Source organism: Coturnix japonica, chromosome 28 (assembly GCF_054131305.1).
Source record: "Coturnix japonica strain WE chromosome 28, WE-NBRP24, whole genome shotgun sequence".
NCBI classification, from domain to species: domain Eukaryota; kingdom Metazoa; phylum Chordata; class Aves; order Galliformes; family Phasianidae; genus Coturnix; species Coturnix japonica.
This window is the reverse complement of record NC_140690.1, coordinates 6,187,112-6,258,997: the sequence shown is the minus strand read 5'-3', so window position 1 is coordinate 6,258,997 and position 71,886 is coordinate 6,187,112. Positions and strand designations below refer to the sequence as shown.

Genomic DNA, 71,886 nt, shown 5'->3' with positions numbered 1-71,886 from the left:
TTTGCTGTGTTCAACCTCATTAGATTCACCTAGGCCAACCTCTCGGTTGAGCTCCCTCTGAATGGCATCCCTTCCTTCCACTGCATCAGCCCCACCACTCAGCAAACAGCAGAGGGTGCACTCCATTGCATCATTGGTGTCACTGATAACCATGTAAAAAAGCACTGGTCCCAAGACAGACTCCTGGATGACACCACTTGTTATCAGCCTTCACCTGGACACAGAACCATGAATCACCACCCTCTGTCTGTGGCCTTTCAACCAATCCCTTATCCACCTGGTGGTCCACCTGTCAAATCCACATCCCTCCAGTTTAGAGATAAGGATGTGGTGGAGGGCCATGTCAAAGATCTTGCTCAAGTCCAGGTCAATGACATCAGTTTCCTTCCTTTTGTCCACAAATGCAGTCACTCCATCATAGAAGAGCACCAGATTGGTTAGGCATGGCCTTCCCCTGCTAAAGCCACGCTGACTGTCTTGGATCACATGCTCATTCCTTATGTGATCAAGCATGTCTTTGAGGCGGATCTGTTCTTCACCATCTTCATCACAGTTCTACATTTGAATCAAATAATTGGTGTTGCTGTCACCAAGAAAACCTCTTTGTCTTCTACTCCTGCTGCACATCTGTGCTTTCACCAGAAGCAAAGGGAGAGGCCACCTCCTAGATCCAAATTTTAAGAAACCAACACCCAATAGGTGTCATCTGAAGTAAAATAGGAGAGAAATTAAGATGACTCTTTTGCATCCAGCTTGGATCACTCCCTCACTCAGGCAAACCACCATCAGATCAAGGAGATTCTGCCTTCAGCTTAGAGACTGTATGGGAAATCACAGCTTGAACCTCTGATTAATCAGCTGAGGCAAGTGTTGGGCCAGCTGCGGGAGCACAGGTGAGAGTAATCTAGCTGTGCTCCCAGAAGGGGTGGACCTCGACTGCACCTCTTCTGAGACATCACCTCATTTAAAGGCTGACCACCACTAAGGCAGAATCTCTTGGAGACTGCTCCCCAGTTGAGACTGCCTCAGCTTTCTGGTCAAGGCACCAACATTGGTGAGTTTTCCTTTGCTAATAATCTTTGACTATTTACCACCATCTTGGTTAACATCTTTTTACTAGCCACCCTTACAGAGACCATAAGGGCTTGGGCTTCCAAACTCTCAGCAAGCATTTGGATCAGACAGCTTCCTGCTGGGGAGCCCCCTGCATCACTGCTGCCTCCTTTCGTACTGGACCTGCAGATGTTTCAGAGCTCATTAGCATGGACTTCCTTCCTCCCCTCAGCAGCTGCTCCTGCACTCACCTTCATTCCTACTCAGATACCGGCCGCTTCCAGCACCAGCTGACCTGCAAGACACAGAAAGGAAAGGTGGGAGTCATGCAAACGCAGAAGCCCAAGGCTGCGTCACCACCACGTATGGCAGCCTCGGGAAGTCAGCTGCAACTACAGCCTTTGTCAGAATGGAAACAGGCACCGTCAATTAAGTGTGACCTCTGAACTCATTGCCACCATCAGAAATAGGCACTGAAATTGCTCACTTCACTGCAGCTGGTTACCTCCTGATTTTGGGTAAATGCGGACACTGTCTTGAGGGCTACCAGAAAAACGACATCAACTTCATTGTAGGTGGTTAAGCTTGGAAGCTGGACTTGAGCAAGAAAAGTTTCTCAGCTCAGAATCACAGAATTATCAAGGTTGGAGAAGACCTTCAAAATCATCTGGTCCAACCATTACCAATACTTCCCGGATAAATCATACCTCTCAACACAACATCCAAACGTTTCTTGAGCACTCCCATGGTCGGTGACTCCACCACCTCCCTGGGCAGTGCTATCCAATGCCTGAATACCCTTTAGGGGAAGTAATATTTCCTAATGTCCAGCCTGAATCTTTCCTGGCACAGCTTAAAACCATTCCCTCTAGATCTATAACTGATCACACGAGAGAAGAGGCCAAACCCCAGCTCACTACAACCTCCCTTCAGGACGTTATAGAGAGTTATAAGGTCTCCCCTGAGCCTGCTCTTTTCCAAGCTGAACAATCCTAGTTCCCTCAGCAGCTCCTCATAAGGTTTGTGCTCCAGACCCCTCACTACCTTCGTAGCTGAAGATGTTCCAGAACCGCAAGGTTTTCTTGCAGGGAGGGGCCCAAAACTGAATAGGTCAAACATCCTTCTCTCCATCATTGCTGTCACCTGGAAGGCTGTCCTTGGAACTGCAGTGACTCATGCATCCTAACTGCACTCCATTGATGGAAGCACAACGTGCATCATTGCAACTTGCTGGTGGGTTCCTGTATTGGCAAGGGATCGATTCACCTGGAAAGAGTAGATACACAGCATTTAGCGTCAAACTTTCACTGTCCAAGGAGGCAAAGGCTTGGTGCTGCCTGTCAAGCAGGCTTCAAGCAGCTTGTGAGACTCATCTGGGAAAGACAGGAGTCAAACAAAGATGTCAGGCACGGGCTTGAATGCCAGAAGGAGGTACAAGCCCACTGAAAGCATGAATTCTACCTGTGTTGCTGACAAGCAGTGTTTTGAAAGCTGGATTTGCACCCTTACCTGCCAGGACCACGACTTCTGCTTCAGAGGGCTCCCTGGCACTGCTCTGCAGTTGGTGTTTGGCCACAGGGGATGGTTTGCCCAGGCAGAAGCAGGAACGCCAACTGCCAGCTGCTGACTCTGCCCTCTTACTGGGAGAACTCAGTCTGGAGAGAAAACAGAGCATGCTGTCAGTCGTGGTGCAGGGTGAGGGAAGAGCTGCACCGAGCCCTTGCCAATAGTTGCCTGTTCCCGCCACTGCCTGCTTTCTGCTGAAACACAGCCTAGAAACACCCTCTGTTTCAAACAGCAGAGGATGCTTCCATTCCTACAGCTCAGCCCTCAAGTCCTGCTGGCTACATTCCTCTCAATGATTTCAAGCAAGATTCGGAGCATGTGAGCAAAGGCTCCACAGCCGGACAGGAAAGGAGCTGGCAGGCGTAACTGCTTTCTGAGGAACCGTACAGTTATAAGGGAAGCTCAAAAGCATCCCTGACTCTTACATTAACACCTCCTCGGCCTCAGCTCACTGCCACCTTTAATTTCTAGTGCCAGCAAGTCTGACCAACAGCTCTGCTTACAGGAGAAGCACAATTGGTTTCAGGCACATGGCCCTGAAATCTGGAAAACCCCAAGATTTCCATGTACAGCCAGCACAGAACAGGATAGACGCCAGCGTGGCTTTCTGCATCTTGTGACTGCCTGCCCAACCAGGAAGGAAAGGCACCTTGTGTGGCTCCACTGAGGCCATAGGGCAACTGTGTGTTAGTTGAATCCTCAAAGATATAATGGACAAAAAATAAACCAATAAAAATCATCCGAACAATGATGGTAGGGGCTGGAAAGGGAATTCCTCTTTCTTTATCTTTCAGATGGAAAATCAATGATTGCGTTGAAGTTCCTCAGTACAGCTGCAGGCCCTTCCTCCACTTGTATCTTGCTGCTCCGTGTTGCAACAGGAGAGCTGCTCTGGCCTCTCCTCTCAGCCTGTGCCGCCTGCACGGTGAGCAGCTTTGTGGATGGAGAGACCCACACAGACTTGGGCCCAGGCAGAGAACTGTGCCCTGCAAGGGAAAACCACAGCTAAGACAGAAAAGGAAGCAGCAGCACAGCCATCCCCATTCTGCATATCTCTCAGAATTGCTCATCCGAGCCACTGGAAGAAGAGGAGCTCAAAATAACTGTGTGCTCAGTGGTATGCTCGTGGCAAAGGACACAGCCACAATTAAGAGCAGCTCACTGTATCTTAAGAGGCAAACAAAAAGCTTAGAAAAACTAGGGGCCAGAGATCTCAGAAAGCATCACTGCCACACTTCAATCAAGTTTCACCTGCTTGCAAAACATCTTAAGAGCAGTGATGGTTTTCTCCATGTAAGGCTTGGACACTCTCAGGACCCATCAACAGGGCACCATATTCTAACCTAAGCCCAGAAGCCTGCTGTCTCCTCAACAGTAACAGAATTTTCAAAGGTCTTGGAGAAGCCCTGGATTGGATGAAGCTGTCAGATTTAGATCAAGCTAATGGAGGAAGATGCTCACCTACTCCCTCTCCCATGGCTGGTGTGAATTTGGAGCAGAAAAGGACGTCTGTGTAAATAGTACTGTTGAAATATCAACTGGTAGAGCAGTGTTGCACATTGTACAAATCACAGTTGGACATCCATGGACAGCTGATGATAAAAGTAATTGTAGGGGAAGAGCTGGATGAAATATTGTTAAAAACAAATAATCATTTTAGCTGCACGTTTGTAAGCATTTCTTTTCATCCTTCTCAAAACAGTTTCATGGCAGAATAAAGAGAACACGTTCACACAGACGTTTCCACAGCCAGACTAGGGAATAATCAAAGAATATCAACCAAAACGTGTTTCCTACCAGTTACATGAATCTTGAAGGTGAGTTTCTAGCCAGCAGCCTCGCAGCTGTACTCCCCTTTGTTGCAGTAATTCATTCCTGGATGTAAATAACATGTAGAAAAGTGTTGCTATGATACTAGATGACCAAGAAAGTCCTATAGCCAAAATGTTTTGCACCAGAGAGGCTGTCAGTTGATCCTCCAAATGCAAGACACACCAAATGAAGCGTTCCTTTATCTCTGGGATTCCAAGCATTTTCTCACCTCTGACTTTCACTTGGAATGTTGCTTTGTCATCTTTTGTTTCACAGCTGTAGCTCCCTTGGTCTTTCAGGGTCACATTTTTGACCATGAGCTTGCGGTGCATCCCCTTGGAGATGATGGTTGTCCTCTGGTCCTGCTTCACCTCTGTTTCATCTTTCTTCCATACGACAGCTCCGCTTGCAGCTGACACCTCACACACCAGCTCCAGGTCTTCAGAAGGACTGACTGATATTTCTGAAGTGGTTTTGGGCTTGCTGACAACATTAATGGCTTCATCTGAAGAAAAAAATAGAAAGTGGTTTACATCCTGACTCAGGCTTATTCAGCACAGCATGAAGATACAGTTAGAACTGATTGTAATGTCTCTGCTCATTACATTTGGGTGATCGAGTTTCACCTCTGGAGGTACTCACATACAAACGTGTGCTTGATTCTCCTGTGTAAGGAAAGAGTAAGTTCTATGCAGACAGTTCTTATTTCTTTTAATCAATTCTGTATTCTGCACACGTTCTTCTGAAGCTAAAATGAAGGCAGATAAGTAACGTGTTTGCAATGCATGAACAAACCTATTCAACACTTTGTCTCTAAGCTAACAAGCAGCGTTTGAAGAGCACATCAGTATTTCATGCCCTTCATTCCATCCAGACAGAACCTGCCTGAGGAGCAAGCTGATGGCTGTCAGCTACAGGCAGACCTAGCTTAGCATTGCATTTCTTAGAGCAACAACTGTTGCTTTCAGTCACTGAATATACCAAGGCCAATTGCTATGCCAGGCACATTTATGGCATCAGTGAACAAATAATGAGTTAAAAATTGTAATAGACAGGAGTCATCTATTCTTGTAAAACTAGGTGACCAAAGAAGAACAGTCCCTCTAGAGTCAAGCTGTTTAGAACTAATAGCATCAATCAGTGTCACGTAGATAGATTACTTCCCTGCCCTAAGACCATCTTGTGACCATTTGTTGCTCCTAATTAAGCCCTCTTGATGGCTTTTTTGTCTGAGCCATGTGACATTTTGTGATAGGAGTTACTGCTAGTGTTCCCTTCACCCTACACCAAAGTAGGAGGTATCCATTCTCAGGGAATCATGCAGGCTTCCTCTGTATTTGATGCTCAGAGACAGCCCCAGAACTTTTTAAATCTTAGCTTAGCTCTCATCCAATAATGTTCATCAAACAGTGCAACTTGTCCTTTGGGGATGCCTTTGTTCTGCATCAACCAGTTCCAACGGAGTCTTCTCGGCTTGTTTTAGATCAGTTTTTTAACAGATAAAGAAAGGGGCTTTGAATTACAAAGTGAAATTGCAGAATGCATGATTCTCAACCAAACAGAACGGGAGGTGGGATGCAGGGTGAATACCTGAGCCAACACCACCTGCAAGCAATCCTTCAATATCTTAGGAATCTCTAGCCATCCCAAATCCAGTGTTGGGCTTGATCTATCATCTCTGCTGAGTTTTTAGCTAGCTGATGGTGAGCATCTTGGTGGAGATGGGTGAGCAGTCGGACTAGAGGGTCTTAATCAACCTTAAGGATCCTGTGATCAGAGGAACTTGAATGTGCTGTTAAAGGTCACAAGAGCTGCACTGCAGCATGAGCATACACAGCGAAAGGTTTTCAGTAGAGCTTCGGTTCATAAATGAGGACTGGGTTATGGAAAATAGGCTCAAGAAATAAACCAGAAAACAGATCTTAACGCCAGGTTCTGTGAATGCAGCCAGCTGAATTTCACAGATATTGAATTTCAATGACAATTTCTTGTGTTATTATACCCTCCAGCTCCACCCTGAACAGGAACAGGTCAGTGACAAGCATTACTCCTCCAGGCTTGACCTGACAGTTCTTTACTTGTACTATGAGCTAATGCCAGGAAGAGCAGGAAAAGAGTTTCATCCACGTGCCTTCTCCTTCCTTAGTAAAACCAGTGTGAAACTGCAGCCACGTCAGGCTGAAGGAGACGTCTCAGATGTCCTGCCTGGATGCAGGAGGTCACGTGTCAGAGGATGTCTGGCACGTCAAGTCTCATGGCAGTGCAGTGCATGACAAACTGCAACAACACTTTCCTGTGGGCTCCTTTGGGCACGAGGCCCAGCGGGTGACACACCTCTGGCTGCAGCTCTTCAGAGCCTCCCAGCAGCCACGTGATGCCCATGGGAGAGACACAGCTGACCCGCACAGCAGATGATTTACCAGCTCGCTCTGATTTACAGCAAGAGAAGATACAAGTGGTGATGCTGAATGGTGAAATACTGCGAGTGTGTGGCATAGGTATAAGATTTGTGAGCCTGAGGATGTTCAAAGTCAGGATGGACAGGGCTCAGAGCACCTGATGGAGCTGCGGTGCCCCTGTTCATTGCAAGGGAGTCCAACTAGCTGACCCTTAAGGGTCTCTTCCCTATCTATGAGATACACAAAAGCTGATTCTGCAGTAACCAAGCTACCAACAGCAGCTGTTTGTCTTACAGCTTGCCAACACAGATTTTAAAATAACAGCATTGATTACTTATTTGATAGTCACATTACAGTGCAAAGCACATGGAAACGTCCATCAGCTAATTCATTTAATTCTTTGGGCAGCCTGACAAGCCGTGGCAGGAAGTTCTGCTCTCCATCAATTTAGTCCCATTATTCAATTCTGTTTGGAGATGTCTCCATGACTCTCTGGAGTTTGTTCTTTGAGAAGAAGCAATTAAGTAAGCTCTCCAATGCCAAAGTGCATACACTACTCTAGGCCTTTCTTGTTTCTCCATGGATCAACAAGGGTGACAAGCCAGCAGAAGATGATGAAGAGCCTCATAATGCAAACTCATGCATTTTATCCCCCTCACAGATGCACTGACAACTTACAGCATCATCCATTGAGACGTTGTGAATTTTCAGGGTGTGTTTCTTCCCCACAATGTGCAGTTCATATTTTTCACTGGCCTTGAGCTCCTTCCCATCCTTCATCCACTCCACAGTAGCACCTGTGTCTGAAAGCTCAGCCTGCAGTTTGGCTTCCTCACTGTCACGGGTTACTTAGATTTACCTATGCCCGTGACAGGGGAAGCCACCCCACGCCCCCCCCTCGGGGCCCGGAAAGGAGGGGGAAAAGGGGAGTGGGATAAAACAGTGACAATCTAAGGAGGAAAAACTTATTTTACTAAATATGATATCGAAATACAAGATAACACAATATAATATAATTAAGGCTAACAAAATCGAACGAAACAGAGAGAGAGAGTCTCCGAAAACCGAGAGGCCTACTGTGAACTCTAGGCGACACGGCTGGAACGCTTCCCACTCTCCGAGAAGTTCGAGAGAAGAAGGAGGGCACTCCAGCCTGGGAACGAGATTATATAGAGTCCTGGTCCTGTGACTTATTGTTACTCCTGTTGTTCTCTGGGATATGTAGTCTTCTTTTGTGGACTGCACATTCAACAGAAGTATCCATACTTGACATGATGTTATGATGTGGAATACTGATAGCAAAATTACAAAATTACAAAACCATGACATTCCACCCCTTATTCTACATTATTACATCATGGTTAATATATACATATATATACATATATATACACGTATGTAAAATTGTGATAGCTAAATAGTAGAATTGCATGTAACATAACTAAATGTACAACTATAATAACTAAAATACACTACACATGCAAACATATATATATATATATAGATACATAAAATTATTGACTGCACTCCCCCAGCATCAAATTCCCTTGTGGCACACATTGAACATCCCCATCCTTCTGCATTACCCACCAAGTGCACCCAGGTCCCTGGGCAAAGACAGTTCCACGGATAGGTTTGCCCTTTCCAGAAGCTGGAAGGACCCAAACAGCTTTTCCCAACATGTTCTTTACATGTATAACAGGGACCTTATCTCCTTCTACAGTGTGTAGGGGGCTAGATTGACTAGGACCATCACGATTGACAGATCCTCTAGTATTGACCAACCAAGTGGCTTCTGCCAGATTCTTCTCCCAGTGTTTAAATGTTCCACCACCCATTGCTTTCAACATAGTTTTCAACAACCCATTATATCGTTCAATTTTACCAGAAGCTGGTGCATGGTAGGGAATATGATAAATCCACTCAATGCCATGATCTTTGGCCCAAGTATTTATAAGAGAATTTTTGAAATGTGTCCCATTATCAGATTCAATTCTTTCTGGGGTGCCATGTCGCCACAAGACTTGTTTCTCAAGACCTAATATGGTGTTTCGAGCAGTTGCATGGGGTACTGCGTATGTTTCAAGCCACCCAGTGGTTGCCTCTACCATAGTGAGTACATAACACTTACCACTGCGAGATCGTGGCAAGGTGATATAATCAACCTGCCACGCCTCCCCATATTTATACTTTTGCCATCGCCCTTCCTCCCAGAGAGGTTTCATCCTTCTGGCTTGTTTAATTATGGCACATGTTTCACAATCATGAATAATCTGCGCAATAGCGTCCATGGTTAAGTCCACCCCTCGGTCTCTGGCCCACTTATATGTTGCGTCTCTTCCTTGATGGCCTGAGGTCTCATGAGCCCATCGAGCTAGAAATAATTCACCCTTATTCTGCCAGTCCAAGTCAATTTGAGCCACCTCAATTTTGGCAGCTTTATCTACCTGATGGTTGTTTTGTTGTTCTTCAGTAGCCCGACTTTTGGGCACATGTGCATCCACATGACGCACCTTTACAACCATATTCTTTGTTCGGGAAGCAATGTCCTTCCATAGTTCAGCGGCCCAAACAGATTTTCCCCTCCGTTGCCAGTTATTTTGTTCCCACCGCTGTAACCACCCCCATAAGGCATTTGCCACCATCCATGAGTCAGTATAAAGATACAGCATTGGCCACCTCTCCCGTTCAGCAACATCTAAGGCCAGCTGGACAGCTTTTACCTCTGCAAACTGACTTGATTCTCCCTTACCTTCAGTGGCCTCTGCAACCTGTCGTGTGGGGCTCCACACAGCAGCTTTCCATTTGCGATGCTTCCCTACAATGCGACATGATCCGTCAGTGAATAGGGCATATTTCTTTTCATTTTCTGGTAATTCGTTGTATGGTGGGGCCTCTTTAGCACGTGATACCTCTTCTGCTGGTGATGTTCCAAACTTTTTATCTTCAGGCCAGTCCATGATTACCTCTAGGATTCCTGGACGACTGAGGTTTCCCATTCGCGCTCGCTGTGTAATCAGCGTAATCCACTTGCTCCAGGTGACATCGGTAGCATGATGGGTGGAGGGAACCTGTCCTTTGAACATCCAGTTCAGCACTGGCAGTCGAGGTGCCAAAAGGAGCTGTGTTTCAGTCCCGACTACTTCGGAAGCAGCCCGAACCCCCTCATACGCGGCTAAGATCTCCTTCTCAGTTGGAGTGTAGCACTCTTCAGACCCCTTATATGATCGACTCCAGAATCCCAGGGGTCGGCCTCGGGTCTCTCCTGAGGCTCTTTGCCACAAACTCCAAGTGGGGCCTTTCTCTCCAGCAGCAGTATAGAGGATGTTCTTTACATCCTGTCCAGTCCGTACTGGCCCCAGGGCTACAGCACGGGCTATCTCTTGTTTAATCTGTTCAAAAGCCTGCTGCTGCTCAGGGCCCCATGCAAAATCATTCTTCTTCCGCGTTACCTGATAAAGGGGGCTTACAATGAGGCTGTAGTTTGGAATGTGCATCCTCCAAAAGCCCACTGCACCCAGGAAAGATTGTGTCTCTTTCTTGCTAGTTGGTGGAGACATGGCAGTGATTTTGTCGATCACATCTTCTGGGATGTGACGACGTCCATCCTGCCACTTTATACCTAAGAACTGAATTTCCTGGGCAGGTCCTTTTACTTTGCTTCGCTTAATAGCAAAGCCAGCTTGTAGAAGAATCCGGATTATCTGCTCTCCTTTTGTGAAAACTTCTTCTGCTGTATCACCCCACACAACAATGTCATCAATGTACTGCAGGTGTTCAGGAGCACCACCCTGTTCCAGTACAGTTTGAACCAACCCATGGCAAATGGTTGGGCTGTGTTTCCACCCCTGGGGCAAACGGTTCCAAGTATACTGAATGCCCCTCCAGGTGAAGGCAAACTGTGGCTTGCATTCTGCGGCCAAAGGAATAGAAAAGAAGGCATTGGCAATGTCAATGGTGGCATACCATTTGGCTGCTTTTGACTCCAGCTCGTACTGGAGTTCCAACATGTCCGGCACAGCAGTGCTCAATGGGGGTGTGACCTCATTCAGGCCACGGTAGTCTACTGTCAGCCTCCATTCTCCACTGGCTTTACGCACTGGCCATATGGGGCTGTTAAAAGGTGAGTGAGTTTTACTGATCACTCCCTGATTCTCCAACTGGCGAATCAAATCATGAATGGGGAGCAAGGAATCCCTGTTGGTGCGATACTGCCGTCTGTGCACTGTCTTTGTAGCAATCGGTACCTGCTGCTCTTTTACTCGTAGCAGCCCCACAACAGACGGGTCCTCTGACAGGCCAGGCAAAACAGACAGCTGCTTAATGTTGTCCATGTCTACAGCAGCTATCCCAAAGGCCCATCGATACCCCTTAGGATCCTTGAAATGCCCCCTTCTGAGGTAATCAATACCCAGTATACATGGAGCCCCTGGGCCAGTCACAATAGGATGTTTTTGCCAGTCTTTGCCAGTGAGGCTTATTTCAGCCTCCAGCACAGTCAATTCTTGAGAGCCCCCAGTCACTCCAGAAATATGGATTGATTCTGTCCCTTCATGACTGGAGGGCATTAAGGTGCACTGTGCACCGGTATCCACCAGCGCCTTATATTCCTGTGGTTCTGATGTGCCAGGCCATCGAATCCACACAGTCCAATAAACTCTATTATCCCTTTCCCTCCCCTGACTGAGGGCAGGGCCCCTCTATTGGTTACCTGTGATGACTGGAGCAACTCCACTGGTGGTTGGTATGTCTAGTAGTTCTTTCACCCGTGCTCGTAGTGCAGACGTGGGCTGATCATGCCACTTCCTCATGTCTTCTCCACGGTCACGTAGGTAGCGCCACATGGAAACACGCGGTGCAATCGTACTGTTGTTCTTTGCTCGAGCTGGGAAGCGTGTGCGTTTAACAGCTGAGACTTTTGATGATGCAGGTGGGGAGTAGGACTGGACTAGTTTGATCAGATCCTTCATTAGACCTGGTGGCCCGTACGAGGATTGACCTTCATCAGTTGTTTCTGATACTATTACGGGATCATTACAATTAGTTGATGGAAACAATTTCTTGCACATTTCATCTACTCGGTTTTCTAGCCGTGAGATGGCAGAAACTGCGGCATGCAGTTGGGGGAGCTGCTGATCGATGGTTTGAAGCATTATAATCAGCTCAACAACTCGGGGCCATCTGTCCACGAATCCTTTAGATCCTGATACCAATGACTGTGCAATTCTCTCTGGTGCTGTACTTGTGATTTTCTGCCACATGTCAGGATCGGCCCTCACTCTCTCAGGGTCAAGTTCGCTTGGATCAGGGCTGTACAACATTTTCGCCATGGCCAATTCCCTCAGGCGCTGAATACCTTTTTGGACGGTATTCCAACTATCAAATTTAGGCTTCAAAGCATCCTTATAGGGGTACCTTTCTCTCACGGCTTCTAACAGCCGCAACCAGAGAGTAGCAGCTCCATCCGAACATCTGCTAATCCCTCTGTCGATACCTGCATCTTGGGCAATGCTTCCTAGTTGGCGAGCTTCATTACCATCTAGAGACAAGCTGTTGGCCCCATTGTCCCAGCAGCGAAGCAACCAAGCAAGGATACCTTCATCTTGACGCCGTGTAAACTCCTTTCTTGAGCCTTGGATTTCAGTCAGCTTCAGAGGTCGACAATAGGTGATTTCCTCCTCATCATCAGTCTCTTCTTCATGCCTCTTGGTTTTTGCCTTTGCTTTTTTCGGTACTGCTCCATGCCCGGCACCTGGGTCTTCTGCTGCCCCCCCCTGTGCTTCTCCTTCTTTTCGTTCTAGACGCGTGGACACCCGTTTCCATTTCTTGCCTTCCACAGGGGCAACTGATATTGCTACTGATGCCTCCTGTGACTGATCAGAATTAACTTGGGCTTGAATCTCAGATCGGAAACTCTCTCTCTCCAGAATAGTATGATACAAAGCACGGTATGCATAAGCCAAACCCCACATAAGGTTTACCTCCTTAGATCTCTGACCCAAATACTCACTTAATTTCTTAGGGTCCCTTAGGTGTTCAAGAGTGAAATCCCATGACACTGCGGGTCCCCATGCTTCTAAGACTTTTCCTAAACCTTTCCATATTCCCTGCCAGTCATCATTCTCTGGTTCTGGAGGAGACTTCCGCATAGAACGAATGCATAGGAACATATATGCATGCATTGATAGTGATAACATGAATGCAAGTATGAACCCTATCTCAGTTATTGAAAAGCGTGTGGAAATCTGAGAGTACAACCTAAATAAAAAGGGTTTTTTTAGCCTGTACAATGAATTAAACATGGTGGTGTTTGTAAAATTGCCTGTTCCATCTGGGATGCAAGTATTTGTAAAATTGCCTGTTCCATCTGGGATGCAAGTGTTAGTAAGATTCACAATTGCATCTGAGGTGTAGATGCCAAAATTCTGACCATACCACATCTCGTAAAAGTACCAGGCAGGTGTCTCCATCAGTATCCACCTTATTAGGCTATATATCTGCACAATTCCACAACACCAAATTATGGTGTTAATAGTTGACCAATACTTTAAGAAGATCATAATTGCTTTCAATCCCTTAAACAGAGCAACTGGGATGAAGAGTGGATTCATAGCTGGCAGGCTCTGTAAAAGTCAGAGCTAGCTAGCTTTGCTCTAAGGGAGAAAGAAATCCCTTTGTTTTCTACACAAAAGTTAGATAGCAATGCTGAGAATGTGCAGCAGCCCTTAATGTTGACAATTTGTCTGGTATTTCAAGGTCACGTTCTCCGTGAGCAGCTACGGAAAGATAACACTCCGAACACTCCCGTAACGAAGCTCTTTAAGAGCAAAGAGAGAGTTGTTCTAAAAGCTAAAAAGCTCTATGCCCGCATTCTCCACCAAAAAATCTGTCACGGGTTACTTAGATTTACCTATGCCCGTGACAGGGGAAGCCACCCCACGCCCCCCCCTCGGGGCCCGGAAAGGAGGGGGAAAAGGGGAGTGGGATAAAACAGTGACAATCTAAGGAGGAAAAACTTATTTTACTAAATATGATATCGAAATACAGGTCTGAACCTGGAGCTGAAAGTACTGCTCTATGGTGATGCAGTGGTAAACCTGCTGACTGAATGCACTGGCCAATACCTGTGAACTGCAGACATTCATCAGCTGGCATGAAGCAATCTGGTTCAGATACCAAGCAGCTGGGTAGACTGGCTTACCCTACACTCAGTGCTATCATGTTTAGGTCATTACCAGGACTCACATCAGTCCATGGGATGCAATTTCAGGTATTTGGTACAGGCAGTGAATGCCTGCAGCCCCAGTTCTAATCATCAGATCACAGCAACTATGCCTTGACTGTAAGAGGAAAGAAGAAGGATCAAAGCAAATACCTCTCACTCTCATCTTGGTGCTGACATCAACATTTTCGGCAACAAATTTCACTTCTCCTTCACCATCATTCTTGGTGATGTTCTTTATGATTAGGCTGTGAGTAGTTTGGGTTCTCTTGATGATGCAGGTCTCGCTTTCCTGTAAGACTTTACCACTGAGGTACCAAGTGCTGCAACACATTGTTGTAAGATCAGTAGTAAACATGGCATCCCCTCCAGGTACAGCTTCACCAGCTGTTAGGGGGGATTTCACAGCCAGGACTGGTTCTGAGGAAGAACAACATGGATGTCTTAATGCTCTTTAGATGCAAGTCTGGTATCTCATCTAAAGATGGAAGATTAAATCATAGGTACATTTCTACTTCTCCCTTTGCATGAGTGCTGGAAGAAGCACTTCTATGCTTAAGATCTGTTACAGAAAGTTCTGCCTCTTGCACATGTGAGATATCAAAAGATAATAATATTCATGTCTCTGTCACAGAAACAGAACTTGTATCACTTTAGTGGTAGCTGGAGGTTGACAGGAGAACTAGTAATATAGGAAAGCCTTTGGTGTGTTAGTGCACTACTATCCTTAAAGTCAAATGAAACGTCTTTAGGGAACCAACACAGCTGCTCAGCTCACACTGACCCATTTCCATTGGGGTTTTTGTGCTTACCAAGGTGCACGCTCCCTGGGAATTCCAGAGACGGGCTCTGTCCATGCGCATTGACTGCAGACACTCGGAACTGATCATCAGCCTCTTCAGACAGATTGCTCACCGTGAACTCTGGGACGGGGACATGAGACTCGTGGCACCTCACCCACGTGAAGCCAGTTAGTTTATTGCCTTCCACAATGTAGCCATCGATTGGAATGGGGCGTTGCATCTTCGGAGGGGACCATGCCAGCGTCACTGAGGTCTCTGTTTTATTTTTCACCACAGGGTCAGCGGGGGGCTGGGTGGGAGGTTTTCTGGGAGCTGAACAGAAAGAAATACAGAAATATTAGCATAAGGTCATGTAGGCTGGAAAAGACCTTCAAGACCAGCAGACTCAACTTTCAGCATGACCTACTGAGTCCCACCATTAACTACTGTACTACCTGAGGACATACATGACAAGCTTATTCCTGCAGGCATTTGCATAGTGAATATATTCACCCTCTGGTTGCTTTGGAACATTTTAGAGGTTAAAATCCCATCAGACTTTTTCACTGTGTGCAGCCACTGATACAGGCAGGAGGCTGGGAATTACCTGATGGGCTCTAGTTACAGACTACTGACACAGTAAAGGATTGATTTCATTTCATTTTGGCCATCAAAAAGTTTGGAGTCTGGTTTAAGTCATCCATCTAGACTCCAATTATAATCATATGGAGAACAGCGCATTTAGGAGAACTCATCTCATCTTAATAAACCTGAATGAAATCACAGAATCATAGGATCACGGGAGGGCTTGGGTTGGAAGAAACCTTCAAGATCATCCAGTTCTAAACACCCTGCCATGGGCTGGCTGCCCACTAACCAGCTCAGGCTGCCCATCACCCATCCAACCTCGCCTTCAACACCAAGGACAGGCATCCACAGCTTCTCTGGGCAGCCTGAAATGGAAGCAATGAGCCACATGTTGAAGGTACTCAAACATTCTGTCACGGGTTACTTAGATTTACCTATGCCCGTGACAGGGGAAGCCACCCCACGCCCCCCCCCCCGGGGCCCGGAAAGGAGGGGGAAAAGGGGAGTGGGATAAAACAGCGACAATCTAAGGAGGAAAAACTTATTTTACTAAATATGATATCGAAATACAAGATAACACAATATAATATAATTAAGGCTAACAAAATCGAACGAAACAGAGAGAGAGAGAGTCTCCGAAAACCGAGAGGCCTACTGTGAACTCTAGGCGACACGGCTGGAACGCTTCCCACTCTCCGAGAAGTTCGAGAGAAGAAGGAGGGCACTCCAGCCTGGGAACGAGATTATATAGAGTCCTGGTCCCGTGACTTATTGTTACTCCTGTTGTTCTCTGGGATATGTAGTCGTCTTCTGTGGACTGCACATTCAACAGAAGTATCCATACTTGACATGATGTTATGATGTGGAATACTGATAGCAAAATTACAAAATTACAAAACCATGACACATTCATGACTGTAGAGAGAGCCAAATACTCCATACATATTGCCTGCCTGGTCAATGGTATTAAAATGCCAACAACAGACTCATCCAGCTCATGGAAAATGGTGTGAACATGGCGTACAGGATTCTTCCAGCATCGAGTTAGATCTGCAAAGTGTAAAAATAGGAAATCTCAATGCAATGCAATTTTCCCTCATAACATAAATAGACACATAACTGTTTTGGGGTGCACTGTTACCAGCCTGTCAGTTGCTGTTGGTCAGTGCTAGATGCCAAAGGTCCCACTAACACAGCATGAAGCCGAAAGCTAGACGCTGGAATCAGATCTCCTGACCTTACCATCAGAAATCGAGATGTCATATTTTGCTCAGAGGTGCCTGCTTGTAGGAGGGACAGCTTCCGAGCTTTTTCTGCTCCAGGAACCAGCTCCAGCTTCAGGATTTAAACAGCAGTCAGAAATTAAACTGAGCTTTGTCACCTCCATCAAACAGAAGGAGTGGTTGGGTGGTACAGCTTTCCAAATCACTTAGAAACTGGCACAACAATCAGATGCCTACCTTTTCTTTTTGAACTTGTTAATACATAGAGCTTAATAGCATCAGAATGCCCCAAGCACTTCAGATAACACGACAGCTGTAAACCCTTCTTTAAGGATTCCTTTGTTTAACCACTGAGTAACTGTAATTCAGTGGTGCTGGTGGGAGAAGGGAAGTCCTAATCTTCCCAGATGGTGAATAGAGTTGATGTTCACATGCAGACTGGTGCTGCAGCACAGCCAGAAACCACTCATTTGGGAAACACAGCACCAAGAAAATAATGGGAATAGCTTCATAAAATCAGGCAGCTTCACCCAAATTTCATGTCAGGTCCATTATTCTTCCTATTTTCAGGAAGAAAGGTTTTCCCTTTTTCTTGTAGTTTTATTTTCTTTTCCTTTCATGCAAGCAGCTTTGTAGCTTAAAAAATTGTTTTCTAATCACCTCCTGGTGTGGACAAATCACACAGGTTTGACTCCATGTTTTACATAGTTAGCATTTTATATTTGTTCCAGTATGGAACTGTACAGCCATAGAATGGCCTGGGTTGAAAAGGATCTCAAAGATCATCCAGTTCCAACCCCCTGCTATGTGCAGGGTCGCCAACCACCAGACCAGGCTGCCCAGAGCCACAATCCAGCCTTTCCTCATAGGAGAGCTGCTCCAACCCTCTGATCATCACAGTGGCCCCTCCTCTGGACCCACCCCAACAGCACCACAACCTTATTGTCCACAGAAAGCATATAACCCTCATTCAATTGCCCTTCCACTAAGCTTAGAGCACTACTAAAACCAGCATCTTCACCTTAGCTCATCACACTGCTGCAGTTCCTTTTACAAGGATTTCACTGGCAAAAATTAAATCAAAGCCATCACAAGGGATTTAGCACAGTTACGTGTTACTGGCTACGAGAGCTGTCAGCACAGTCACCTGTCAGGCTTTGCTGCTGTTCTCTTTATGTAGAGGCACAACAAGGTTCAGACACCTCACAGTGCAATTCTCACTTGGACTGTAAAGAAAAAGGAGGCTTGAAAAGCAGTGTGTGGAAAACAAAGAAACAAGAATTAGAACAACAGTGGGGCCATGGCACTTGTAGGAATTGTTCTGCCTTTAACAGTAGAGCGATTCAAGAAGTATGAGGGCATTGCAAACCAGACCAGTTTGGACAGATTAACAACTGCAAGTAGTGGGTTCCAAAATTCCAGACATGAAATCAAAGATAGAAAAACTCTTCACATTTTCATCTCTCAATTTTTCGTACATTGTGCATTACAGTGCAAACAAGTCTTCACATACAACTTGGAAGCTAAAGACAAGTCTGACAAAATAGACTGCACAAAAATGATGGATAATTAACAGAGCAAATTGCTCTTTCAAAAACAGAGTTTATGTCTTCTGGTCATAACACTTCAGAAGCCTCAGAGGCTTCTTCTCCTTTGTATATTTTCATTAATCTTAGATTTTGTTTTCATTCAATGTGACCTCACTAAACAAATATTGTCTAAGACCATGAGTATCACATAAATGTGCAGATCTCAAGCTGCTCACTTATCTAGTACCCTTGGCATGATGCTTTATTTTCCTCAGCTGATCATCTAGATTGTGCCTGTTGATTGTGCAACAACAGCCTGTTGGTCTCGATTACCTGTGAGAGGCTCTAACTTTGGCCAGGAAAAATCATTTGAGGACAAGTAATTCTCTTGGAATCAGTAAGGCAGTCTTCCCATTCTTTCTTACCAGCACCCATCTTACATGTTAATAAAGGATTCTGGAAATCAGTTTGAAGATCAAGAAACAATTCAGTTCAAGCATATGCAATCACAGGATTTGTACGTCACCTGCAAAAGTCATTTTATTCTATCCACAATCTCATCCTACATGCAGTTCCTTAGAGGGTTCCTTAGGCACACCAACCCCATGCTCCTATTACAGACCCTTGCATAAGACAGGTGATATACCTACAAGATTATCTACAGCTTAGACTATGAAAACAGGGAGTCTAGCTAGAGAAAATTATCTACCTGTGCTTCTGAGCAATCTGTTAACCACTCTCATACAGTTCAGGCCAATCCAAACAAGATGCAATGACATGTCAGCCACAGAAACAGCTTGATTTTAAGGAGTTTGTTTGGACAAGCCCCTGTTGCATACGGTGGTCAAACATGCATTACTTGGGGGCACATTGTATTTGATTTAACACATCCTCTTACCTTTGGCTTTGCACAGAGTCCAAAGTCTATCAGCTTCAAATTGTCAATCAGCAGATTTTCCCGGTGGATGAGAAAGCAGTCAGGAATGATTTCCACCCAAGTGCCCAAGGAAACATCTTTTCTCTTCTCTTATTTCCTGCTGTGGACAGTGGTTCCCAGTCTACTCGAAGCTCGCTCGCTCTCGCTGTCTCAGAGATCTTCACTGACTGCTGGCAAGTTCCCATCTTCCAATATCCCAGGTGGGAAATACTAGCTTGTATCTGTTGGAAAGGACCTGGGGACTAGGAGGACAAGTGGTGAGAGACCACAGGCTGAATGCAAGCCAGCAGTGTGCTCTGACAGAAAAGAAGTACAACAAGATCATCAGCTGCATTAAAAAGCAGCACAACCAGACCAGGACAAGTCATTCCTGCTTCAACACTCATTGCACCACATCTACAATACTGTATCTGGTTTTTGGCCAGGAAGGATAACAACCTGAAACAAACTCTGAAGCAAGTTCTATGGATGACCTCCAGCCTGTGCAGGGGGCTGAAGCTCCCACTCAGAGAAGAGAAGCTGGGGAGAATGATCTTTGTGACAGAAAATCCATTGGATGGGGCCAGAGGAATGCATCTCACCCCATACCCTCTGTCCAGCCACCATTTGTTTAAAGGATCACTCTTCCTTGAGGCACAAAACTAGAGCAGGTTACACAACAGACTGACACCACAAGGGCTTCTCTCGAGATACAAACTGCAGCAAAGAGCATCACAAAAATGTGAAACCAACACTCAGATCAGATCTGTGTCTCTGCTCCGCTCATTAGGAGCATCATGTTTTACTCCCCTTTCAGAGGAAGATACTTCTTCAAGGATAACAAAATCCAGCTCAGCTACAGAACACAGTACCACATAGCAATAAATATCTAACATTTCCTGTAGGGAAAGAATCCTAAGCACAAGTTATTGTCTGAGTTTCAGCTGGGACTGAATTATCTTCTTCAGTGTCTGATATAATACTACGTTTTCATTCTAGAGAAACAATGGAGATAGCGCAGTGATGCTTACAGTTGCTGCCAGGCAGCGTTGTACAGAGCCACAGTCAATCTCAGCTGAGAGCCCAAGGAAGTGAGAAGGAACAGAACTAGGACAGCTGACTTAAACTGGCCAAAGGATATTCCATACTATATGACATATTGTGGAAGGAGTTTTGAAGGGGGTAGAACTTCATGTAAATCTCTTCCACTACTAGGAGGCTAACTGGACACTGATTGGTAGGTGGTGAGCAATTGCTTTTGCATTCATCATAACTATTATCCTTTTCTCTATCTCAGTACATAATTCTATCTCAACCCATGAGTTCTACTTTGTGTTACTTCTCCCCCCTTCAGTTCTCTCCTGCAATCCACTGGAATGGAGTGGAGTACTGTAACTCTCTCTGCCAACAGAAAAATAAAAACACATTCATTATTATTTATGGAAGACTGACTGCAGTTCAGGCTCACTGGTTTGAGGTCTCTGGGCATAACCCTGACTGTGAACAGAAGCAATTGCTGAAACAGTCTGTCAAAAAAAGACTGGAGCTTCCTCTTCCAAAAGGCGGTCCTTAGAAACAATGCAATCAAACAGCTTCCCTGTAAGATAAGGTTATCTGAAAATGCATTTAGAGAGTATCAGAGAAAGATAAGTAAGAAAGACAGCACAGAAAGCAGAAACTATTTCTTACCTCTATGACTATAAATATTTCTTTGATGTCTCTCTTACGTGATCCAATGGGCAAACATGTTGATGACTTCAGTTCTTCATGGCATCAATTTCTGTTTTAGCATGAGGCAAGTCATCCTTAAGAGACCATAAAAGCAAGCAATGAGATCGCTAACTACTGTGACATACCAGGTACCACATCTGACTGCTGTGGAACAGAACAAGCACATATGGGACAGTACACAATTCAACATCAACTCAGCAATGACTGACATCACTCCCATAGAAATTCTGAAACAGAGCTGTGAAAAATGAAAAGTAAAACATTCAGCATTTTCATTGGCATTTTGGTAAAGTTGCTGTAATAATGTAACAATAATGTAATGTAATGTAATGATGTAATAACTTCCTCCATTTTAAAGCCAGAGAATTCTGCCCTCTGAACAACCAGCAACAAGATTTGTGGTGCTCTGTTAAACTTTTTCCAGCTCTACAGTATCTTTCAAAAGGCAATGGGACCAGTAGGCTGCATTCGTATGTACCATCCCACCTGCCCCCGTGTTCTTGAGAACTCCACAACTCCAACAGAAGATATTATCATATTTAAATGCCTTTTGGCTTACCCCTACAGTAACTTTCTCCATGATTTTTAGTGCAACTTTTTCACCAGTAAGAAGATGCCGCCCGAGTTTTACCTTGGCAAAACCACCTACAAATCAAAACACAGATGCTTACAGTTGAGTGTGAATTCTTCTCTAATATAACATTACAATTTCCAACTGGTTTAAAAAACGAATTTCAAATTTATACAAATGAAACCTGACTTAGAGAACTGACAAGAGCTGTTAATCTATTCTCAGATTAATTCTAGAGTGGTGAGACAGACTGTTAGGCGTGCTGTTTCTGTACAAAGATGACACTTACCCGTTCCAACTGTTTCATGGAATTCCTAGTACTTGAGAATTTCCTCGTAGTCACTGACAGACATCCTGAATGTGCAAGAACTGAAGATCCTCCAAGCACGTGCAATGAGGAAGTGCCAGCAGTGTTCACATCCTACTTAGGACATATTCTTAGAGGCAGAAGGGACACTCGTGGCAGATCCAGCAATGCTCATCTTCTCACCAACGTGCATCCCCCTCTCACCCAGCAACAACAAAACACAGTGCATGAAGCTGGCTTCACTTAGGTTAACAATATGGAACATCCCTCAGGGCTTTGTGCCACAGAGCAGTAGCAGGGCTGGACTACAGCTTGAGGAAGCAGTGGAAGCCTTTCCCTGTATGGTTACAGTGTCCCTGCACGCACCCCACAGCCAGAGCGTTGCAAGCTGAGCTGTCTTGCTGTTTCTTGTACTCATCCCAATCTCTGCGAATGAAAACTCAGAATTCAGTCAAGGCGTTGATTGAGCACGAGCGTGTCTTTATTCAATAGGAAAAAGGAGGGGGTGTGAGGTCTGGAGGAAAGATGGGACTCATTCTCTGTTGTCTGACGAGAGTGTCTCAGAAGTCGTGCTGTTGCCCGGAGCCTGGGACTCTTGGCCTGATTCTACCTCCCCCTCCAAGATGTTTGGCTTCTCCTCTGTAATGCTGACCTGAGCCTGCATGGTTGTGCTGCTGTCGGGGCACTCGTGCTGTGCTTGGGCTGGGCTGTCCTCGAAAGGCACTCGGTTCAGGCTGGTGCCTGAGGAGTCTGGCAGGCTCAGGTCAGCAGCTTCAACAGGTATGGGATGAACGAGAGCTTCAACGATGATGGCATTCTTCTCTTTATAACTGATGTTATACGGAAGGCTTTCATCTGAACTGCAGCATCCTGTGCTTAGTAACAGTTCTTCATTGATGGAATCACAGGATGCTGCATCGTAACATGCCTGGCGTCTTGGAGATATACAAGGGCTCGGGTCACCTAGGAAGGAGTAGACGCACAGCAGTTAGTGTCAAAGTTTCACAAGATGAATCATGAAACAGGTTCTTGACATTTGGCTATGCAGTGATGGTGGGCAGAAGCAAATAGGCTTCTAGCAACAGTGTCACTGTCTTGAAAGTGATCCTCGTGCAGGTCCAGCTCTTGTGTTGACAAGAGACTCATTTGGGAAAGACAGGGGTCAACTGAAGATGTCAGGCACAGGCTTGAATGCCAGAAGGATGTACAAGCCCACTGAAAGCATGAATTCTACCTGTGTTGCTGACAAGCAGTGTTTTGAAAGCTGGATTTGCATGCTTACCTGCCAGGACCAAGACTTCAGCTTCAGAGGGCTCCCTGGCACTGCTCTGCAGTTGGCGTTTGGCCACAGGGGATGGTTTGCCCAGGCAGAAGCAGGAATGCCAACTGCAAGCTGCTGACTCTGCCCTCTTACTGGGAGAACTCATTCTGCAGAGAAAACAGAGCATGCTGTCAGTCGTGGTGCAGGGTGAGGGAAGAGCTGCACCGAACCCTTGCCAATAGTTGCCTGTTCCTGGCAATGCCTGGTTTCTGCTGAAACACAGCTTAGAAAAGCGCTCTGTTTCAAACAGCAGAGGATGCTTCCATTCCTACAGCTCAGCCCTCAAGTCCTGCTGGCTAAATACCTCTCAACGATGTCAAGCAGGGACATGGATCCCGAGAATGTTGGAGGCTCAGGCTGCTTCGCTCTCCTGGGGCAGGCCTTCAACAGGGAACGAAGGCAGGAGATGAACTTGCCCCGTTTCTTTGGCTCTGTGCAACAAAACAAAAAAACCAGTTCATTTCAGCCCTGGCTCGGTTGGACGAGGCCGAGTGCAACACATTCAACAGAACACGTAACAACAGAAAGCATGTTCCCAACAAAGACACGCAAGAACGGATTTTCCCCATCCCTGGAGGTGCCCAAGGAGCTTAATGCAGTTCTCTTTCTAAGCTTGCTCAACTCGGGCATTAATGAACCCCCTGAAAGCCACGTTCAGACCCCATTTTACTAACCCGCATTGTCAAATGTAAAATACGCACCTGGCTTTGGCAACGAATGTAGGATGGACTCGGGCAGTTTTCCCCTGATGAGTTCCACGCACTCACCAGGGAAAAAACCAACCTGTAATAAGAACAAAAAGACAGGTGGGCATTAGCCCAAGCCCAGAGCCAAAGGGAAGGTCCTCTGACACCGACACAGGGCCACTGTTTGCATCCAGAAGCCATCCTGTGCAGGCAGAGCAGCTCCAACCGGAGATTCCCGACTCTACTGAAGCTGTGCTCTCTAGTCAAAAATGTGTGCCTACCTCAAAGCCACGCTTGCCTCTCCAAAAGGGGCTCATCTCCTTTGGTGGCATATCAACAATGCACACGATGTCTCCAACCTGCAAAAGATTGAAACATCAATCCCAGCTTCAGCACAGCTAAAACAAAAGCCTTCTTCTACGACACAAAATATGAGAGTATTCCCGAGGCGTTCACACTCTATACTAATTCTGTGCACAACAACAAGGAACGCCTGGAACTGCTTACCTCCAGAGAGAGCTCATCCGGCCCCTGGGTGACGTGGCTCCTAATAACATGGGCTGCCGCAATCGCTGGTACGTTTAAAGATGACATAGCACGCACCAGCTGCGGCTCCCGCATGTTATCAGCCTGCAAAACAGAGCACAGGCCGTGGTCAGGAGATGAGGACAAACCAGGAGGATTTCAAGGTGAGGAGCACATCTGCAAAGAAAGCTGCAGCAAATGCGCTCCGTCCTTATCAGGAGCACTTCAGAAGGAGCTGCACGTCTCATCACAGTTATTTCCCTTTCTGGCGTGCATTGCCAGGCCATGCAAAGATGCATCTCTCTCTACCCAGACTGATCAGCAATGGCACTGGCACAGACAAGTGGCCAGGCCCTTTTTGGCCCATTCTTTCCTGCAGGAGAGTACACCTGCAGCTCCTTCTAATGGCTCAACACAGGGAAAAAAGACTGGCCAGAGCTTCATACTGTACCTCCGTCGCCGCCAACTCAGGCTCACGGCTGATCCCACTGCACGCAGCACCCATCACAGCAAGTGTGAACAGCTGGAACAGAGCAGAAACACACTTCTGTTTTCTCTATTCACACAGCACAGTATGGACAGACTTCTTCAGAGCTACCCGCGCATACCCTGCGGCAAAACCATGCGGGGGGACAAAACATGGCACGTACCTGGCAGTGAGATCACCTCAAGCTATCTGCAGCAGTTCCTTGTCGCTTTGCTCGGATGAAATGAGAGCAAAAGCTGCACCGAGGCAGTGGGCGGAGGGTGAGGAGAGGAGAGAGAAAGAGCAGGTCAGTGAGCAGGGCTAAGACAGTCATGGAATAACACACACAGCACAACTGTCCCACCCACTTGCTGCAAGACATGCTGAGTCTCAGGCTACGTGATGCCTGTCCGCCCAGCAACTTTACAATGCTTCCACTACTGAGCAAAGACAATGGAAGAAGCACGGGACAGGTGCCAACTTTACTGATACCCCCTTTGGAACGTGTGTACCGGGGAAAATTACGTCTGATGGTCAAGAGTAAGCAATACGGTGCTGTGAGCTCAAACAGCCAGCAGTTCTCAACACCTCACTGCCCACCCATCCATCCCACGTCAGCTCAGCTTACCTACAAGCTGCTGCACACGACGGTGAGAAGAAAAAGCACTAAAGATACTAACTAAAGCCACTAACTAAAGGCACTAACTAACTAACGGCACTAACTAACTAAAGGCACTAACTAACTAACGGCACTAACTAACTAAAGGCACTAACTAACTAACGGAACTAACTAACAACAGTAACTAACTAACAACGCTAACTAACAACACTAACTAACTAACAAAACTAACTAACAAAACTAACTAACTAACGGCACAAAAGGCACAAGAACAACAAGACAACCAACCACTCCGACCACTAGCTCACCCACAAAGGAACACAGAACGCACCGCTCCTCCCCTCATTCCAGCCGCTTATGACATCACCAACGGCCAACAGCCTGGTCCACCATGACCCCCCACAAGGCGGGGAGCCAAGACCACGTGGTCACATCTGATTCCAACACGGCACCACAACATTCCAGGACTCAGTGTGGGCTTGGAATTCTATCCTGGTGTGGCAGCGCAATGGGAGGTGTTAGGGCACAGCTGAAGAGCTGACAGACACCGGACGTTTCCAAAGGAGGGTGCCAGATTAACTCTCAGCATTCTCTTGCGGGGCTCTTAGGAATGCTTCAAACCCATTTTCACTGCCTAGCTCATTTCTAGAAAGTCCAGTTGAGAAATGCTCACTTTGTCTGGGGAACGCCTCTATGCATCATGAATTAAAAATAAAATAAAATGGGCACGCGACCCTATGAAACTTACCTCTCTGCTCTTGCTGTCAGCCAGACACCTCAGATGAGCATGACGTGTCCCTGCTCCTGAATGAAGATTCACCCAAGTCTGTGTTCCTCTCTGCTCCATCTCTGGGTCTAAAAGAAACACAGACAGAGATGATTACAAGATCCTTTGTGCAGACGAAAGACAAGGGTGCACACGAATTCTGTTTAGCAAGAAATACTACATTCCCAATGGTAGTACTTGAATCCTCCTTTGGGGCTGGAGCTCAACAGGTCACACATCAGAAATAACACAAAGTGCATCTGGAAGACGTGTCTCAAAGCCCAGAAAATCCAACACGGGAGGGGGCTGGACAGTGGACCACAAGTGTCCATTTCCATTGCAGCTCCCTGTAGAGAACAGCACCAATCAGCAGGCGTGAATCAATTCATTCACAAGCTGCACAATGACTCTGTTCTTTAAATGATAAAAATAACACACAAATCCTGACCAAAAAGTTGGGAGTTAATAACGACCAAAGAGGTTCCTGTTCCTACGCCTCATCCTCTCACCCCAACTCCTGGGTGATGCCCACAGGCTTCAAGTCAGCTCTCAAATCCATTGAACTCCAGTCACAGAACTCCATCAAAAAGGATGTCACACATGTGACACTTACATACATTTTGCATCAGAAACAGTGACGCCAGCAGGAGCAGACAGGTGACTGTCCCCCTGTACTCAGCACTGGTGAGGCCACAACTCGAATTCTCTGTCCAGTTTGTGGCCCCTCACTGCAAAAAAGACACTGAGGCATTGGAACGTGTTCAAAGAAGGGCAACAAAGCTGGTGAGGGGTCTGGAGCACAATGTGGACATATGAGGAGAGGCTGCAGGAGATGGGAATGTCCAGCCTGGAGAAGAGATGGCTCAGGGGAGACCTCATTGCTCTCTATAACTTCCTGAAGGGAGGTTGCAGTGAGCTTGGGGTCGACCTCTTCTCTCGTGTCATTACTGATAGAACTAGAGGGAATGGTTTCAAGCTGCGGCAGGGGAGGTTCAGGCTGGACATTAGGAAATATTACTTCTCAGAAAGGGTGGCCAGGCACTGGAATGGACTGCCCAGGGAGGTGGTGGAGTCACCCACCCTGGGGGTGTTCAAGGAACGTCTGCAGAAATCCCTGCTGAAATCCTGACCTCTGCCACAGGTGGCTGAGTGACACAAAAGCTGTGTCCTTGGTTCCCGGCCTTACCTTCTCATGCCGTTCATCTTGCTCTGCAGCTCCTGTTCTGAATAGTCTTCTTGTATTCCCATGTGATGTACCCTGAAATACATCATTTAGTGAGTCTGAACAAAACATAAGACATTAATTGGAACTGTGAAGAAATGTTTTTTGCACTTTACTTGGAGAATGTTACATGCTATACCTTCTTTTCTCAATTGTAACACATGATTTTTTATAAAAAGAAACATAGCAAGTCAGCTCTTCAGTGTGCATATTGATGAAACTTGGTGAAATACAACTTTAGAAAAAGGTAATTTGAAAATTTAAATATTCTTATCAGAATCTCTGCTGTTAGTTACCGTTCCAATGTTCTGATTTGATGATGATTCTCTCAGAGCTGTTTTGTCACTCCCCACCTCAAATGCACTTCAAGTGCTTTAGGAGCATCACTGGAATTTTGAATAAACTCGATATATTTTAGCAAAGCTGCTACAGATGCATGACTGAAGTACTTTGGAAAAATATAATCTTGATTGAACGCTGAACAGTGTTATTTAATTATAATCCAGGTAATTAAATTGTTGTGTGCCCCGGTGGCGCAGTGGTTAAAGACGCCGCCTTGCAACACTGGGGCCCGGAGTTCGAATCCCCCCTGTGGCGCAAGTGGTAGAAGTGCCGCTCTGCTACACAGAGGCTCGAATTCCGGGGGCTGGACTCGATGATCTCTAAGGTCCCTTCCAACCCGCACGAAACTATGAAACTATGAAACTATGAAACTATAAATTAATTAAACCAAGGGAATCACCTCCCAGTCAGTCAGCTCCCACCAGGGAAATCGCTTCCCTGCCAAGCAGATGCAACCAACACAAGCTGCTACATCACTCTAGGGCCCCACTGAGTCTTCCCAAGGGGTCTCCAAAGGCTTCCCTGTTGACTTCTGGGAACCTGGGAACACTCACATGGAAGCCAGTTCCCCCTAATGTGCCCCAGAGGTTTCTCAGGGCCCCGCAATTAGCTCTACAGACATCCAGACATGCCCCAGAGCAAGTATGTGTGCTGTAGGGAGCCCAAGAGACATTCCATAGCACCCTAGTACTCCTCAGTGCGCTCAAGGGTTCTTCACCTGTCTCTAAATATGCACTACTGGACTTCGTTTTCTCTTCTGGAGCCCTCCTTGGTTATCAGCTTTGCTTTCTCATGCCATTTATCTCACTCCACAGCTTTTGCTCAGAATATTCTTTCTTGCATTCCCACATTCCAACAGAATCACAGAATTGTAGGGGTTGGAAGGGACCTCTAGTGATCATTGAGTCCAACCCCCCTGCCAATGCAGGCTCCCTACACCACGTTGCACAGGTAGGTGTTCAGGCGGGTCTTGAATATCTCCAGAGAAGGAGACTCCACCACCTCCCTGGGCAGCCTGTTCCAGTGCTCCGTCACCCTCACCATAAAGAATTTATAGTGCACATTCATGTGGAACTTCCTATGCACAAGTTTCAGCCCATTACCCCTAGTCCTGTCCCCACGCACTACTGAAAAGAGACCAGCCGTGCCACTATGGCCCCCACACCTCAGGTATTTATAAACCTGGATCAAATCCCCTCTCAGCACCACCAATGACAACCCTCTGCACTCTGCCAGTCAGACAGTTCACGACCCACTTCACTGTCCACTCATCTATCCCATACTTCCTCAGCTTTGTTATAAGGATGTCATGGGGGACAGTATCAAAAACCTTTCTGAAATCAAGGTAGACTACATCTACCACTCTAGCCCCGTCCACCCAGCCAGTGACATCTTCATAAAAGGCCACCAGGTTGGTCAAGCACGACCTCCCCTTGGTGAACCCATGCTGAGTACTCCTGATAACCTCCTTATCACCCAGTTCTCTGGAGATGGCATCCAGCACAAGCTGTTCCATCACCTTCCCTGGGACAGAGGTGAGGCTGACTGGCCTATAATTACCAGGCTCTTCCTTCTTGCCCTTTTTGAAGACTGCAGTGACACTGGTCATCCTCCAGTCTTCAGGCACCTCCCCAGTTCTCCAAGACCTCTGAAAGATTACAGAGAGGGGCTCAGCAATGACCTCCACCAGTTCTCTCAGCACCCGTGGATGCACCCCATGCACCCATCCCATGTATTTATGGACATTAATGTTTCCTAGGCAATCACAGACCACCTCTTCCCTGACTAAAGAGAAATCTCCTATTGTCCAGACTCTCTCATTAACCTCCAGGGTCTGGGATTTCTGAGGGAGAGCCTTTTCACTAAAGACAGAAGCAAAGAAGGCATTCAGTGTTTCTGCCTTCTCAGCATCCTCTGTTATCAGAACGCCTTCCTCCCCCCCTTGTTTTTTGTTTATTAGCAAACTATTAATATACTACAAAATAATAGCACTAATTACCAAGTAACATCACCATGCCAGCATACCGACCACCTGCTTTAGAGATTTATCCTTCATTTTGTGTAACACTTCAAACACTGCAAAGAAACAAAGCAAGTGCAGAACCAGGACGCCACTTCCCTCAGGATTTTACAGCCTCATTCATGTCTGACAGATGGAGGCCCTGACAACAAGAGCTGTGTCTGTCCATAACAAGGACTCACCTCTGCAGGTGCAGGGGCAGCTCTCAGAGAAGCCTTCTTCATTTCTGCTTTCTTCTCTTTTTGTCTTTTGACTGGGAGCTGGTGTCAACCTGCCTGAGGGTAGGGAGGCCCCTTCAGAGGGATCTAGATAAGCCGGATCAACCTCACTGGGCTGAGGTGAATGGGATGTGGTACACCCAGGCCAAGTGCCAGGTCCTGCACTTTGGCCACAATAACCCCATGCAGCGCTATAGGCTTGGGGCTGAGTGGCTGCAGGGCTGTGCAGAGGAAATAGACCTGGGGGTGTTGGTCGATGCTCAGCTGAACATGAGCCAACAGTGTGCCCAGGTGGCCAAGAAGGCCAACGGCATCCTGGCCTGTCTAAGAAATAGTGTGGCCAGCAGGAGCAGAGAGGTAATCATCCCCTTGGACTCAACACTGGGGAGGCTGCGCCTCAAGTCTTATGTTCAGTTTGGGGTTCCTCGCTACAAGAAAGTCATTGAGGCACTGGAACTTGTACATGGAAGTCTGTCCCTCGAGCAGCTCCCATTCATCATCAGCTCCCATTATGAACCCCACTGTGCAAAACAGCAAAACTACTGCAAATGGCTGCAGACACCAAAGCTCAGCCCACGATCCAGGTATCAGCCTTCTCCCTTCTGTTTTCCATCTTAGCCCATAGTTTTGCTCCCAGAAATGGAACTCCTCTTTAACAGCCAAAACACAAACTAAAACATCACTTTCACTGCTCCTTCCCGCACCCCCATAGGAATGGTTACCTGACATCCCCTACAGCACAGCACCTGCTCACAACTATCATTCAAACTCTATTCTTTCATACTTCTTGAGAGAGGATGGTAAAAACTCCCTTCTGCATGGCGGTAAGGACAGTCTGTCCCCATCACATCACTCTGTGTGCTGAAAGCTGCCATTGGATCTCTTGCAGCCTGCTGGCTGCTGCTCACAAACACTGGGAACTGCACCACACTGATTCTAAAGAGAGAAAGGAAGAAACGCTGGTGGGAATGAGCACCCAAGGTTTGCAGAGATGCTCCAGATTGTGCCAGAGATGGAATCTCAGAGTGCTGGGACATGATTGATCACTAAGGAAAACACTTGGAAGCACATTCAATCTGCAGAAGCTGTAATTACTGGGCACAGTCAGCTTTCCTATGGCTCAGCTGGAGGAGGCGGGTGCTCTCAGACATCTGCTCAGGGGCTTCAGCTGAGACACTTGCACAATGCTAGGATCATTCTGATGGAAACTATGTCTTCAGATACCATGGTTAAATCCATCCAAAATGATCAAGCGGAGCCTTAGCTCTTGAGCAGCACTTCTTCCCCACCCTTCACTACTCCAAGCAGCTCCAACAAACTTCTCAGAAGAAATCCAGGCCAGCACAGACCTGGCAGACCAGAACCAAGTGCAGCTGGTGGGACGGCAGTGCCCACTCCTTGCTTCCACCCTGCTCCAGCAGGTTAAGGAGTCTGAGCCTCACTGGCCTTTGACAGCTCAAGACTTTCAGCACCTCATGCCAACATTTCTCACTAAGATACACCTCAGGCATTGAATTCTCTTCTCACTACCTCCTCCCAGTCCTCTCCTAGGAACAGAAACCATTCAGATTCTACAGCAAACTACAGCATCTGCACTGCAAGAGCACACTGAACCACCTGCAACAGTGAAACATGGTTTTGGAGAGTGGGTTTGAAAACACACCTTTAGACAGCTGTCTCCCTGTAGCCAAAAGGAAACCAAGCAGCAAAAGAAGAGTCCAGCCTGAAACATGCCCATGCTACTAGCCCAGGTTTTTCACAGTCAATGCAGAATCCATCCTGTTCTTGAGGTAACAAATGACCAGTGGGTCTCCCCTTGCTCCACCCCTTCTCCTTCAAAGCCAGAAAAAGAAAGAAAAAACAAGCAGAAGAAACCCAGATGTACCTTTCCACACACAGAGCAGAAAGTGGAACAGCAGTTGTCTCCTTCCTGAGACATGGTGGGGAGCATGCCAGAGGAAGCCCAAGTTCTTTGCTACTCTCCACAGGGACTTCAAGCACTCTTGGCAAGAGCTGCTTTGGTTCTTTCTTCAACTGCTTCCATCACCAGAATCTCCTTTGGAAAAGGAACACTAAAGAAAGAATCAGCAAATGAGAAAGAATGAGCAATAACCACTTTCCCAGCTTTCTTCTGACATGCAATTTAGACTCTCGACTCGGGCAAGGTCTTAAAATCAGCTGGTTACAAGAACTGTCCCCAAATATATCCAGCTTCTGTACAGCTGCTGTTATTTCTGACAGCGAGTGTAATCATAGAATCATAGAATGGCCCGGGTTGGAAGGGACCTCAAGGATCATGAAGATCAATCACCTCCCTGTCCCTGCTGGCCATCCCCTCTTCTGATGGAGCCCAGGGGACCATTTGCTCTCTGAGCTGCAAGAGCACGCTGATGGCTCACGTTCTGTTTTTCATCCACCAGGACCCCCAGGTCCTTCTCTGGGGGTCTTCTCTTAAGGACTGCTCCTCCCAGGCTGTAGAAATGCCTGGGATTCCTCCAGCCCAAGTGCAAAACTTGCACTTTGCTGTGTTGAACCTCATTAGATTCACCTAGGCCAACCTCTCAGTTGAGCTCCCTCTGAATGGCATCCCTTCCTTCCACTGCGTCAGCCGCACCACTCAGCAAACAGCAGAGGGTGCACTCCATTGCATCATTGGTGTCACTGATAACCATGTAAAAAAGCACTGGTCCCAAGAACTGGTCCTGAACACCTCCAGGGATCCCACCACCTCCCTGGGCAGCCTGTGCCAGTTAATTCTGTGGGCAGAACTGCCAGTATGAAATATTATGCTATCGTGAAAAAGAAAGAGAAGAAAAGCAAAATTAAGACTAGCTGACAAGCCTTGGCAGGGTGTTTTGCTCTCCTTAAATTTATACCCATTATTCAATTCTCTTTGGAGCTGTCTCCATGCCTCTCTGGAGTTTGTTCTTTGAGAAGAAGCAATTAAGTAAGCTCTCCAATGCCGAAGTGCATACACAACTCTAGGGCTTTCTCGTCTCTCCATGGATCAACAAGGGTGACAAGCCAGAAGAATATGATGAAGAGCCTCATGCATACTCAGTGTAAAAAAAAAAAGGCAACTGTTGCTGGGAAGAAGGTGCATTTGCATTTGTGTCATCTGCAGAGGGTACTGCAGAAATGGAAAGTCTTCCACTGGAGCAAACAAAGGGTTCTCATTTATTGCAATCAAGGCCCAGCGTGTGGATCTCAGAGATCAGACCTACACCCTGCAGCAAAGCGGAGATCTTTTCTACATCTTTGCTCTTATTGGTAAATCTCACTGCAGCACCTGTCAGGAGCAAAGGCCTCGTTATTTCAATTTAGATCAGGCTAATGTGGTCAATGTTTGCTGCAAGATCTCTGAAAAAGTATCACCTTCTGTTCCTGCACTCATCATTGTGTCACTGCTGAGCAATTCAAGATATTTCATTTGGTCTTCTTGCCGGATTTACTAAGTAAAAAACAACCAAACATCTCCTGCTACTGATTAAGAATGCTCTAAACATGCTTCTGCAGAGGTTTCCACCCAGTGACAAACAGCTCCTCCCATAATGAATGTTTATTTGTTCTATTTGGTCATGCAAAGCTGATTGATAGAGATACTATTGGAATGATTGCTCCCCTACTTCTAAACTATTCCAGTGCAATCAGAAAGGCTGTCTGAACCTGGAGCTGAAAGTTCTGCTCTATGGTGATGCAGTGGTAAACCTGCTGACTGAATGCACTGGCCAAGAGCTGTGAACTGCAGACATTCATCAGCTGGCATGAAGCAATCTGGTTCAGATACCAAGCAGCTGGGTAGACTGGCTTACCCTACACTCAGTGCTATCATGTTTAGGGCAAAACCAGGACTCACGTCAGTCCATGGGATGCAATTTCAGGTATTTGGTACAGTCAGTGAATGCCTGCAGCCCCAGTTCTAATCATCAGATCACAGCAACTATGCCTTGACTGGAAGAGGAAAGGAGAAGGATCAAAGCAAATACCTCTCACTCTCATCTTGGTGCTGACATCAACATTTTAGGCAACAAATTTCACTTCTGCTCCATCATCGTTCTTGGTGACGTTCTTTATGATTAGGCTGTGAGTAGTTTGGGTTCTCTTGATGATGCAGGTCTCGCTTTCCTGTAAGACTTTACCATTGAGGTACCAAGTGCCACAACATTTTGTAAGGTCAATAGTAAACATGGCATTCCTTCCAGGTACAGCTTCACCAGTTGTTAGTGGGGATTTCACAGCCAGGACTGGTTCTGAGGAAGAACAACATGGATGTCTTCATGCTCTTTAGATGCAAGTCTGGTATCTCATTTATGGATGGAAGATTTAATCATAGGCACATTTCTATTTCTCCCTTTGCATGAGTGCTGGAAGAAGCACTTCTATGCTTCAGATCTGTTACAGAAAGTTCTGCTTCTTGCACATGTGAGATATCAAAAGATAAGGATATTCATGTCTCTGTCACAGAAACAGAACTTGTATCACTGTAGTGGTAGCTGGACGTTGATAGGAGATAGGAGAACTAGGAATAAAGGAAAGCCTTTGGTGTGTTAATGCACTACTATCCTTCAAGTCAAAGGAAAAACCTTTAGGGAACCAACACAGCTGCTCAGCACACACTGACCCATTTCCATTGGGGTTTTTGTGTATTACCAAGGTGCACGCTCCCTGGGAATTCCAGAGACGGGCTCTGTCCATGCGCATTGACTGCAGACACTCGGAACTGATCATCAGCCTCTTCAGACAGATTGCTCACCGTGAACTCTGGGACGGGGACATGAGACTCGTGGCACCTCACCCAGGTGAAGCCAGTTAGTTTATTGGGTTCCACAATGTAGCCATCGATTGGAATGGGGCGTTGCATCTTCGGAGGGGACCATGCCAGCATCACTGAGGTTTCTGTTTTATTTTTCACCACGGGGTCAGTTGGGGGCTGGGTGGGAGGTTTTCTGGGAGCTGAACAGAAAGAAATACATAAATATTAGCATAAGGTCATTTAAGCTGGAAAAGACCTTCAAGATCAGCAGACTCAACTTTCAGCATGACCTACTGAGTCCCACCATTAACTACTGTGCTACCTGAGGACATACATGACAAGCTTATTCCTGCAGGTATTTGCATAGGGAATATATTCACCCTCTGGTTGCTTCTGAACATTTTAGAGGTTAAAATCCCATCAGACCTTTCACTGTGTGCAGCCACTGATACAGGCAGGAGGCTGGGAATTACCTGATGGGCTCTAGTTACAGACTACTGACACAGTAAAGGATTGATTTCATTTCATTTTGGCCATCAGAAAGTTTGGTGTCTGGTTTAAGTCACCCAATTATAATTTAAGACTCCAATTACAATCATATAGAGAACAACGCATTTAGGAGAACTCATCTCATCTTAATAAACCTGAATGAAATCACAGAATCATAGGATCACGGGAGGGCTTGGGTTGGAAGAAACCATCAAGGTCATTAAGTTCTAAACACCCTGCCATGGGCTGGCTGCACACTAACAAGCTCAGGCTGCCCATCACCCATCCAACCTCACCTTCAACACCAAGGACAGGCATCCACAGCTTCTCTGGGCAGCCTGAAATGGAAGCAATGAGCCACATGTTGAAGATACTCAAATATTCATGACTGTAGGGAGCCAAATACTCCATACATATTGCCTGCCTGGTCAATGTTATTAAAATGCCAACAACAGACTCATCCAGCTCATTGAAAATGGTGTGAACATGGCGTACAGTATTCTTCCAGCAGCTAGTTAGATCTGCAAAGAGCAAAGACAGGAAATCTCAATGCGATACAGTTTTCCCTCATAACATAAATAGACGCATAACTGTTATGGGCTGCACTGTTACCAGCCTGTCAGTTGCTGTTGGTCAGTGCTAGATGCCAAAGGTCCCACTAACATAGCATGAAGCCGAAAGCTAGACGCTGGAATCAGATCTCCTGACCTTACCATCAGAAATTGAGATGTCATATTTTGCTCAGAGGTGCCTGCTTGTAGGAGGGACAGTTTCCGAGCTTTTTCTACTCCAGGATCCAGCTCAAGATTCAGGATTTAAACAGCAGTCAGAAATTAAACTGAGCTTTGTCACCTCCATCAAATAGAAGGAGTGGTTGGGTTCTACAGCTTTCCAAATCACTTAGAAACTGGCACAACAATCAGATGCCTACCTTTTCTTTTTTAACTTGTTAATACATAGAGCTTAATAGCATCAGAATGCCCCAAGCACTTCAGATAACACGACAGCTGTAAACCCTTCTTTAAGGATTCCTTTGTTTAACCACTGAGTAACTGTAATTCAGTGGTGCTGGTGGGAGAAGGGAAGTCCTAATCTTCCCAGATGGTGAATAGAGTTGATGTTCACATGCAGACTGGTGCTGCAGCACAGCCAGAAACCACTCATTTGGGAAACACAGCACCAAGAAAATAACAGGAATAGCTTCATAAAATCAGGCAGCTTCACCCAAATTTCCCTCTGATCATCACAGTGGCCCTCCTTTGGACCCACCCCAACAGCTCCACATCCTTCCCAGGCCTGGACACAGTGCTGCAAATAGGGCCTCACAAGAGCTGAGCAGGAGGGGACAATCACCTCCCTCTCCTGCTGGCCACCCCTTTTTCAGTGCAGCCCAGAATACACATGGATCTATCTTTTTCATACAGATATTCCCATAGATGTACATATATATACCACACCTACACCCCCTTAATCTGCTACAACTCCATTCTCCTGCTCCTGGGATAACGCAGAAGGGCTGAGACCTTCCAGCTGCTTCCACCCAGGGTCACACAGCAAAGCCGACCCTGCAGGAGTCTGCATCATTCTTTGCATGGCATTGCTAAGAGGAAGATCCCCCCCCTACCCTTGGCTCTACACTCCAGGTGCTGTCTGCCATCTGTAAAGCCACCACAGCTCTCCTACTGGAGTTCCCATCTGCACAGTGACAGCTTGGTTTCTTCTTACTGTCCAAACAGCCACAGCCTCAGTGCTTCTCAAATCTCCCCTTTTCAGCTGATTTCCTCTTTCTAGTGGCTGGGCAATTCCTCCCTCTCACAGTCATCCCTCTGCCCCACTCTATACCCACAGACCCACAGAGGGCACACAGAGCCAGCCCTGTCCCAGCAGCTGCTGCTTCACATCTGACAGTCTCAGGAGCTGAGATCCAGGCCGAGACAGCAATGCCCAGACATGGTTTGTAGGATGTTTGTGAGAGGAAATAGAGACTCCCTAGAGACCCCCACAGCCCCTGCACAGCTCTATAGAACAGTCTTACAGAACTACCTCTAGTAGAAGCAATCTGCACACAGAGATCCTTTCCCAGTGGCACTCAGCCCTTCAGTGGGGTCTAGGAGAGCTGCAGCCAGACTCAAACACAACTGCTCACACAGCTCAGCTGCCTTCACCTGTGCTCCTGACGCTGACACATTGCAGCCCCACATCCCCCTCTGCCCCCCCACAGCCCCACACCCCCCTGTCCTCCCCGCACTCCCCATCAGCCCATCCCACCTCAGTGCTGCCTCTGTCTCTTCTCTCCTCTCCCCGTCCCAGCGCCGGCCTCCCCCGGCCTCCCATTGGGCAGCGGCAGCTCCGCCGGCTCCGATTGGCTGAGCCGCAGTGCGCGGGAGTGGCCGTTGTGGGGGGGGGGCAGAGGGGGATGTGGGGCTGCAATGTGTCAGCGTCAGGAGCACAGGTGAAGGCAGCTGAGCTGTGTGAGCAGTTGTGTTTGAGTCTGGCTGCAGCTCTCTTAGACCCCACTGAAGGGCTGAGTGCCACTGGGAAAGGATCTCTGTGTGGAGATTGCTTCTACTAGAGGTAGTTCTATCAGACTGTTCTATAGAGCTGTGCAGGGGCTGTAAAAGGAGCTGAGGGGGACTGTAGGGGGGATATGGGGCTGTGGTGGGCCATAGGAGGACTAGGGGCTCTAGGGGGCTGTGAGGGTGTGTAGGGGTTGTGGGGAGCTATTGGAGGATATGGGCAGGTATGGGGCTTTAAGGGGTGGTGTATGGAGAGATAGAGGTTTGTGGGGGCCTTAGGGTGATATGGGGCTACTGGGGGCTGTCGGGGGCAAATATGGGGAGGAATATGGAGTTGTAGCAGATTGTGGGGGTGTAGGTGTGGTATATATATGTACATCTATGGGAATATACATATGAAAAAGATAGATCCATGTGTATTCTGGGCTGCACTGAAAAAGGGGTGGCCAGCAGGAGAGGGAGGTGATTGTCCCCTCCTGCTCAGCTCTTGTGAGGCCCTATTTGCAGCACTGTGTCCAGGCCTGGGAAGGATGTGGAGCTGTTGGGGTGGGTCCAAAGGAGGGCCACTGTGATGATCATAGGGAAATTTGGGTGAAGCTGCCTGATTTTATGAAGCTATTCCTGTTATTTTCTTGGTGCTGTGTTTCCCAAATGAGTGGTTTCTGGCTGTGCTGCAGCACCAGTCTGCATGTGAACATCAACTCTATTCACCATCTGGGAAGATCACGACTTCCCTTCTCCCACCAGCACCACTGAATTACAGTTACTCTAAGGAATCCTTAAAGAAGGGTTTACAGCTGTCGTGTTATCTGAAGTGCTTGGGGCATTCTGATGCTATTAAGCTCTATGTATTAACAAGTTAAAAAAGAAAAGGTAGGCATCTGATTGTTGTGCCAGTTTCTAAGTGATTTGGAAAGCTATAGAACCCAACCACTCCTTCTGTTTGATGGAGGTGACAAAGCTCAGTTTAATTTCTGACTGCTGTTTAAATTCTGGAGCTCAAGCTGGTTCCTGGAGCAGAAAAAGCTCGGAAGCTGTCCCTCCTACAAGCAGGCACCTCTGAGCAAAATATGACATCTCAATTTCTGATGGTAAGGTCAGGAGATCTGATTCCAGCGTCTAGCTTTTGGCTTCATGCTATGTTAGTGGGACCTTTGGCATCCAGCACTGACTAACAGCAACTGACAGGCTGGTAACAGTGCACATCAAAGCAGTTATGTGTCAGGATGGGTCAGGAAAATTGTATGGCATTGAGATTTCCTGTCTTTGCTCTTTGCAGATCTAACTAGCTACTGGAAGAATACTGTACGCCATGTTCACACCATTTTCCATGAGCTGGATGAGTCTGTTGTTGGCATTTTAATGCAATTGACCAGGCAGGCAATATGTATGGAGTATTTGGCTCTCTCTACAGTAATGAATATTTCAGTGTCTTCAACGTGTGGCTCATTGCTTCCATTTCAGGCTGCCCAGAGAAGCTGTGGATGCCTGTCCTTGGTGTTGAAGGCGAGGTTAGATGGGTGATGGGCAGCCTGAGCTGGTTAGTGGGCAGCCAGCCCATGGCAGGGTGTTTAGAACTGGATGATCTTGAAGGTTTCTTCCAACCCAAGCCCTCCCGTGATCCTATGATTCTGTGATTTCATTCAGGTTTATTGAGATGAGATGAGCTCTCCTAAATGCGCTGTTCTCCATATGATTATAATTGGAGTCTTAAATTATAATTGGGTGACTTAAAGCAGACACCATACCTTCTGATGGCCAAAATGAAATGAAATCAATCCTTTACTGTGTCAGTAGTCTGTAACTAGAGCCCATCAGGTAATTCCCAGCCTCCTGCCTGTATCAGTGGCTGCACACAGTGAAAAAGTCTGATGGGAATTTAACCTCTACAATGTTCAGAAGCAACCAGAGGGTGAATATATTCACTATGCAAATACCTGCAGGAATAAGCTTGTCATGTATGTCCTCAGGTAGCACAGTAGTTAATGGTGGGACTCAGTAGGTCATGCTGAAAGTTGAGTCTGCTGATCTTGAAGATCTTTTCCAGCCTACATGACCTTATGCTAATATTTCTGTATTTCTTTCTGTTCAGCTCCCAGAAAACCTCCCACCCAGCCCCCAACTGACCCCGTGGTGAAAAATAAAACAGAAACCTCAGTGACGCTGGCATGGTCCCCTCCGAAGATGCAACCCCCATTCCAATCGATGGCTACATTGTGGAACCCAATAAACTAACTGGCTTCACCTGGGTGAGGTGCCACGAGTCTCATGTCCCCGTCCCAGAGTTCATGGTGAGCAATCTGTCTGAAGAGGCTGATGATCAGTTCCGAGTGTCTGCAGTCAATGCGCATGGACAGAGCCCGTCTCTGGAATTCCCAGGGAGCGTGCACCTTGGTAAGCACAAAAGCCCCAATGGAAATGGGTCAGTGTGTGCTGAGCAGCTGTGTTGGTTCCCTAAAGTTGTTTTCTTTGACTTGAAGGATAGTAGTGCATTAACACACCAAAGGCTTTCCCTTATTCCTAGTTCTCCTATCTCCTATCAACGTCCAGCTACCACTAAAGTGATACAAGTTATGTTTCTGTGAGAGAGACATGAATATTATTATCTTTTGATATCTCACATGTGCAAGAGGCAGAACTTTCTGTAACAGATCTTAAGCATAGAAGTGCTTCTTCCAGCACTCATGCAAAGGGTGAAGTAGAAATGTACCTATGATTTAATCTTCCATCTCTAAATGAGATACCAGACTTGCATCTAAAGAGCATTAAGACATCCATGTTGTTCTTCCTCAGAACCAGTCCTGGCTGTGAAATCCCCACTAACAACTGGTGAAGCTGTACCTGGAAGGAATGCCATGTTTACTATTGACCTTACAACAACGTGTTGCGGCACTTGGTACATCAATGGTAAAGTCTTACAGGAAAGCGAGACCTGCATCATCAAGAGAACCCAAACTACTCACAGCCTAATGATAAAGAACGTCACCAAGAATGATGATGGAGCAGAAGTGAAATTTGTTGCCAAAAATGTTGATGTCAGCACCAAGATGAAAGTGAGAGGTATTTGCTTTGATCCTTCTCCTTTCCTCTTCCAGTCAAGGCATAGTTGCTGTGATCTGATGATTAGAACTGGGGCTGCAGGCATTCACTGACTGTACCAAATACCTGAAATTGCATCCCATGGACTGATGTGAGTCCTGGTAATGACCTAAACATGATAGCACAGAGTGTAGGGTAAGCCAATCTACCCAGCTGCTTGGTATCTGAACCAGATTGCTTCATGCCAGCTGATGAATGTCTGCAGTTCACAGCTATTGGCCAGTGCATTCAGTCACCAGGTTTACCACTGCATCACCATAGAGCAGTACTTTCAGCTCCAGGTTCAGACAGCCTTTTTGATTGCACTGGAATAGTTTAGAAGTAGGGAAGCAATCATTCCAATAATATCAATCAGCGTTGCATGACCAAATATAACAAATAAACATTCGTGATGGGAGGAGCTGTTTGTCACTGGGTGGAAACCTCTGCAGAAGCATGTTTAGAGCATTCTTAATCAGTAGAAGGAGATGTTTGGTTGATTTTTACTTAGTAAATCTGGCAAGAAGACCAAATTAAATATCTTGAATTGCTCAGCACTGACATGTAGAAGAGACCTGTGACGAGTCACAGGGATGTTTACTTAGCTGTCATTCCATGGTGGGCTTTTTCTTACACAGATGTAGGGAGAAACTGAACTTTCCCACGCAGGTCTCTGTTTTGCTGCAGGGTTTAGGTCTGATCTCTGAGATCCACACGCTGGGCCTTGATTGCAATAAATGAGAGCCCTTTGTTTGCTCCAGTGGAAGACTTTCCATTTCTGCAGTACCCTCTGCAGAAGACACAAATGCAAATGCACCTTCTTCCCAGCAACAATTGCCTTGTTCTTTTTTACACTGAGTATGCATGAGGCTCTTCATCATATTCTTCTGGCTTGTCACCCTTGTTGATCCATGGAGAAACAACAAAGCCCTAGAGTAGTGTATGCACTTTGGCATTGGAGAGCTTACTTAATTGCTTCTTCTCAATGAACAAACCCCAGAGAGGCATGGAGACAGCTCCAAACAGAATTGAATAACGGGACTAAACTTATGGTGAGCAGAACTTCCTGCCAAGGCTTGTCAGCTAGTCTTAATTTTGCTTTTCTTCTCCCTCTTTGTCACGTTAGCATAATATTTCATACTGGCAGGTCTGCCCTCAGAATTAACTGGCACAGGCTACCCAGGGAGGTGGTGGGATCCCTGGAGGTGTTCAGGAACTGTGGAGATGTGGCCCTGATGGATGTTATCAGGGGGCATGGTGGGGTGGGTTGGGGTTGGAATCAAAGGAGGACCCCCATGTATTTCAGCAGGAAGCACTACTGGTAATAAGACTTTTGGAGCAAATCCTGGTAGGGCCACGCTCAGCTGGTCCAGTCCGGAGGCTGTTCCTCCTTCCTGCAGTATCTGCAGTGAAAACCAGCAGCTGCTTTTGTGTGGCTGGGCTCACATCCAGCAGTGGTGAGGTGACTACAATTATTCCACTGTGTGTTAATAGAGGCCAGTTTCATCATCTAACTTTTGCGCTCCAATTAACTTCCATAAAGGAATTCTGTTTTTCTTTTCAGTCCTAAGTGTTGTCTCCATCTTTTAGGCTCGATTTGTTTTCCAGGGGGTTACAATGCAGTAATAGAACACCCTCCATTTATTTCCTTCTAGTTTGCTTGTTCCAATTCTTTCCTCAGTTTTCCGAGTTTAGACATTTTCTTTAAGCCCTGGGCTTCTTCCTTTGGCTCTGTCCCCTGTACAGTGTATGTCTTTCAACTTGTGGAGATAAGGTAATCTGGTACGTGGTTTATAAAAGCTGCCAATTTGCCAGCTTCTGAATTAGAATCTAGCAATTAGAACTAGGATTAAACGTGTATGTTTGGCCTTATGATAAATGAATGCCTCATGGTCAGCAATGTCCCTGCAGTTCTTTACCATCGTACATATTTTGTGTGCCCATATTTTGTTTCAGCACTGGCAAACTTCATAAACAAAGAGACAACTGGAGTCACGACTTGAGCCCTGACATCTGGGCTTCATTCTTCTAGTTCATGAATTGCCTCAGCACTTACATCATCTTTAAACCTATGACTGAAACGGTCCTAAGTTCTTAGCATGGGAATCCAGTCTCCTCTTTTGACAAATTAAACTCCACATTTGGAGAGTTGAGTGTCTCCTGCCTTACCCGAAGGACGTTGTGATCTCTGAGGTGTCTCCCTGAGGTGCTGTAAGCACAGCCATTAGCTCATAGTGCAAGTAAAGCACTGTCAGGTCAAGCCTGGAGGAGTAATGCTTGTCACTGACATGTTCCTGTTCAGGGTGGAGCTGGAGGATAAAATAACACAAGAAATTGTCATTGAAAGTCAATATCTGTGAAATTCAACTGGCTGCATTCACAGAACCTGGCGTTAAGATCTGGTTTCTGGTTTCTATCTTGAACCTCTTTTCCATAACCCAGTCCTCATTTATGAACTGAAGCTCTACTGAAAGCCTTTTGCTGTGTATGCTCATGCTGCAGTGCAGCGCTTGTGACCTTTAACAGCACATTCACATTCCTCTGATCACAGGCTCCTTAAGGTTGATTAATACCCTCTAGTCCAACTGCTCACCCATCACCACCATGATGCTCACCATCAGCAGGCTAAAAACTCAGCAGAGATGATAGATCAAGCACAACACTGGATTTGGGATGGCTAGAGATTCCTAAGATATTGAAGGGTTGCTTGCAGGTGGTGTTGGCTCAGGTATTCACCCTGCATCCCACCTCCCGTTCTGTTTGGTTGAGAATCATGCATTCTGCAATTTCACTTTGTAATTCAAAGCCCCTTTCTTTATCTGTTGAAAAACTGATCTAAAACAAGCCAAGAAGACTCCGTTGGAACTGGTGGATGCAGAACAAAGGCATCCCCAAAGGACAAGTTGCACTGTTTGATGAACATTATTGGATGAGAGTTAAGCTAAGATTTAAAAGGTTCTGGGGCTGTCTCTGAGCATCAAATACAGAGGAAGCCTGCATGATTCCCTGAGAATGGATACCTCCTACTTTGGTGTAGGGTGAAGGGAACACTAGCAGTAACTCCTATCACAAAATGTCACGTGGCTCAGACAAAAATGCCATCAAGAGGGGGCTTAATTAGGAGCAACAAATGGTCACAAGATGGTCTTAGGGCAGGGAAGTAATCTATCTATGTGATACTGATTGATGCTATTAGTTCTTAACAGCTTGACTCTAGAGGGGCTGTTCTTCTTTGGTCACCTAGTTTTAAAAGAATAGATGGCTCCTGTCTATTACAATTTTTAATGCATTATTTGTTCACTGATGCCATAAATGTGCCTGGCATAGCAATTTGCCTTAGTATATTCAGTGACTGAAAGCAACAGTTGTTGCTGTAAGAAATGCAATACTAAGCTTGGTCTGCCTGTAGCTGACAGCCATCAGCTTGCTCCTCAGGCAGGTTCTGTCTGGATGGAATGAAGGGCATGAAATACTGATGTGCTCATCAAACGCTGCTTGTTAGCTTAGAGACAAGGTGTTGAATAGGTTTGTTCATGCATTGAAAACACATTACTTAGCTGCCTTCATTTTAGCTTCAGAAGAACGTGTGCAGAATACAGAATTGATTAAAAGAAATAAGAACTGTCTGCATAGAACTTACTCTTTCCTTACACAGGAGAATCAAGCACACGTTTGTATGTGAGTATCTCCAGAGGTGAAACTCGATCACCCAAATGTAATGAGCAGAGACATTACAATCAGTTCTAACTGTATCTTCATGCTGTGCTGAATAAGCCTGAGTCAGGATGTAAACCACTTTCTCTTTTTTTCTTCAGATGAAGCCATTAATGTTGTTAACAAGCCCAAAATGACTCCAGAAATATCAGTCAGTCCTTCTGAAGACCTGGAGCTGGTGTGTGAGGTGTCAGCTGCAAGCGGAGCTGTTGTATGGAAGAAAGACCAAACAGAGGTGAAGCAGGACCAGAAGACAACCATCATCTCCCAGGGGACGCACCGCAAGCTCATGGTCAAAAATGTGACCCTGAAAGACCAAGGGAGCGACAGCTGTGAAACAAAAGATGACAAAGCAACATTCCAAGTGAAAGTCAGAGGTGAGAAAATGCTTGGAATCCCAGAGATAAAGGAACGCTTCATTTGGTGTGTCTTGCATTTGGAGGATCAACTTACAGCCTCTCTGGTGCAAAACATTTTGGCTCTAGGACTTTCTCTGTCATCTAGTCTCATAGCAACACTTTTCTACATGTGCTTTTCCATCCAGGAATGAATTACTGCAACAAACCATAGGCAAGGAGGGTAACTTGTGCAGCTCTTGTAGTCAGCTGGTGTCTGCAGGGTTACAGTGCAAGAGCACACCAGGCATGCAAGGAGTGAGAAAAGGGGAGGTGTTTGAAGAGATCTGGTTACAAAATTTGAGTGACACAATTAGGTGGAAAATGCCAATAATCAGACTCATAAATGGCCTGGGTTGCAAAGGCCCACAGTGCTCATCCAGTTCCAGCCCCCTTCTTTCTATGTGCAGGGTTGCCAACCAGCAGCCCAGGCTGCCCAGAACCACATCCAGCCTGGCCTTGAATGCCTGCAGGGATGGAGCATCCACAGTCTCCTTGGGCAACCTGTTCTAGAGGGCCGTTCCCTTCTGATTTACTGGAAATGTAGAGAGACATCAGAAGAAAAAAAGATAAGATAGGAGGTTCAGCAGTGCATGCAGGTGTTCTAAATCTCATGTCCAAATCTGCTATCAGACTGCAAAATGTTTAGCTTTGTGATATGATGTGATATGATATGATATGATATGATATGATATGATGTGATATGATATGATATGACATGAAATGATATGTCTATCATTTCCCAAGGCAAAATAGAGGGGAAAGTATTTTCCTGTCTTAGTGAGGCATCACGATGCTCCCTGTGAAGTGCAAGTATAATGAAATCGGGCAACTGGAGTAAGCTCTGCAGCAGACTACAGCAAAACTGTGTGACTCTTGTGATGTCCCTGCAGAGAAAGAAGACGTGTTTACAGAGAAGGACAAGATACAAAAGGAGATTAAGGCTGCACCAACAGAAAATGCCACGCTGAGCTGCGAGGTGGCCCAGGAGAAGATGGAGGTGAAGTGGTACAAGGAGGGGAAACTGATCACCTGGAGCAAGAAGTTCAAGGTGGAGTCAGAGGGCAAACAGCGTCGGCTGGTGGTGAGCCAGGTGGAGAAGAAAGATGCAGGGGAGTACAGCTGCGAGGCTGCTGGCCAGAAACTCACCTTCAAGATTCATGTCACAGGTGAGACAGGTGTTGTCTGAAATACAGCAGAGAACAGTAAAGTAAAATCTAGTTTCTATTATACAGTGATCCAGTTGCAGTAGTCTGTGCTGAGGTTTTTTCCCTAGACTTGATTGCCTGGGTTTGTAGAAAGTATTTGGTTTTAGTATGGCACAAAGACCTGTTTCAGTCTGTCTGTAGAATAATAATTACTGATATATGTACAATGGAAGCAATATTCAAGATATTATTCAAATCTCTCCTGTGCCTGAGATCCCAAACTGTAATTCTTGTTCACCGAAACATTTGACTAAGATAAGTATGTGCAGTGAGGCTGGAGTGCATGTTGTACGTGCAGGCTTTCATGGTAGGAGAAGCAGAAACTTCTCCTAGTAGTACACTGCCTTTTTACTATGCCTTTATGTTGGAGGCTGCATCTGGATAGGTGAGTCTGCTCCTCACAGTAAGAGACCTGGTAGAGCTGACTATTCCCAGAGCTCAAAGTAAAATAGATATCTGCAAATCACACACAAAGAACAAAGGACTGCATTGGTGAGCATATTTCCTTTGTGTCTTTGACAGTCACAGTTGTGGCAATGGTAGATGCCATGAGGAGTCTGTTCAGGAAGCCAGGAGTACTGTTCTGGGTCATGAAAAGGCAGCCAGTGATTTGACTATCACATGTTTATGTGTTTTGATGTTTCACAGTGGGTCTGAAGTAAAAGGAACTCAGGTTTTGGTTGCCTGCAGGACAGATGTTCTTTTGGGTTCAAAATGTTTGCATAGTGACTTGCAACCATGGGACTGGTGTTCAAGGACCCTCTTGGTTCCTTCAGTTCCTAGGTTCTTTCTTGCCTAGATTTGACACTTTGTTTCAACAGAAGAGCTGATATTCTCTAGTGAAGGCTATTAGTTTGGGCACAAGTGGTAACCTAAACCTGTTCCAAGCTTTAAATACAAACCTGCAAGATGGTCTCATTTCAGTCCCTCAGTCAATACTTTTTCTTTTCTTCCCTCAGAGCCAAAACCTGTGTTTATAAACCAGGAGAAGGTGCAGAAAGAGCTGAGTGCTGCCCTGGCAGCAAGTGCCTCCCTCAGCTGTGAAGTAGCACAGGATCCAATCTAAGTAAAATGATCCAAGGATGGAAGACTGCTTGCCTCCTCCAGAAAGTTCAGAATGGAATCTGTGGGCAAAACACGGCGTCTGGTTGTGGAGCAGCTGGAGAAGAAAGATGCTGGAGAATACATCTGCGAGGCTGCTGGCCAGAAGATGACCTTCAAGTTGGAAACAACTGGTGAGCATTTGCTTTGGGAACACTAAGCAGCTTTGGTGGGATGTGGATGTGGGGGAATGGCTGGTTTCATTGACATGAGAGAACAGGCAATGATGCTGTGAAACCAGATGGATGATGCTCAGCCTGGCCATGTGCCTCAGAGCTGTTTGCTCAAGGAAGCCAAGTGTAGTTGTGGGGTTGCTCTCAAGAGCACAGTTTGGTAGGGATGAGTTGGCGGTTGGACTAGATGACCTTAGTGGTCTTTTCCAGCCTTAGTGACTCTGTGGTTCTCTGCTTCAGGAAAGACCTACTCGCTGACTTACACACGTGTCCAAGTCAAGGATGCCGCAGAAATAAAATCTGTAGCAGAAAAGGCAGAATCTCGTGCCCATCTTACAGTGAAAGGTAATTATGCTTCTGATGACGATTTTGCTTAAATTATCTTATGTTATAAACCAGCTAACATCCTTTGCTTTAATGTCAAGGAAGTTAAACACCACCATGACCTTTCACAGAAATAAAAGCTCCAACCTACCTGCCTTTCTGCCCACAAAATATCCAGCTTGTCTTTTGGGATTTACTTTGCTAAGTAAAACAGGCGATTTTCTTAGGAAGTTGATTTTCTACCTTTAGACTTCAGATTTGTGTTTGAACGTTGAGGGATAAAAACATAGCTTGAATTTTTCTTCATCTTCTCTGTATGTTTGAAATGAGCACAGGTTGTGTTTTTTTTTTAATATATACAATGTTAGGGTATATATATGATGTTAAGTGTGGTAAAGAAAAGGGAGACATTTGAGTTAGCACAGTACTCAAGAGTTCAGTCCCCAGCTTTGCCACTGTTACAATTATAAGGGCAAGAACATCCTGGAAAATGAATTTCTCCTAAGTAGAGTCATTTCATTTGAGCTACAGAGACCTTTACTAGGAGAAAACTTGTTGTTCAGAGCTACGTTGCTGTATTTAATCAAAGTAATTATCAATGTCTGTGTTTCACTGATCCTCTATTCCATTTCGTAATGCGAGGAGTTTGATATCGAGATGGGAAGGTCATGATTTGATTTGGATGTTGGACTGGGAATCAGAAGATCTGGGCTCTCTTCAGGTTGTCAGTCTTATTGTCTGACTTCTTAACAACTTTCCTTTCTTTCTACTACTTTTTTAATGATGTTTTAAGGCATTTTGAGCTGATAGGTGTAGTGTTCATGTGCAGTAATGCTGACATGAGTAAGTAGGGTGATAATGTATGGGTTTTTTATATTCCTTCTAAATCTCTGCTTTCTCTTGTTCCATCTTTCTTAAAGAGCAATCCATTAATCTAGTAAAGGAGCTGTGTGATGAGGATGTGACTGAGCCTGAAGAAGCCAAATTTGAATGCGAGATATCCATTCCTTCTATGAACCTTCCCAAGTGGTATCTGCGTGAAGAAATCTTACAGGCTGGCAGAAACTTGATTATGCAGCAAGAAGGCACCATCCACCGGCTGACCATACCGAAAACCACCACTGATATGACAGGCACCATTCAGTTCTCAATTGGCAAATCCAAATCCACAGCCAATCTGCTCATCAGAGGTAACGTATCCTGGCTTGATTTACATCATGAAGATGAAGAATTAATTACCATACAGTCTTCCTTCACTGGAGTCTTTGAAATATTGTGTGTTTTCTGGAGGGTCTGCTCCATTTCCTTTTAAAAGTCGTTGGACACTAAATAAGACAGCTGCATCTCAGTAAAAGATCTGTTTGAATAGTTGTGATGTGCTTACTATTCAGACCTACAGAGCTGAGGTTTTGTCCTTGGCTATACCAAAGAAGTCAAATCAGGTGGAATTAATTGTATTTCTGAACTAGACAAGTTTAAGTTTGGTAGCACCTAAATTTGATGCAGTTTGTCATTGATTTCATCTGAAGGAAACTTCCAGGCTTCTTATCTGCTGTTGTCCCCAGCGTAAGAGTCTCCATTCACATCCTAAAGTACTTGTTATATTTTCAACTCACTCTTATTTGAAAAAAAGCCTCAACTGGGAGCAATTTAATAAGCACAGAACAAGAGCTGGACCTTGCATTTCGTAGATAATATACAGTATTACTTTATAGAAATGTAGTCAATGGCATTCCCTATAGGCAATCGTTTGTTTTATCTTTAGAGTGGTTCAAAGAACAATTGTGAACATGGAATTAATTGGAATGGAATACACGCAAGAGACTTTCCTCTTCTTCCAATTGTCCTCATCCTTTCTTCTCTTCCACCCCTGTTTTGCAGATTACCATTTACAAATCACCAGGAAGTTGGAGGACAAGACAGCTTTGGAACGTCATTCTGTCATCCTGTCCTGTGACTTCAGGCCTTCTCCAAAGGTTGTGAAATGGTTCAAGGGCCACCCACCCATCGAGCCCTCTGAGAAGTACAAGATCAAGAGGGATAAGCATTCAGCAGAGCTCAAGATTATGAAGCTGAAGCCCGATGATGCTGGTGTGTACAAGTGCAAGGCAGAAATTGCAGACACTTAGGCCACGCTGACAGCTGAAGGTATGAGCATGGAGGGTGGCCTCTTCCATGTCCTATTTCACCTCAGATTTCTCTTCTTAAGGTTCTTATTTTTGTAACAGTTCACCTTGTTTCCCCACAGCTCGCAATGTAGAAGTGACGAAGCACCTGCATGATGTGGAAACTGAAGAAGAGAGCTCTGCTGTCTTCTCCTGCGAGCTGTCCCATGATGACGAGGACATGGAATGGTTCCTGAATGGCAACCTCCTTTACACCAACAATTGCAATGACATCAAGAACGTTGGCAGTTGCTGCACACTGACAATGAGTCAGGTTAAGCCTGAAGATGCTGGCCCAGTGACAGTGAAGTCAGACAAGGTGTCAGAAAGCGCGCGCCTGAAGGTGATAGGTGGGTCTGGTCACAACCCTCCTGGATGTAAGAGATGCTAAGGAGCTCCAGTTCATTCTATTGTGAAGCAATCCTGCTTCTAAAGCTCACCTCTCTGGGGTGACAAGTTATCAGGGGCTTTCTTCCAGTGGAAGGTTCCATTGCAGCAGATATCAACGAAGGAGGATGGTTTTGGTGTCCTGCCAAAGCATTCCATTGCTTTTTATCATCATTTTACTTAACACAAGAAGAGTTACAGGAGCAATCTTTTTACTGCTTCAGTGCCATGCAGTGTCAATGCTGTTGTCTCCAAGGATTTATGACTGCAGGGAGAGATCAGCTTATCCTCTTAATCCTGTGGCCTGCTGTATGAGCTCTGCTCCATGTGAGGGCAATGCCAGCTCTCCAGCTTTAGAAGAGCTGCATCCCAATAACTTCATATGATATCAGTCCCACCCACAGCAATGCAGGCTGTCCCTCCTGTTCCCTGTATTCTCCTACTGATTAGTTCAGAATTCCTTAAAGCGCATTCTGTCAAGAGACATGAAACCGCTTTAGGTTCTATATTGGTGTTGTCAGTACTGGTAAAGATTTATTGATCTCTCCTTAAAAAGCTGAAAGCAATTGGAAATGTCTCAACTTCTGTATCACGTTGTTCTGTTTTGCCTGTTTAATTGCAGAGAAGCCTGCTGTCTTCATGAAGTCCTTGGATGATGTTTTTGGTGAGGAGCGGGGTGTGATTAAATTGGAATGTGAAGTCTCTAAAGAGAAGGTCAAACCAGTGAGGAAAAAGGACGGTGATGTGCTCACTTCTGGCAACAAGTATGAGCTGGTACAGTCTGGAAAGACCCTATGTCTCCTTCTCCATGACCTCGAGAAGCCAGATGCAGGTTTCTATACCTGTGATGTTGCCAAGTCAAATGTCGGCGTTCAGGGTAAGTACTGTGGAAAGTGAAGGAGTGCTAAAAGCACATTCAGTGTGGTCACTATGTCTTACACCTATTCCTCCACGAGCCTTAATAGTTTCTACAATAGAACAGTATTTCTGCAATTTAGCGCAGTGATGTCTGGAAAATTCCCATTGCTTTTGAAGTAAATGTATCTCCTTTTGCCATGAAAATCACAAAAAACGTCAAGAATGTCCTGGAAATGTTTCCTTTCTAAACATCCCTAAAATGGAGAAATGGTTTGAACACCAGTAGGGGTAGGATGGTAACAAATTAGCTAATAGAAACATTTAATGTCTTGTCGTAGGCAAAACCCTTTTTCTCACGCAGCATCCTAGAGTTGTCCTCTCTGTTAGGTTTTTCCCTCTGTAGCTCATTGAATCTTCATTGTGCTCCATGGACTGAGCTGCTCTCCTTGTAGTTCTTCCAGAGCAAAGCCAAGAGATTCACGTCTCTTTTTTTTTATAGCTTTCTGGTAATTCTGAGTGGAGAATGTCTTAGAGAATACATCAGTGAGGAACACAGCCATGATCTGCAAATCCTGAGTTCAAACACCAGTACTGCTACTCATGTCAGTCACGAATGCCTTTTCTCCATCTAAACCTCATACTAACCTATCTCTTATCTTCCAGAGCTGAATATTGGCATTAGCAAACGGCTGAAAAACAATGAAATCCAGGAGGTGGAAGATTGCACTTTTGAATGCATTCTGTCCCATGAAAGCATTGATGAGTTCAAGTGGACACTGAATGGAAGCAGAGTGGAAAGTGGTGGGCGATTTAAAGCTTCTAACGTGGGTTGGTAAGAGACTCTCCTTATCAAAAGTGTGACTCCTACTGACTCTGGGGAAGTCGTTTTTATTGCCCGTGGTCTAACCTCCAAAGCCTCTCTATCTGTGAAAGGTAATGAGATGGGAGAGATTCTGGAGTCTGATTCCTTCAACTGTCTTCTGATAAGATTGTCATGAGAGCTAACTCATAATATGGTTAAAGTGAATAGCAACCTTCTACTTGAACCTTGAAGCACTGAGAATTTCTCTTAAAAATAAGTAAAAGGAGGAACCATTTGACACAAATGTGAGAACTACCCAAAGCACTGGGGTAGTGTTGGAAATGGGCATCTCACTACAGCTTGTTCCATTAACAGTAAATCAGGAATGATCTGTTGAGGGAACTGTGGGAGCAAATATCCTCTAAGTATAAGCTGAAGGGATGGCCTTCACATCATCTAGCTGTACAACAAATTCCTATCTAGAACATGTGCATCTGAGAGCATCATCTGAGGCTCCCAGTGTGATCAGTGGAGAGAAGGAAGAGGCAGTTTTCAGACATGGTTCATCATCCTCAATGGGGTAGATTTAAGAGAGAATTAATGGTGCCTGGAATTCTATTGTCTGTACTTTACAGATTACTGCTGGCTGTAGGATGGCGTCTGTTGCAAGTGCCTCTCTAACTTATCTCCAGCATGTAGATGCGTGTATTTTGAGAGAGGCATCCTACCCTAAGTGTATGTTACTCAAAAAGCATGTTTTCTTTCAGAAAAACCTACTGAGGTAACAAAACAGCTGGAGGATAAGACAGCAGCAGCAGGGCAGGACATCAGCCTGAGCCGTGAGCTGTCGAAACCAGATGTGAACATCAGGTGGTACAAGGATGGCAAAGCAATCAGAAAAAGCCAGAAGTACGACTTGCAGCAGGAGGGAACTGGGGCCATTCTGATCATCCATGACTCTACCGCCAAGGACAGCGGGGAGTACACCTGTGAGACAGAGGACTCTGAAACAAAAGCCAGGGTCACTGTGCAAGGTGAGTTGAAAAGCACACTGGGGATGGCATGTAGAGAAGTCGAGGTAAATATCTGCAGCCTGTGGGTGATGTTTTTCTCTTCTGTTTCCTTGAGCGGGATCAATTCTTAGTTTTCAGAAAATATGGTGGATTAAAATATTTTAGTTAAAATAATCTCTAAACTGAATGATAAATGGCATGAGAAAGCAAAGCTGAGAACTAAGCTCCAGAAGAGAAAACAAAGTCAAGTATGGCATATTTAGAGACAGGTGAAGAACACTTGAGCTCACTGAGGAGTACTAGCATACTCTGGAATGTCTCTTGGGCTCCCTACAGCACACATACTTGCTCTGGGGCATGTCTGGATGTCTGTAGAGCTAATTGCAGGGCCCTGAGAAACCTCTGGGGCACATTAGGGGGCACTGGTTTCCATGTGAGTGTTTCCAGGTTCCCAGAAGTCAACAGGGAAGCCTTTGGAGACCCCTTGGGAAGACTCAGTGGGGCCCTAGAGTGATGTAGCAGCTTGTGTTGGTTGCATCTGCTTGGCAGGGAAGCGAGTTCCCTGGTGGGAGCTGACTGACTGGGAGGTGATTCCCTTCGTTTAATTAATTTAATTACCTGGATTATAATTAAATAACACTGTTCAGCGTTCAATCAAGATTATATTTTTCCAAAGTACTGCAGTCGTGCATCTGTAGCAGCTTTCCTAAAATATATCAAGTTTATTCAAAATTCCAGTGATGCTCCTAAAGCACTTGAAGTGCATTTGAGGTGGCGAGTGACAAAACAGCTCTGAGAGAATCATCATCAAATCAGAACATTGGAACGGTAACTAATAGCAGAGATTCTGATAAGAATATTTAAATTTTCAAATTACCTTTTTCTAAAGTTGTATTTCACCAAGTTTCGTCAATATGCACACTGAAGAGCTGACTTGCTATGTTTCTTTTTATAAAAAATCATGTGTTACAATTGAGAAAAGAAGGTATAGCATGTAACATCCTCCAAGTAAAGTGCAGAAAACATTTCTTCACAGTTCCAATTAATGTCTTATGTTTTGTTCAGACTCACTAAATGATGTATTTCAGGGTACATCACATGGGAATATAAGAAGACTATTCAGAACAGGAGCTGCAGAGCAAGATGAACGGCATGTGAAGGTAAGGCCGGGAACCAAGGACACAGCTTTTGTGTCACTCAGCCACCTGTGGCAGAGGTCAGGATTTCAGCAGGGATTTCTGCAGACGTTCCTTGAACACCCCCAGGGTGGGTGACTCCACCACCTCCCTGGGCAGTCCATTCCAGTGCCTGGCCACCCTTTCTGAGAAGTAATATTTCCTAATGTCCAGCCTGAACCTCTCCTGCCGCAGCTTGAAAACATTCCCTCTAGTTCTATCAGTAATGACACGAGAGAAGAGGCCGACCCCCAGCTCACTGCAACCTCCCTTCAGGAAGTTATAGAGAGCAATGAGGTTTCCCCTGAGCCACCTCTTCTCCAGGCTGGACATTCCCATCTCCTGCAGCCTCTCCTCATATGGCCCCATTGTGCTCCAGACCCCTCACCAGCTTTGTTGCCCTTCTTTGAACACGTTCCAATGCCTCAGTGTCTTTTTCTCAGTGAGGGGCCACAAACTGGACGCAGAATTCGAGTTGTGGCCTCACCAGTGCTGAGTACAGGGGGACAGTCACCTCTCTGCTCCTGCTGGCGTCACTGTTTCTGATGCAAAATGTATGTAAGTGTCACATGTGTGACATCCTTCTTGATGGAGTTCTGTGACTGGAGTTCAATGGATTTGAGAGCTGACTTGAAGCCTGTGGGCATCACCCAGGAGTTGGGGTGAGAGGATGAGGTGTAGGAACAGGAACCTCTTTGGTCGTTATTAACTCCCAACTTTTTGGTCAGGAATCTCTGTGTGTTTCTTTATCATGTAAAGAACAGAGTCATTGTGCAGCTTGTGAATGAATTGATTCACGCCTGCTGATTGGTGCTGTTCTCTACAGGGAGCTGCAATGGAAATGGACACTTGTGGTCCACTGTCCAGCCCCCTCCCGTGTTGGATTTTCTGGGCTTTGAGACACGTCTTCCAGATGCACTTTGTGTTATTTCTGATGTGTTGACCTGTTGAGCTCCAGCCCCAAAGGAGGATTCAAGTACTACCATTGGGAATGTAGTATTTCTTGCTAAACAGAATTCGTGTGCACCCTTGTCTTTCGTCTGCACAAAGGATCTTGTAATCATCTCTGTCTGTGTTTCTTTTAGACCCAGAGATGGAGCAGAGAGGAACACAGACTTGGGTGAATCTTCATTCAGGAGCAGGGACACGTCATGCTCATCTGAGGTGTCTGGCTGACAGCAAGAGCAGATAGGTAAGTTTCATAGGGTCGCGTGCCCATTTTATTTTTTTTTTCATTCATGATGCATAGAGGCGTTCCCCAGACAAAGTGAGCATTTCTCAACTGGACTTTCTAGAAATGAGCTAGGCAGTGAAAATGGGTTTGAAGCATTCCTAAGAGCCCCGCAAGAGAATGCTGAGAGTTAATCTGGCACCCTCCTTTGGAAACGTCCGTTGTCTGTCAGCTCTTCAGCTGTGCCCTAACACCTCCCATTGCGCTGCCACACCAGGATAGAATTCCAAGCCCACACTGAGTCCTGGAATGTTGTGGTGCCGTGTTGGAATCAGATGTGACCACGTGGTCTTGGCTCCCCGCCTTTTGGGGGGTCATGGTGGACCAGGCTGTTGGCCGTTGGTGATGTCATAAGCGGCTGGAATGAGGGGAGGAGCGGTGCGTTCTGTGTTCCTTTGTGGGTGAGCTAGTGGTCGGAGTGGTTGATTGTCTTGTTGTTCTTGTGCCTTTTGTGCCGTTAGTTAGTTAGTTTTGTTAGTTAGTTAGCGTTGTTAGTTAGTTACTGTTGTTAGTTAGTGCCGTTAGTTAGTTAGTTCCGTTAGTTAGTTAGTGCCTTTAGTTAGTTAGTGCCGTTAGTTAGTTAGTGCCTTTAGTTAGTGGCTTTAGTTAGTATCTTTAGTGCTTTTTCTTCTCACCGTCGTGTGCAGCAGCTTGTAGGTAAGTTGAGCTGGCGTGGGATGGATGGGTGGGCAGTGAGGTGTTGAGAACTGCTGGCTGTTTGAGCTCACAGCACCGTATTGCTTACTCTTGACCATCAGACGTAATTTTCCCCGGTACACACGTTCCAAAGGGGGTATCAGTAAAGTTGGCACCTGTCCCGTGCTTCTTCCATTGTCTTTGCTCAGTAGTGGAAGCATTGTAAAGTTGCTGGGCGGACAGGCATCACGTAGCCTGAGACTCAGCATGTCTTGCAGCAAGTGGGTGGGACAGTTGTGCTGTGTGTGTTATTCCATGACTGTCTTAGCCCTGCTCACTGACCTGCTCTTTCTCTCTCCTCTCCTCACCCTCCGCCCACTGCCTCGGTGCAGCTTTTGCTCTCATTTCATCCGAGCAAAGCGACAAGGAACTGCTGCAGATAGCTTGAGGTGATCTCACTGCCAGGTACGTGCCATGTTTTGTCCCCCCGCATGGTTTTGCCGCAGGGTATGCGCGGGTAGCTCTGAAGAAGTCTGTCCATACTGTGCTGTGTGAATAGAGAAAACAGAAGTGTGTTTCTGCTCTGTTCCAGCTGTTCACACTTGCTGTGATGGGTGCTGCGTGCAGTGGGATCAGCCGTGAGCCTGAGTTGGCGGCGACGGAGGTACAGTATGAAGCTCTGGCCAGTCTTTTTTCCCTGTGTTGAGCCATTAGAAGGAGCTGCAGGTGTACTCTCCTGCAGGAAAGAATGGGCCAAAAAGGGCCTGGCCACTTGTCTGTGCCAGTGCCATTGCTGATCAGTCTGGGTAGAGAGAGATGCATCTTTGCATGGCCTGGCAATGCACGCCAGAAAGGGAAATAACTGTGATGAGACGTGCAGCTCCTTCTGAAGTGCTCCTGATAAGGACGGAGCGCATTTGCTGCAGCTTTCTTTGCAGATGTGCTCCTCACCTTGAAATCCTCCTGGTTTGTCCTCATCTCCTGACCACGGCCTGTGCTCTGTTTTGCAGGCTGATAACATGCGGGAGCCGCAGCTGGTGCGTGCTATGTCATCTTTAAACGTACCAGCGATTGCGGCAGCCCATGTTATTAGGAGCCACGTCGCCCAGGGGCCGGATGAGCTCTCTCTGGAGGTAAGCAGTTCCAGGCGTTCCTTGTTGTTGTGCACAGAATTAGTATAGAGTGTGAACGCCTCGGGAATACTCTCATATTTTGTGTCGTAGAAGAAGGCTTTTGTTTTAGCTGTGCTGAAGCTGGGATTGATGTTTCAATCTTTTGCAGGTTGGAGACATCGTGTGCATTGTTGATATGCCACCAAAGGAGATGAGCCCCTTTTGGAGAGGCAAGCGTGGCTTTGAGGTAGGCACACATTTTTGACTAGAGAGCACAGCTTCAGTAGAGTCGGGAATCTCCGGTTGGAGCTGCTCTGCCTGCACAGGATGGCTTCTGGATGCAAACAGTTGCCCTGTGTCGGTGTCAGAGGACCTTCCCTTTGGCTCTGGGCTTGGGCTAATGCCCACCTGTCTTTTTGTTCTTATTACAGGTTGGTTTTTTCCCTGGTGAGTGCGTGGAACTCATCAGGGGAAAACTGCCCGAGTCCATCCTACATTCGTTGCCAAAGCCAGGTGCGTATTTTACATTTGACAATGCGGGTTAGTAAAATGGGGTCTGAACGTGGCTTTCAGGGGGTTCATTAATGCCCGAGTTGAGCAAGCTTAGAAAGAGAACTGCATTAAGCTCCTTGGGCACCTCCAGGGATGGGGAAAATCCGTTCTTGCGTGTCTTTGTTGGGAACATGCTTTCTGTTGTTACGTGTTCTGTTGAATGTGTTGCACTCGGCCTCGTCCAACCGAGCCAGGGCTGAAATGAACTTGTTTTTTTGTTTTGTTGCGCAGAGCCAAAGAAACGGGGCAAGTTCATCTCCTGCCTTCGTTCCCTGTTGAAGGCCTGCCCCAGGAGAGCGAAGCAGCCTGAGCCTCCAACATTCTCGGGATCCATGTCCCTGCTTGACATCGTTGAGAGGTATTTAGCCAACAGGACTTGAGGGCTGAGCTGTAGGAATGGAAGCATCCTCTGCTGTTTGAAACAGAGCGCTTTTCTAAGCTGTGTTTCAGCAGAAACCAGGCATTGCCCGGAACAGGCAACTATTGGCAAGGGCTCGGTGCAGCTCTTCCCTCACCCTGCACCACGACTGACAGCATGCTCTGTTTTCTCTGCAGAATGAGTTCTCCCAGTAAGAGGGCAGAGTCAGCAGCTTGCAGTTGGCATTCCTGCTTCTGCCTGGGCAAACCATCCCCTGTGGCCAAACGCCAACTGCAGAGCAGTGCCAGGGAGCCCTCTGAAGCTGAAGTCTTGGTCCTGGCAGGTAAGCATGCAAATCCAGCTTTCAAATCACTGCTTGTCAGCAACACAGGTAGAATTCATGCTTTCAGTGGGCTTGTACATCCTTCTGGCATTCAAGCCTGTGCCTGACATCTTCAGTTGACCCCTGTCTTTCCCAAATGAGTCTCTTGTCAACACAAGAGCTGGACCTGCACGAGGATCACTTTCAAGACAGTGACACTGTTGCTAGAAGCCTATTTGCTTCTGCCCACCATCACTGCATAGCCAAATGTCAAGAACCTGTTTCATGATTCATCTTGTGAAACTTTGACACTAACTGCTGTGCGTCTACTCCTTCCTAGGTGACCCGAGCCCTTGTATATCTCCAAGACGCCAGGCATGTTACGATGCAGCATCCTGTGATTCCATCAATGAAGAACTGTTACTAAGCACAGGATGCTGCAGTTCAGATGAAAGCCTTCCGTATAACATCAGTTATAAAGAGAAGAATGCCATCATCGTTGAAGCTCTCGTTCATCCCATACCTGTTGAAGCTGCTGACCTGAGCCTGCCAGACTCCTCAGGCACCAGCCTGAACCGAGTGCCTTTCGAGGACAGCCCAGCCCAAGCACAGCACGAGTGCCCCGACAGCAGCACAACCATGCAGGCTCAGGTCAGCATTACAGAGGAGAAGCCAAACATCTTGGAGGGGGAGGTAGAATCAGGCCAAGAGTCCCAGGCTCCGGGCAACAGCACGACTTCTGAGACACTCTCGTCAGACAACAGAGAATGAGTCCCATCTTTCCTCCAGACCTCACACCCCCTCCTTTTTCCTATTGAATAAAGGCACGCTCGTGCTCAATCAACGCCTTGACTGAATTCTGAGTTTTCATTCGCAGAGATTGGGATGAGTACAAGAAACAGCAAGACAGCTCAGCTTGCAACGCTCTGGCTGTGGGTGCGTGCAGGGACACTGTAACCATACAGGGAAAGGCTTCCACTGCTTCCTCAAGCTGTAGTCCAGCCCTGCTACTGCTCTGTGGCACAAAGCCCTGAGGGATGTTCCATATTGTTAACCTAAGTGAAGCCAGCTTCATGCACTGTGTTTTGTTGTTGCTGGGTGAGAGGGGGATGCACGTTTGTGAGAAGATGACCATTGATGGATCTGCCACGAGTGTCCCTTCTGCCTCTAAGAATATGTCCTAAGTAGGATGTGAACACTGCTGGCCCTTCCTCATTGCACGTGCTTGGAGGATCTTCAGTTCTTGCACATTTCAGGATGTCTGTCAGTGACTACGAGGAAATTCTCAAGTACTAGGAATTCCATGAAACAGTTGGAACGGGTAAGTGTCATCTTTGTACAGAAACAGCACGCCTAACAGTCTGTCTCACCACTCTAGAATTAATCTGAGAATAGATTAACAGCTCTTGTCAGTTCTCTAAGTCAGGTTTCATTTGTATAAATTTGAAATTCGTTTCTTAAACCAGTTGGAAATTGTAATATTATATTAGAGAAGAATTCACACTCAACTTTAAGCATCTGTGTTTTGATTTGTAGGTGGTTTTGCCAAGGTAAATCTCGGGCGGCATCTTCTGTCTGGTGAAAAAGTTGCACTAAAAATCATGGAGAAAGTTACTGTAGGGGTAAGCCAAAAGGCATTTAAATATGATAATATCTTCTGTTGGAGTTGTGGAGTTCTCAAGAACACGGGGGCAGGTGGGATGGTACATACGAATGCAGCCTACTGGTCCCATTGCCTTTTGAAAGATGCTGTAGAGCTGGAAAAAGTTTAACAGAGCACCACAAATCTTGTTGCTGGTTGTTCAGAGGGCAGAATTCTCTGGCTTTAAAATGGAGGAAGTTATTACATCATTACATTACATTACATTATTGTTACATTATTACAGCAACTTTACCAAAATGCCAATGAAAATGCTGAATGTTTTACTTTTCATTTTTCACAGCTCTGTTTCAGAATTTCTATGGGAGTGATGTCAGTCATTGCTGAGTTGATGTTGAATTGTGTACTGTCCCATATGTGCTTGTTCTGTTCCACAGCAGTCAGATGTGGTACCTGGTATGTCACAGTAGTTAGCGATTTCATCGCTTGCTTTTATGGTCTCTTAAGGATGACTTGCCTCATGCTAAAACAGAAATTGATGCCATGAAGAACTGAAGTCATCAACATGTTTGCCCATTGGATCACGTAAGAGAGACATCAAAGAAATATTCATAGTCATAGAGGTAAGAAATAGTTTCTGCTTTCTGTGCTGTCTTTCTTACTTATCTTTCTCTGATACTCTCTAAATGCATTTTCAGATAACCTTATCTTACAGGGAAGCTGTTTGATTGCATTGTTTCTAAGGACCGCCTTTTGGAAGAGGAAGCTCCAGTCTTTTTTTGACAGACTGTTTCAGCAATTGCTTCTGTTCACAGTCAGGGTTATGCCCAGAGACCTCAAACCAGTGAGCCTGAACTGCAGTCAGTCTTCCATAAATAATAATGAATGTGTTTTTATTTTTCTGTTGGCAGAGAGAGTTACAGTACTCCACTCCATTCCAGTGGACTGCAGGAGAGAACTGAAGGGGGGAGAAGTAACACAAAGTAGAACTCATGGGTTGAGATAGAATTATGTACTGAGATAGAGAAAAGGATAATAGTTATGATGAATGCAAAAGCAATTGCTCACCACCTACCAATCAGTGTCCAGTTAGCCTCCTAGTAGTGGAAGAGATTTACATGAAGTTCTACCCCCTTCAAAACTCCTTCCACAATATGTCATATAGTATGGAATATCCTTTGGCCAGTTTAAGTCAGCTGTCCTAGTTCTGTTCCTTCTCACTTCCTTGGGCTCTCAGCTGAGATTGACTGTGGCTCTGTACAACGCTGCCTGGCAGCAACTGTAAGCATCACTGCGCTATCTCCATTGTTTCTCTAGAATGAAAACGTAGTATTATATCAGACACTGAAGAAGATAATTCAGTCCCAGCTGAAACTCAGACAATAACTTGTGCTTAGGATTCTTTCCCTACAGGAAATGTTAGATATTTATTGCTATGTGGTACTGTGTTCTGTAGCTGAGCTGGATTTTGTTATCCTTGAAGAAGTATCTTCCTCTGAAAGGGGAGTAAAACATGATGCTCCTAATGAGCGGAGCAGAGACACAGATCTGATCTGAGTGTTGGTTTCACATTTTTGTGATGCTCTTTGCTGCAGTTTGTATCTCGAGAGAAGCCCTTGTGGTGTCAGTCTGTTGTGTAACCTGCTCTAGTTTTGTGCCTCAAGGAAGAGTGATCCTTTAAACAAATGGTGGCTGGACAGAGGGTATGGGGTGAGATGCATTCCTCTGGCCCCATCCAATGGATTTTCTGTCACAAAGATCATTCTCCCCAGCTTCTCTTCTCTGAGTGGGAGCTTCAGCCCCCTGCACAGGCTGGAGGTTATCCATAGAACTTGCTTCAGAGTTTGTTTCAGGTTGTTATCCTTCCTGGCCAAAAACCAGATACAGTATTGTAGATGTGGTGCAATGAGTGTTGAAGCAGGAATGACTTGTCCTGGTCTGGTTGTGCTGCTTTTTAATGCAGCTGATGATCTTGTTGTACTTCTTTTCTGTCAGAGCACACTGCTGGCTTGCATTCAGCCTGTGGTCTCTCACCACTTGTCCTCCTAGTCCCCAGGTCCTTTCCAACAGATACAAGCTAGTATTTCCCACCTGGGATATTGGAAGATGGGAACTTGCCAGCAGTCAGTGAAGATCTCTGAGACAGCGAGAGCGAGCGAGCTTTGAGTAGACTGGGAACCACTGTCCACAGCAGGAAATAAGAGAAGAGAAAAGATGTTTCCTTGGGCATTTGGGTGGAAATCATTCCTGACTGCTTTCTCATCCACCGGGAAAATCTGCTGATTGACAATTTGAAGCTGATAGACTTTGGACTCTGTGCAAAGCCAAAGGTAAGAGGATGTGTTAAATCAAATACAATGTGCCCCCAAGTAATGCATGTTTGACCACCGTATGCAACAGGGGCTTGTCCAAACAAACTCTTTAAAATCAAGCTGTTTCTGTGGCTGACATGTCATTGCATCTTGTTTGGATTGGCCTGAACTGTATGAGAGTGGTTAACAGATTGCTCAGAAGCACAGGTAGATAATTTTCTCTAGCTAGACTCCCTGTTTTCATAGTCTAAGCTGTAGATAATCTTGTAGGTATATCACCTGTCTTATGCAAGGGTCTGTAATAGGAGCATGGGGTTGGTGTGCCTAAGGAACCCTCTAAGGAACTGCATGTAGGATGAGATTGTGGATAGAATAAAATGACTTTTGCAGGTGACGTACAAATCCTGTGATTGCATATGCTTGAACTGAATTGTTTCTTGATCTTCAAACTGATTTCCAGAATCCTTTATTAACATGTAAGATGGGTGCTGGTAAGAAAGAATGGGAAGACTGCCTTACTGATTCCAAGAGAATTACTTGTCCTCAAATGATTTTTCCTGGCCAAAGTTAGAGCCTCTCACAGGTAATCGAGACCAACAGGCTGTTGTTGCACAATCAACAGGCACAATCTAGATGATCAGCTGAGGAAAATAAAGCATCATGCCAAGGGTACTAGATAAGTGAGCAGCTTGAGATCTGCACATTTATGTGATACTCATGGTCTTAGACAATATTTGTTTAGTGAGGTCACATTGAATGAAAACAAAATCTAAGATTAATGAAAATATACAAAGGAGAAGAAGCCTCTGAGGCTTCTGAAGTGTTATGACCAGAAGACATAAACTCTGTTTTTGAAAGAGCAATTTGCTCTGTTAATTATCCATCATTTTTGTGCAGTCTATTTTGTCAGACTTGTCTTTAGCTTCCAAGTTGTATGTGAAGACTTGTTTGCACTGTAATGCACAATGTACGAAAAATTGAGAGATGAAAATGTGAAGAGTTTTTCTATCTTTGATTTCATGTCTGGAATTTTGGAACCCACTACTTGCAGTTGTTAATCTGTCCAAACTGGTCTGGTTTGCAATGCCCTCATACTTCTTGAATCGCTCTACTGTTAAAGGCAGAACAATTCCTACAAGTGCCATGGCCCCACTGTTGTTCTAATTCTTGTTTCTTTGTTTTCCACACACTGCTTTTCAAGCCTCCTTTTTCTTTACAGTCCAAGTGAGAATTGCACTGTGAGGTGTCTGAACCTTGTTGTGCCTCTATATAAAGAGAACAGCAGCAAAGCCTGACAGGTGACTGTGCTGACAGCTCTCGTAGCCAGTAACACGTAACTGTGCTAAATCCCTTGTGATGGCTTTGATTTAATTTTTGCCAGTGAAATCCTTGTAAAAGGAACTGCAGCAGTGTGATGAGCTAAGGTGAAGATGCTGGTTTTAGTAGTGCTCTAAGCTTAGTGGAAGGGCAATTGAATGAGGGTTATATGCTTTCTGTGGACAATAAGGTTGTGGTGCTGTTGGGGTGGGTCCAGAGGAGGGGCCACTGTGATGATCAGAGGGTTGGAGCAGCTCTCCTATGAGGAAAGGCTGGATTGTGGCTCTGGGCAGCCTGGTCTGGTGGTTGGCGACCCTGCACATAGCAGGGGGTTGGAACTGGATGATCTTTGAGATCCTTTTCAACCCAGGCCATTCTATGGCTGTACAGTTCCATACTGGAACAAATATAAAATGCTAACTATGTAAAACATGGAGTCAAACCTGTGTGATTTGTCCACACCAGGAGGTGATTAGAAAACAATTTTTTAAGCTACAAAGCTGCTTGCATGAAAGGAAAATAAAATAAAACTACAAGAAAAAGGGAAAACCTTTCTTCCTGAAAATAGGAAGAATAATGGACCTGACATGAAATTTGGGTGAAGCTGCCTGATTTTATGAAGCTATTCCCATTATTTTCTTGGTGCTGTGTTTCCCAAATGAGTGGTTTCTGGCTGTGCTGCAGCACCAGTCTGCATGTGAACATCAGCTCTATTCACCATCTGGGAAGATTAGGACTTCCCTTCTCCCACCAGCACCACTGAATTACAGTTACTCAGTGGTTAAACAAAGGAATCCTTAAAGAAGGGTTTACAGCTGTCGTGTTATCTGAAGTGCTTGGGGCATTCTGATGCTATTAAGCTCTATGTATTAACAAGTTCAAAAAGAAAAGGTAGGCATCTGATTGTTGTGCCAGTTTCTAAGTGATTTGGAAAACTGTACCACCCAACCACTCCTTCTGTTTGATGGAGGTGACAAAGCTCAGTTTAATTTCTGACTGCTGTTTAAATCCTGAAGCTGGAGCTGGTTCCTGGAGCAGAAAAAGCTCGGAAGCTGTCCCTCCTACAAGCAGGCACCTCTGAGCAAAATATGACATCTCCGTTTCTGATGATAAGGTCAGGAGATCTGATTCCAGCCTCTAGCTTTCAGCTTCATGCTATGTTAGTGGGACCTTTGGAATCTAGCACTGACCAACAGCAACTGACAGGCTGGTAACAGTGCACCCCAAAACAGTTATGTGTCTATTTATGTTATGAGGGAAAATTGCATTGCATTGAGATTTCCTATTTTTACTCTTTGCAGATCTAACTCGCTGCTGGAAGAATCCTGTACGCCTTGTTCACACCATTTTCAATGAGCTGGATGAGTCTGTTGTTGGCATTTTAATACCATTGACCAGGCAGGCAATACGTATGAAGTATTTGGCTCTCTCTACAGTCATGAATGTTTGAGTATCTTCAACATGTGGCTCATTGCTTCCATTTCAGGCTGCCCAGAGAAGCTGTGGGTGCCTGTCCTTGGTGTTGAAGGCGAGGTTGGATGGGTGATGGGCAGCCTGAGCTGGTTAGTGGGCAGCCAGCCCATGGCAGGGTGTTTAGAACTTAATGATCTTGAAGGTTTCTTCCAACCCAAGCCCTCCCGTGATCCTATGATTCTGTGATTTCATTCAGGTTTATTAAGATGAGATGAGTTCTCCTAAATGCGCTGTTCTCCATATGATTATAATTGGAGTCTTAAATTATAATTGGGTGACTTAAACCAGACTCCAAACTATTTGATGGCCAAAAGGAAATGAAATCAATCCTTTACTGTGTCAGTAGTCTGTAACTAGAGCCCATCAGGTAATTCCCAGCCTCCTGCCTGTATCAGTGGCTGCACACAGTGAAAAAGTCTGATGGGAATTTAACCTCTAAAATGTTCAGAAGCAACCATAGGGTGAATATATTCACTATGCAAATACCTGCAGGAATAAGCTTGTCATGTATGTCCTCAGGTAGCACAGTAGTTAATGGTGGGACTCAGTAGGTCATGCTGAAAGTTGAGTCTGCTGATCTTGAAGGTCTTTTCCAGCCTAAATGACCTTATGCTAATATTTCTGTATTTCTTTCTGTTCAGCTCCCAGAAAACCTCCCACCCAGCCCCCAGCTGACCCCGTGGTGAAAAATAAAACAGAAACCTCAGTGACGCTGGCATGGTCCCCTCCGAAGAAGGGCAATAAACTAACTGGCTTCACGTGGGTGAGGTGCCACGAGTCTCATGTCCCCGTCCCAGAGTTCACGGTGAGCAATCTGTCTGAAGAGGCTGATGATCAGTTCCGAGTGTCTGCAGTCAATGCGCATGGACAGAGCCCGTCTCTGGAATTCCCAGGGAGCGTGCACCTTGGTAAGCACAAAAACCCCAATGGAAATGGGTCAGTGTGAGCTGAGCAGCTGTGTTGGTTCCCTAAAGATGTTTCATTTGACTTGAAGGATAGTAGTGCATTAACACACCAAAGGCTTTCCTTTATTACTAGTTCTCCTGTCAACCTCCAGCTACCACTAAAGTGATACGAGTTCTGTTTCTGTGAGAGAGACATGAATATCCTTATCTTTTGATATCTCACATGTGCAAGAGGCAGAACTTTCTGTAACAGATCTTAAGCATAGAAGTGCTTCTTCCAGCACTCATGCAAAGGGAGAAGTAGAAATGTACCTATGATTTAATCTTCCATCTATAAATGAGATACCAGACTTGCATCTAAAGAGCATTAAGACATCCATGTTGTTCTTCCTCAGAACCAGTCCTGGCTGTGAAATCCCCCCTAACAGCTGGTGAAGCTGTTCCTGGAGGGGATGCCATGTTTACTACTGATCTTACAACAATGTGTTGCAGCACTTGGTACCTCAGTGGTAAAGTCTTACAGGAAAGCGAGACCTGCATCATCAAGAGAACCCAAACTACTCACAGCCTAATCATAAAGAACATCACCAAGAATGATGGTGGAGCAGAAGTGAAATTTGTTGCCGAAAATGTTGATGTCAGCACCAAGATGAGAGTGAGAGGTATTTGCTTTGATCCTTCTCCTTTCCTCTTACAGTCAAGGCATAGTTGCTGTGATCTGATGATTAGAACTGGGGCTGCAGGCATTCACTGCCTGTACCAAATACCTGAAATTGCATCCCATGGACTGATGTGAGTCCTGGTAATGACCTAAACATGATAGCACTGAGTGTAGGGTAAGCCAGTCTACCCAGCTGCTTGGTATCTGAACCAGATTGCTTCATGCCAGCTGATGAATGTCTGCAGTTCACAGGTATTGGCCAGTGCATTCAGTCACCAGGTTTACCACTGCATCACCATAGAGCAGTACTTTCAGCTCCAGGTTCAGACAGCCTTTCTGATTGCACTGGAATAGTTTAGAAGTAGGGGAGCAATCATTCCAATAATATCTCTATCAATCAGCTTTGCATGACAAAATAGAACAAATAAACATTCATGATGGGAGGACCTGTTTGTCATTGGGTGGAAACCTCTGCAGAAGCATGTTTAGAGCATTCTTAATCAGTAGAAGGAGATGTTTGGTTGATTTTTACTTAGTAAATCCGGCAAGAAGACCAAATGAAATATCTTGAATTGCTCAGCAGTGACACAATGATGAGTGCAGGAACAGAAGGTGATACTTTTTCAGAGATCTTGCAGCAAACATTGACCACGTTAGCCTGATCTAAATTGAAATAACGAGGCCTTTGCTCCTGACAGGTGCTGCAGTGAGATTTACCAATAAGAGCAAAGATGTAGAAAAGATCTCTGCTCGGCTGCGTGAGGAAGCCAAACTGCAGGCTGAGCTTTCAGACACAGGTGCTACTGTGGAGTGGATGAAGGATGGGAAGGAGCTCAAGGCCAGTGAAAAATATGAACTGCACATTGTGGGGAAGAAACACACCCTGAAAATTCACAACGTCTCAATGGATGATGCTGTAAGTTGTCAGTGCATCTGTGAGGGGGATAAAATGCATGAGTTTGCATGATGAGGCTCTTCATCATCTTCTGCTGGCTTGTCACCCTTGTTGATCCATGGAGAAACAAGAAAGGCCTAGAGTAGTGTATGCACTTTGGCATTGGAGAGCTTACTTAATTGCTTCTTCTCAAAGAACAAACTCCAGAGAGTCATGGAGACATCTCCAAACAGAATTGAATAATGGGACTAAATTGATGGAGAGCAGAACTTCCTGCCACGGCTTGTCAGCTAGTCTTAATTTTGCTTTTCTTCTCTCTGTCATGTTAGCATAATATTTCATACTGGCAGGTCTGCCCAAAGAATTAAATGAATTAGCTGATGGATGTTTCCATGTGCTTTGCACTGTAATGTGACTATCAAATGAGTAATCAATGCTGTTATTTTAAAATCTGTGTTGGCAAGCTGTAAGACAAGCAGCTGCTGTTGGTAGCTTGGTTACTGCAGAATCAGCTTTTGTGTATCTCATAGATAGGGAAGAGACCCTTAAGGGTCAACTAGTTGGACTCCCTTGCAATGAACAGGGGCACCGCAGCTCCATCAGGTGCTCTGAGCCCTGTCCATCCTGACTTTGAACATCCTCAGGCTCACAAATCTTATACCTATGCCACACACTCGCAGTATTTCACCATTCAGCATCACCACTTGTATCTTCTCTTGCTGTAAATCAGAGCGAGCTGGTGAATCATCTGCTGTGCGGGTCAGCTGTGTCTCTCCCATGGGCATCACGTGGCTGCTGGGAGGCTCTGAAGAGCTGCAGCCAGAGGTGTGTCACCCGCTGGGCCTCGTGCCCAAAGGAGCCCACAGGAAAGTGTTGTTGCAGTTTGTCATGCACTGCACTGCCATGAGACTTGACGTGCCAGACATCCTCTGACACGTGACCTCCTGCATCCAGGCAGGACATCTGAGACGTCTCCTTCAGCCTGACGTGGCTGCAGTTTCACACTGGTTTTACTAAGGAAGGAGAAGGCACGTGGATGAAACTCTTTTCCTGCTCTTCCTGGCATTAGCTCATAGTACAAGTAAAGCACTGTCAGGTCAAGCCTGGAGGAGTAATGCTTGTCACTGACCTGTTCCTGTTCAGGGTGGAGCTGGAGGGTATAATAACACAAGAAATTGTCATTGAAATTCAATATCTGTGAAATTCAGCTGGCTGCATTCACAGAACCTGGCGTTAAGATCTGTTTTCTGGTTTATTTCTTGAGCCTATTTTCCATAACCCAGTCCTCATTTATGAACCGAAGCTCTACTGAAAACCTTTCGCTGTGTATGCTCATGCTGCAGTGCAGCTCTTGTGACCTTTAACAGCACATTCAAGTTCCTCTGATCACAGGATCCTTAAGGTTGATTAAGACCCTCTAGTCCGACTGCTCACCCATCTCCACCAAGATGCTCACCATCAGCTAGCTAAAAACTCAGCAGAGATGATAGATCAAGCCCAACACTGGATTTGGGATGGCTAGAGATTCCTAAGATATTGAAGGATTGCTTGCAGGTGGTGTTGGCTCAGGTATTCACCCTGCATCCCACCTCCCGTTCTGTTTGGTTGAGAATCATGCATTCTGCAATTTCACTTTGTAATTCAAAGCCCCTTTCTTTATCTGTTAAAAAACTGACCTAAAACAAGCCGAGAAGACTCCGTTGGAACTGGTTGATGCAGAACAAAGGCATCCCCAAAGGACAAGTTGCACTGTTTGATGAACATTATTGGATGAGAGCTAAGCTAAGATTTAAAAAGTTCTGGGGCTGTCTCTGAGCATCAAATACAGAGGAAGCCTGCATGATTCCCTGAGAATGGATACCTCCTACTTTGGTGTAGGGTGAAGGGAACACTAGCAGTAACTCCTATCACAAAATGTCACATGGCTCAGACTAAAAAGCCATCAAGAGGGCTTAATTAGGAGCACCAAATGGTCACAAGATGGTCTTAGGGCAGGGAAGTAATCTATCTACGTGACATTGATTGATGCTATTAGTTCTTCACAGCTTGACTCTAGAGGGACTGTTCTTCTTTGGTCACCTAGTTTTAAAGAATAGATGACTCCTGTCTATTACAATTTTTAACTCATTATTTGTTCACTGATGCCATAAATGTGCCTGGCATAGCAATTGGCCTTGGTATATTCAGTGACTGAAAGCAACAGTTGTTGCTCTAAGAAATGCAATGCTAAGCTAGGTCTGCCTGTAGCTGACAGCCATCAGCTTGCTCCTCAGGCAGGTTCTGTCTGGATGGAATGAAGGGCATGAAATACTGATGTGCTCTTCAAACGCTGCTTGTTAGCTTAGAGACAAGGTGTTGAATAGGTTTGTTCATGCATTGCAAACACGTTACTTAGCTGCCTTCATTTTAGCTTCAGAAGAACGTGTGCAGAATACAGAACTGATTAAAAGAAATAAGAACTGTCTGCATAGAACTTACTCTTTCCTTACACAGGATAATCAAGCACACGTTTGTATGTGAGTACCTCCAGAGGTGAAACTCAATCACCCAAATGTAATGAGCAGAGACATTACAATCAGTTCTAACTGTATCTTCATGCTGTGCTGAATAAGCCTGAGTCAGGATGTAAACCACTTTCTATTTTTTTCTTCAGATGAAGCCATTAATGTTGTCAGCAAGCCCAAAACCACTTCAGAAATATCAGTCAGTCCTTCTGAAGACCTGGAGCTGGTGTGTGAGGTGTCAGCTGCAAGCGGAGCTGTCGTATGGAAGAAAGATGAAACAGAGGTGAAGCAGGATCAGAGGACAACCATCATCTCCAAGGGGACGCACCGCAAGCTCATGGTCAAAAATGTGACTCTGAAAGACCAAGGGAGCTACAGCTGTGAAACAAAAGATGACAAAGCAACATTCCAAGTGAAAGTCAGAGGTGAGAAAATGCTTGGAATCCCAGAGATAAAGGAACGCTTCATTTTGTGTGTCTTGCATTTGGAGGATCAACTGACAGCCTCTCTGGTGCAAAACATTTTGGCTCTAGGACTTTCTTGGTCATCTAGTATCATTGCAACACTTTTCTACATGTGATTTACATCCAGGAATGAATTACTGCAACAAAGGGGAGTACAGCTGCGAGGCTGCTGGCTAGAAACTCACCTTCAAGATTCATGTAACTGGTAGGAAACACATTTTGGTTGATATTCTTTGATTATTCCCTAGTCTGGCTGTGGAAACGTCTGTGTGAACGTGTCCTCTTTATTCTGCCATGAAACTGTTTTGAGAAGGATGAAAAGAAATGCTTACAAACGTGCAGCTAAAATGATTATTTGTTTTTAACAATATTTCATCCAGCTCTTCCCCTACAATTACTTTTATCATCAGCTGTCCATGGATGTCCAACTGTGATTTGTACAATGTGCAACACTGCTCTACCAGTTGATATTTCAACAGTACTATTTACACAGACGTCCTTTTCTGCTCCAAATCCACACCAGCCATGGGAGAGGGAGTAGGTGAGCATCTTCCTCCATTAGCTTGATCTAAATCTGACAGCTTCATCCAATCCAGGGCTTCTCCAAGACCTTTGAAAATTCTGTTACTGTTGAGGAGACAGCAGGCTTCTGGGCTTAGGTTAGAATATGGTGCCCTGTTGATGGGTCCTGAGAGTGTCCAAGCCTTACATGGAGAAAACCATCACTGCTCTTAAGATGTTTTGCAAGCAGGTGAAACTTGATTGAAGTGTGGCAGTGATGCTTTCTGAGATCTCTGGCCCCTAGTTTTTCTAGGCTTTTTGTTTGCCTCTTAAGATACAGTGAGCTGCTCTTAATTGTGGCTGTGTCCTTTGCCACGAGCATACCACTGAGCACACAGTTATTTTGAGCTCCTCTTCTTCCAGTGGCTCGGATGAGCAATTCTGAGAGATATGCAGAATGGGGATGGCTGTGCTGCTGCTTCCTTTTCTGTCTTAGCTGTGGTTTTCCCTTGCAGGGCACAGTTCTCTGCCTGGGCCCAAGTCTGTGTGGGTCTCTCCATCCACAAAGCTGCTCACCGTGCAGGCGGCACAGGCTGAGAGGAGAGGCCAGAGCAGCTCTCCTGTTGCAACACGGAGCAGCAAGATACAAGTGGAGGAAGGGCCTGCAGCTGTACTGAGGAACTTCAACGCAATCATTGATTTTCCATCTGAAAGATAAAGAAAGAGGAATTCCCTTTCCAGCCCCTACCATCATTGTTCGGATGATTTTTATTGGTTTATTTTTTGTCCATTATATCTTTGAGGATTCAACTAACACACAGTTGCCCTATGGCCTCAGTGGAGCCACACAAGGTGCCTTTCCTTCCTGGTTGGGCAGGCAGTCACAAGATGCAGAAAGCCATGCTGGCGTCTATCCTGTTCTGTGCTGGCTGTACATGGAAATCTTGGGGTTTTCCAGATTTCAGGGCCATGTGCCTGAAACCAATTGTGCTTCTCCTGTAAGCAGAG

The 71,886-nt window shown here is 45.7% G+C and overlaps 1 protein-coding gene and 2 long non-coding RNA genes across 3 annotated transcripts; 2 read left to right on the top strand and 1 right to left on the bottom strand.

Annotated features, from left to right (window-relative positions):
* Positions 1-22,987: 22,987 nt before the first annotated feature.
* LOC146756194 (uncharacterized) lies at positions 22,988-23,826 on the bottom strand. Its single transcript, XR_014937699.1, has 3 exons — positions 23,722-23,826; positions 23,325-23,451; positions 22,988-23,127 (listed from the first exon to the last, which is right to left on the bottom strand). It is a non-coding gene; the product is annotated as an uncharacterized LOC146756194 (long non-coding RNA).
* Positions 23,827-46,320: 22,494 nt separating this feature from the next.
* Positions 46,321-49,423, top strand: LOC146756193 (obscurin-like protein 1). The gene is made up of 4 exons (XM_085524821.1): positions 46,321-46,372; positions 47,552-47,656; positions 48,556-48,825; positions 49,401-49,423. The coding sequence occupies exons 1-4, from the start codon at positions 46,321-46,323 to the stop codon at positions 49,421-49,423; spliced, it is 450 nt and encodes a 149-aa protein (XP_085380947.1).
* Positions 49,424-57,429: 8,006 nt separating this feature from the next.
* LOC146756192 (uncharacterized) lies at positions 57,430-58,261 on the top strand. The gene is made up of 3 exons (XR_014937558.1): positions 57,430-57,527; positions 57,798-57,924; positions 58,122-58,261. It is a non-coding gene; the product is annotated as an uncharacterized LOC146756192 (long non-coding RNA).
* The last annotated feature ends 13,625 nt before the right edge of the window (positions 58,262-71,886 follow it).

Excerpts from the sequence above, each read along its gene's own strand:
- LOC146756193 (XM_085524821.1), top strand. The coding sequence starts at position 46,321 with ATGTTGTACGTGCAGGCTTTCATGGTAGGAGAAGCAGAAACTTCTCCT. Across the intron at positions 46,373-47,551 it reads AGCAGAAACTTCTCCTAGTA|GAAAGACCTACTCGCTGACT; the intron begins GTACACTGCCTT and ends TCTCTGCTTCAG. Across the intron at positions 47,657-48,555 it reads TGCCCATCTTACAGTGAAAG|AGCAATCCATTAATCTAGTA; the intron begins GTAATTATGCTT and ends TCTTTCTTAAAG.